Genomic DNA, 72,089 nt, shown 5'->3' on the forward strand with positions numbered 1-72,089 from the left:
ATATATGCGTTGTGGAAGGCGTTGACCGATGGGCTGGAGTTAGGGCATGCCTTTACAGGAGGTTAGGCTTGTGGTGAAAAGAGGACAGGGGTGATTGTTGTGAGGTCAGACCGAGTTTAGGGATGATTGTGGCGAGGTCATTTTATTACGCAGAATATCTTTCGCACCGTACGTCGCCAAGCGTGCTAATCGGAGGTGCTGGGGGAAAGACAATTGCGGTGAAGCGTTGAGGGGAGGTTAGATTGACGTGGGTCTGGCATTTGAGGTACAAGGACTCGTCGCAATTTCTCAAGTGATTTATTTCTGCATTCCTGGCACTTGAGCTTTACTGAACAAAACAGAGGACGACACGCAGTCATAGAGCGTGGTGATCGATTAAAAATATATCCTGCTGTAATGAAAACACTGCCATTACGTTTAGTAGAGGCAGTGGTACAAAAACCACATCTGCTTACACCAAAGCCCAAACAAGTTTCAAACATATTCTTAGCTCTTTCGGTAAAGTCACGTTGAAGGGAAACAATAAAATAATAAAAAATATATAAAACAATAAAAATTCTCACGACGTTTCGACCATAATACAAACGGCCGTCATCAGGTGCGTCGGTTTGCATTAATTTATTTATTTTAAAACGGTGTATTTATTTACTTATAAAAAACCGTCAGCGCCACGCGCAGTGATTTGGCAGTTTATTTAGAAGGACTAGTCCATCTATGTTCTGAAAAGAGGAGGGGGGAAACGAAAAATGTATGTATGCTGTCTGAAAGCCACTGTAAGCGTGAACAATCAATTAAGACCTGAAATAGTTAATCAAATCTTTCCAATGATTGCTAAGCCATTTCAGGTCTTAATTGATTGTTCACGCTTACAGTGGCTTTCAGACAGCATACATTAATTTTTCGTCTCCCCCCTCCTCTTTTCAGAACAGAGCCAAGCTGTGGCTCCACTAAATAAACTGCCAAATCGCTGCGTGTGGCGCTGACGTTTTTTATAAATAAATAAACCGTTAAAAATAAATACATTAATGCAAACCGACGCACCTGATGACGACCGTTTGTATTATGGTCGAAACGTCGTGAGAATTTGTATTGTTTTATATATATTTTATTGTTTCCCTTCAACGTGACTTTACTGAAAGAGCTAAGAATATATATAACTCTTATACACAAAAACCTGGCAGGAAGCAAGTAAAAAAACTCTGCCTGGAGGAATTTGTGGCCAGAAGCCATAACTGAAAGTGACTTTGAGGGCTTTGAGGCTGTGCCTATTGTGGAGGATATTGTCTCTCTGGGCAGGTCCATGGGCCTGGAGGTGAATGGTGATGATGATTTGGAGGAGTTAGTGGAGGGGCACAAGGAAGAGCTGTACCCACTGAGGAGCTGCGGCAGCTTGAGAGGGAGGAACACCAGGTGAAGATGGATGCACTCTCTTCAGGCGAGGAGGAGATAGAGGAAGCCCCTACTTCACTTATTAAACAAATGTGTGCAAAATGCATGGCAGTCCAAAGTTTTGCAAGAAAAATACCACCCCAATAAAGCTCTAACAAGGCCGTAAGAGTATTGTGTGGAATGACCAGACAATGTCACACTTCAGGAACGTTCTTAGAAGAAGGCAAAAACAAACGTCAATGGACAGGTTTTTAGTACAACTCAAACCTGGTGAGCTTCAACCAGGTCCAAGTCAAGAAAAAAGACAGAAAAGAGAAAAAAACCCTCAGAATTTCAGCTTGCTGAAGTTTTAATGGAAAGGGAATCTCCTTCCAAAGAATAACATCTCCTCCTGCTCCTCCCCCTCACCACCATCCTCGTAGGCTATCAACTCCTCTCAGCGAGGTAAAGTGACGTTAAATTTTATTTTTATTTCAATTTATACATTTATTTTAATGTATGTATGCATTTTAGTAATAAGTAGAGTCTATATTCTTAGCTCTTTCGGTAAAGTCACGTTGAAGGGAAACAATAAAATATATAAAACTATATTGTTTTATATATATTGTTTCCCTTCAACGTGACTTTACCGAAAGAGCTAAGAATATGAATTACTGCAGTCACGAAAGCTTTAAATCAAAAGTAGAGTCTACATTATATTATACAACTCCACTAATGTATAATATGCCATATAAAATATAATTTCTTACACTCTGGAACGGATTATTTCCTTTCACTTTATTTCTTATGGGGAAAAATTGCGTTTGGTGTTCATCATTTTGGGTATAAGTCCTCCTACCTTCTGGAACGATTTAACGACGCGTACCGAGGTACCACTGTACGTTGTTGTTGTTATTATTAACAAGGCGTTATCGACTATTACATAACAACATCGCACTTTTCTCACCAAAACGCTCTAAAGCCACCTTCCAACTCGGTCGCGTCGATGTCATTCCGATTTGGATCGATAAAAGAAGCGATGAATACAGTATTAGTAGTACTGTAATAATTATTGTTAATAACCACATCTTGTTACGCCCATTTGATTTTCCCGCGCAAAAAAAGGCGGGAAAACCCCCAACGGCAAAGTTAACGTCTAAAAGCTCGCAAGACGTTCATTGGACACAGTCCCCTACACTTGTAACTTTTAACATTTTAGACCTTAATTATTACAAAGTTTTTGTTTATATCATTAAACAATCGACGATAACACCTCGGGCTCTCTAAGGCAGCCGCAGTCACCAATCACCGAGTGTTGTTTAATCGATGTCAGTGATGTAGAGTTCATTTTAAATGTATACAAGTTAATAATAAATGTATATAAGTTAATAAATATAAGTTAATAAATATAAGTTAATAAGAAATATAAGTTAATAAATAAAAGTTAATAATAAATATAAGTTAATAATAAATGTATAAAAGTGTTGCGGCGCTTACCAGCGTTGCCGAGTGCTACTGACGGAGTGAAGGCCCTCGGGCGTGTCACGTGGTCTACAGGACCACGTGGGGGGGTGGGGGAGTGGCCTTGAGGACGGCCCCCTCTTGGGGGGACCAATCAGTGGCCGCCTCGTGCAGAATGCGCGCGCGTGCGCGTGAGTGGGTGGGTGGGGGGGAGGAGCGGTGGTCAGCGAGTCACCCCACGACCCCGGTCCACCCGAGTTCGATTCCCGCTCACGGACAACACCATCAGTGACGATTATTCTGAACCGGTCCTGGGACTCCCCTAGGTCGACTCGGCCTCAAATGAGCACCCTGGGTGCCTGTGCGTAGTAAACGTCGCGATTGGGGAGACAAAGGCGGACGGGCGCGTGGCGTTGGCCACGGTGTGCCGTGTCGGCCTTAATAGGCGCTCGCTAACAATACCCCCGGTAGTCTGTCAGGGCTACACGGGGGATCTGTGTGTGTGTGTAGAGGCGCAGCCCCTGCAATTGCTTGCTCAGACCACTCATGGCTGGCGGAGGAGACTTTGACCGGAAGCTTCAATCACAACGAAGTGCTATGAAGAGAGACCATTGGCGTAACCACCTGTCACGTGCATTGTTTTTACCATGAGAAATCACTATTATTGACTCGTGCGGTGGTGAGTCGTTTTGCTATTTGTGCACCACTGACAGCGCAGCATCACCACGTTATTTGCTCAAGCAGAAGGCACTCTTAAGAGAGGCCCTCTTAGTGGGTAAACTTAGCCTACTTCTCCACACGGGCCAGGTGCCTTGGGAGAGGTTGTGAGTGTCCACACTCTACCCCGACACACGCGGCCTGCTCCTGAGTGGAGGTCGGTGAGTGGGCGAGTGAGTGGGTGAGTGAGTGAGCGTGAGTGAGTGAGCGAGTGAGCGTGAGTGAGTGGGTGAATGAATGAGTGGGTGAGTGAGTGGGTGAGTGAGTGAACGGATGAGTGAGTGGGTGAGTGAGCGTGAGTGGGTGAGTGAGTGAACGGGTGAGTGAGTGGGTGAGTGAGCGTGAGTGAGTGAGTGGGTGAATGAGTGGGTGAGTGAGTGGGTGAATGAGTGAGTGGGTGATTGAGTGGGTGAGTGATTGAGTGAGTGGGTGAGTGAGTGGGTGAGTGAGTGGGTGTCAGTGAGTGGGTGAGTGAGTGACTGAGTGGGTGGGTGAGTGACTAGGTGGGTGAGTGACTGGGTGGGTGGGTGAGTGGGTGGATGGGTGGGCGAGTGGGTGGGTGGGTGAGTGACTGAGTGGGTGGGTGAGTGAATGGGTGGGTGGTTGAGTGAGTGAGTGGTTGAGTGAGTGAGTGGTTGAGTGAGTGGGTGAGTGAGTGAGTGAGTGGGTAAGTGAGTGGGTGGGTGGGTGAGTGAGTGGGTGGGGTGGCTGAGTGAATGGGTGGATGGGTGGCTGAGTGAGTGGGTGAGTGAGTGAGTGGGTGAGTGGCTGAGTGAGTGGGTGAGTGAGTGAGTGGGTGTGTAAGTGGGTGAGTGGGTGAGTGGATGATGGGTGGGTGTCATAACCCTCCACCACCCGACACGGCCAATCAGCAAAAAAAGTGTCACGTTGACAAAAGACAAAATAGCTCACTACTTTAGCCCACCGGTGTGTTGAAGAGTGAATCCACAACATTTACACATTTTTTTTAATACGACGTTTCACTGGAAATTACATCCAGCATCATCGGGCATTAGAGGGGTTGTTTGTTATTGCTGTGCAGCGTATCCTCGTGTGACTCTGGGGATAGGCATGGGACGCCCCCCGGTGCATATCCCTTTTTGTTATCAAAACCCCCATGATTTGGTGACTACAAATATATAAAAAAAGCAATAAGGTCCAAGGTTGTTAAAAATAAAATGTAAAAAACCCACCACCATTGAACAGCGAAAATAACAAACCAATCGCGGAGCGCACCGTCCAGTGCTGCAGCAGTACCCGGGTGGCACACTGGGCAGCACCCGGGTGGCACACTGGGCAGCACCCGGGTGGCACACTGGTGGCACACAGGGTGGTACCAGTGTGGTACACTGGTGGCACACTGGTGGCACACTGGTGGCACACTGGGTGGTACCAGTGTGGCACACTGGTGGCACACTGGTGGCACCCGGGTGGCACACTGATGGCACCCGGGTGGCACACTGGTGGCACACTGGTGGCACACCGGGTGGCACACCGGGTGGTACCAGGGTGCCGCCTGTGTACAGCCAACTGAGCTGCTGTGTACCACTTTTTCAGAAGCGACCCGACCATCACAGACGACAGCTCAACTGAGTGGCGAAGCGTCGTCATCATCATCATCACGTGGACATTTATAGCGGCAGTCAAATACTCTAAACGGGTCATCGATGTTGATTCTAAATGTGGATTAGAAAAATCCACCCGACCATGGGGAGAGAGACACAAATATACAGCAGCAGCAGGCGTCGGGGTCGAACCCACGACGTCCTGTAGACCAGGCGAGGTAGTCAACATCTCCTAGCCACCATGGTGATGAGAGAGACACGCAAACTCCAAATATACAGTGGCAGGCACACTACACTATACACTACACTATACATTACTATACCCTACACACTACACTATACATTACTATACACTACACACTACACTATACATTAATATACACTACACTATACATTACTATACACTACACATTACTATACACTACACACTACACTATACATTACTATACACTACACAGTACACTATACATTACTATACACTACACATTACTGTACACTACACACTACACTATACATTAATATACACTACACACTATACATTACTATACACTATCCATTACTATACATTACTATACACTACACATTACTATACACTACACACTACACTATACATTAATATACACTACACACTACACTATACATTACTATACACTACACATTACCATACATTACACACTACACTATACATTACTATACACTACACATTACTATACACTACACACTACACTATACATTACTATACACTACACACTACACTATACATTACTATACACTACACAGTACACTATACATTACTATACACTACACATTACTGTACACTACACACTACACTATACATTAATATACACTACACACTATACATTACTATACACTATCCATTACTATACATTACTATACACTACACATTACTATACACTACACACTACACTATACATTAATATACACTACACACTATACATTACTATACACTACGCAACACACTACACTATACATTACTATACACTACACATTACTATACACTATACACTACACTATACATTACTATACACTACACACTACACTATACATTACTATACACTACACTATACATTAATATACACTACACACTACACTATGCATTACTATACACTATAAATTACTATACACTATCCATTACTATACATTACTATACACTACACACTACACTATACACTACACTATACATTAATATACACTACACTATATATTACCATATACTACACACTACACTATACCTTACTATACACTATACATGACTATACACTACACACTACACTATACATTACTATACACTACACATTACCATATACTATACACTACACTATACATTACTATACACTACACACTATACATTACTATACACTACACATTACCATACACTACACTATACATTACTATACACTACACACTACACTATACATTACTATACACTATCCATTACTATACACTACACACTACACTACACATTACTATACACTACACACTACACTACACATTACTATACACTACACACTATACATTACTATACACTACACATTACTATACACTAGTGATGTATACGTGTAGCAGTGAAGCCGGTGCCAGGCTAGGTGCACCTGCTGTAGTGATGTATCCGTGTAGCAGTGAAGCCGGTGCCAGGCTAGGTGCACCTGCTTTAGTGATGTAGCAGTGAAGCAGTGAAGCCGGTGCCAGGCTAGGTACACCTGCTGTAGTGATGTATCCGTGTAGCAGTGAAGCCGGTGCCAGACTAGGTGCACGTCGTGTTGCGGGTGGAAGGAACAACCTGAAGCCCTCCTGATTGGTCCAAGTGGCACCCAGCCACCCCAAACCATCGCCTCCTCCGATTGGACGGTGCCTCTGAGCAACGTGCGCTCCTATTGGCTAAGCCGCGCAGATCGCATCATAGCCGATTCGATTCCTAATTATAGCTCAATACGATTTAGCCGCTGTTCAACAAAGAGGGCGGTAGGCATCGATGATCGATTCTATGAATCGTTTGTCAATGCGTTCTTAGATTGGAGAGAATCTAATTTTTTTACGGTGAAGGTGAATATCGATTCTGATGGAACGAGTCGCGGAATGAATCGAAACTACGGAATCGCGTTTAGATCCACACTCGTGTTAGTGAATTTTTAAAAAATATTTTTAAGCAGGAAATTCGTTTTAAAATTTAGATTATTTTTTTTCTCCATGGCTACGGCCTTGATGTATGCACACACATACACGTGTTGAGATATCGCACCTTCGATTAGCAAGGTTGGCGTAATCTCGGACCGGTTTGATCTCGTGATAAGACGCTTGGACATGGCCTAAACGGTAAAATAACACAGCGTTTACAGAAAGCAAACGCACACTGATGCCTATCTGAATGCAGAATCGCATCATCATCATCCAGCTCAGAAATCCTCTCTTATCAAGACGCTCATACATCGGGCTAAAACAGTGTCTGATGGTGAGAGTCTAGTGAGAGAGATTAAACACGTTAAAGACGCACTACGACAGAATGACTACAATAATGCTCAAATTAACAGCACTGAATGCCAAATCACGATCGCAAAGCAATACTGCTGAAAGCGACCAGATTGTTAAAACAATAAAAAATTCCATATATCTTAGGAGTAGCTGACAAATTAGCCCGTGTTTTGCAAAAGCAAAACATTACAGTAAGATTTGGTACAGTACACAAAATTCAAAAACTAGTATCTTGCACTAAAGACGCATTACCTAAATTATCAACAGAAGGTGTATATCGGATTAATTGTTTATGTGGCAGATGCTATATTAGACAGACGGGACGTAACATCAGCATAAGACTAAAAGAACATCAAAGAAATATTAAATTATCTCAAACACAACTGTCGGCAGTGGCAGAACATGCTTGTCAACAAGGACACTCAATTGATTTTGATAACGTTGAAGTGTTGTGTAAAACGAATTATTACTGGCAAAGACTAATTAGAAAATCCATTGAAATTGAGAGGAATAGAAATAATTTTAATCGCTCTGACAGCTACAGGCTTAGTGCGGCTTGGAAGCGTATTATTAAATCATACATATTACAATTCCTTATTGGGGAAACACATACTAATTAACGGATTACTAACGTAGCATATAATCACAATATCACACATTACAACTAATTACTAATCTACAACTCATTACTAATCAAAACCATTGACTGATTACCAATCGATTATATAATTACAATACCCCCCCCCCTCCGCCTCTAATCACTGCCCCTGATATGAGTTAAGTGATGACGTCACCCTGCTGCTCTATATAAAACCGGGAGCAAGTGAGGGCTTTACCATTCTGGCGAATTGCCCGTTGATGCGGATGTAATTACCAGCGAAACGTCGTACTCAAACTGTAAATGTTGTGGATTCACTCTTCAACACACCGGTGGGCTAAAATAGTGAACTATTTGTCTTTTGTCATAGTGACACTTTTTTTTGCTGATTGGCCGTGTCGGGTGGTGGAGGGTTACGACACATTTATAAATAACGCGATCTAACCCAAAAACCTTTATGATGAATATACATTGTATTAAACCTATATTAGATCATAAATACATTTCTACCCTACAATATACAAATCTACATTGTGCTTATGTTTCAATTCTACTTTTATTAACTCACACACTTACAAATATAGTGTCTAGGACACATTTATTGTCTAGGACACATTTTCAAAGAAATATTTTCATGTACCCAGACAATATTTGCACGTGCCCACATTAAAAAAACTTGCAGACTGCATACGTAGCTACGACAATGCAAAGCAGCACACACAGCCATGCATTCAATAGCTTTTTACGTTTCGCGGGTTTCTCTCTAAGTTTATTCTGTTTCTATTTCAGCTTATTGGGGTTTTCTCCTAGTGAATGGGCAGTGATGAGTCGATGGGCAGTGCTGAGTCTACGGGCAGTGCTTATCAGATCTACGGAATCTGAGCCTCGCTCGCCCCCACGTGATCGCCTATCCGCGCTACGTTTTCTGAAAGCGTCAAGATAAGGCCTCTGACGTGATCACAGGCACGCGCGCAAGTCACCCGTCCGTGGCAGCGACACGGAACGTCAGACATAAGCGACCTCCTCTTCCACCACCGCACTAGGAAATAGTTTCATGTGTAACCTCATCAAGACCCCTCCCCCAGACACCTACGGAGCTTTGCGCCGGTAAGTGCCGTAGTGAGGCCTGGTCCCCGGGAGTGTCGCCGGTCTCGGCTAGATTGCTCACCCGGCCCAGGGTGGCGATGTGGGCCGCCTGGGGCTCGCTGGGGAGACAAAGGCGGCCGCGCGCTCAGGCGCTTGGTCACCCCATCGTGCGCCACGCGGCGGCTGCTGCTGCTGCTGGAGACTGAACAGCGGCTCGCCCCCCAAGGGTCTCGTTCCAGGGCTCGTACGGTGGGGGGGGGGGGGGCATCTCTCTAGTTTGTCTTTGATGGTGGTGATGGTGGTGGTGATGATGTTGGTGGTGATGATGGTGGTGGTGGTGATAGTGGTGGTGATGGTGGTGATGTTGGTGGTGATGGTGGTGGTGATGTTGGTGGTGGTGATGATGTTGGTGGTGGTGATGTTGGTGGTGTTGGTGGTGATGTTGGTGGTGGTGATGGTGGTGGTGATGATGTTGGTGGTGATGATGGTGGTGGTGGTGATGTTGGTGGTGGTGATGTTTGTGGTGATGATGGTGGTGGTGGTGGTGGTGATGTTGGTGGTGGTGATGGTGGTGATGTTGGTGGTGGTGATGGTGGTGGTGATGTTTGTGGTGGTGATGTTGGTGGTGGTGGTGATGTTGGTGGTGGTGGTGATGGTGGTGATGTTGGTGGTGGTGATGATGGTGGTGGTGATGGTGGTGATGTTGGTGGTGATGTTGGTGGTGGTGATGGTGATGATGTTGGTGGTGATGTTGGTGGTGGTGATGGTGGTGGTGATGTTGGTGGTGATGTTGGTGGTGATGTTGGTGGTGGTGGTGGTGGTGATGTTGGTGGTGGTGGTGGTGATGTTGGTGGTGATGTTGGTGGTGATGTTGGTGGTGATGTTGGTGGTGGTGGGGATGTTGGTGGTGATGTTGGTGGGGGTGATGTTGGTGGTGGTGATGGTGGTGGTGATGTTGGTGGTGGTGGGGATGTTGGTGGTGATGTTGGTGGTGGTGATGGTGGTGGTAATGTTGGTGGTGGTGGGGATGTTGGTGGTGATGTTGGTGGTGGTGATGTTGGTGGTGGTGATGGTGCTGTAAGCCCCAGGCTACTTTGGGCTCGCCTTCCCATCAACCGGAGGCGAGGAATGGTGGTCGTGGTTACTTATGCCCCCACCGAAGATGAACATCCGTGGAGGGATGCAGGCAAAGCCGATGAGTCAGATGCCTTCTATGACCTCCTGTCACAGGTGCTGGCTAAAGTGGCCACTCGGGATAGAGTCATCATGTTGGGTGACTTCAATGCCCGAGTTGGTCATGATACTGGCACCTGGTCTGGAGTGATTGGAGGGCATGGGCCAGATCAGCTCAATAACAACGGTAGGAGGCTGCTAGATTTTTGTGCAGCCCATGGGCTTGTAATTACCAACACGCTGTTCCGGCATCGGCGCATCCACACAACATCATGGATGCATGCCGGGTCCAAGCAAGAACATCTGCTGGACTACATAGTGACGGACCAGCGAATGCGAGCCCATGTCCTTGACACCAGGACCTACCGTGGAGCTGATCTGCCCTCTGACCATCGACTAGTCATCTGTAAGATGCGCCTGCCATTCTTCCACTCCGGTGGTGGGTGTACACCCAGGACCCCATTCCAACCTAAAGTGGCCTGGTCTCAGTTATCTGATGAAAGTTGCAAGCGAGAATTTCATCATCGCTTGCGGCTGGGATTGGCATCGTCCCCGACTCCTCCTGATGTCGAGGGTAAATGGGCGAGGTTTAGGACTGTGACTCATGCAGCTGCAATGGCTGCTTTGGGTACGCGGTCCAGACCTCCCCAGACACCCTGGATGACAGAGGAGTTGTTCAGGATGGTTGAGAAAAAGCGACAGGCCCACTGTCATCGGCTACAGAATCCCACGTCAGAGAATGAGGAGGCTTACCGCAGCCTTCGCTCGGAGGTTCGGAGAGCCGTGAGGCGCTGCAAGGATGGGTGGTGGTCGCGGGTTGCTGAGGAGATGGAGTCTGCCTCAGTGGCCCGTGATCACAAATCGCTATTTAACTCCATCAAAAAAGTAACCTGCAGCGCCACACCTATTACCATCATTAGGGGAAAAAACGGTGATCCAATTTCCGACCCCCAGGAACAGGTTCGCAGATTTGCTGAGCATTTCTGTGAGGTCCTGGGGGAGGGAAAATCCCACAGCCAGGAAAACATCGTGGCACAAAGTGAGGATAACCCTGCTGAGGCTGCGGTGCCTCAAATATTGGATGAAGTCACCCCCTGTGAGTGGCTGGCTGAGGTGCCATCTGCTGAGGAAGTATTGAAGGCGATCCGGAGTCTGAGACCAGGAAAGGCAGCGGGCAGAGATGATCTCCCAAGCGAAATGCTGAGGGAGGGTGGCGTTTGTGCACAGACTGCCCTATATGACATCATAACAACAGTCTGGACCACTGGACGGGTTCCGCAGGATTGGAAGGATGCCCTGGTGGTCCCCCTTTTTAAGAAGGGGGACCGCACAGACTGTAACAACTACAGGGGCATCTCACTCCTCAGTGTGCCGGGAAAGGTCCTGGCAAGGATTATTCAGCATCGCCTTGCCAGGCACGCTGAGGAGAGGCTTGCGGAGCCCCAATGCGGTTTCAGGAAAGGGCGGTCCTGCACAGATGCCATATTTTCTGTCCGTCTGCTACAGCAGAGGTGTAGGGAATTCCAACAAGACCTACATCTCTGCTTTATTGACCTGGTCAAGGCCTATGATACCATCAGTAGGCCTGGGCTCTGGGTCGTTCTTCGTGCTTTTGGGGTACCTGACCCTCTGCTCACGATCATTAAGGACCTTCATGATGGTGAGCGGGCCCGGGTAAAACTACGTGGCCGGGAGTCAGAGCCATTCCCTGTACATCTTGGGGTGCGACAGGGATGTCCTCTGGCTCCCACATTATTTAACATCTATTTTGACCACGTAGTTCGTGAAGCCTTCAATAGCTGTACCGGGGGAATCTCCATATGGTACAGATATAATGGGAGGCTAATCGATGCCCGGGTGCGGTCAAGGGATGGCTCCCTATTGCTCAACCACGTTATGTTTGCTGATGACTTGGTAATAGCTGCTCAGTCAGAGGAGGAGTTGGAGACGCTGCTGCTGAGACTGGAGCGTGCCACTAAGAGGTGGGGCCTTACCATCAGCCCCACCAAAACTAAGCACCTGCCTGGGTATTTTGTACCATCGGACACTCCACCCCCACAACTCCCAATCGGTGATGGGGCAGTTGTGGAGAGAGTGGAGAGTTTCCCATACCTGGGCAGTGTGCTTATGACTGGCTCCAGTTTAACAGCAGAGGTCTCACTCCGAATCAGTCGAGCGGCAATATCTTTTCATCGGTTGCGTAACGCTGTGTGGAAGCTACCTGGTCTGTCGCTCCGCACTAAGCTTCAGGTCTTCTCGGCCACGGTCATTCCCTCCCTTCTCTACGCTTGCGAAACGTGGACCCCCCTAATGGAACATCTTCGCCGGTTAGAAACATTTAGGCTGACCTGCCTACGATCCATCCTGGGTTTAACCAGACTGGATTGTGTGAGGAGCTCACAAATCCTTGAAAGATCTGGGCAGGGTCCCATCGGTGAGCTCCTCCGGCAGGCAAGGCTGCGATGGCTGGGTCATGTAGCCCGCATGCCCAGCCACCGCATGCCGAAACAGCTTTTGTTTGGCCGGATTGAGGGGGCTAAGCGGGCGCGGCACGGGCTAGAGAAGAGATGGAGTGATGTGGTACAGGAGGACGTGGAGCTGAGTGGACTTGCCGATGACTGGTACCAGCGGTGTCAAGATCGGCCTCTGTGGAGGAGGCTCGTGAAGGATGCTACTGGGCAGTTGGAGGCAGTCGCCCTCCAACAACAACGGAGGGCGGAGGAGCGACGCTCACAACAGCGAGCGGAGCGCCGGGTGGCTAAAGCACAGCGGGTTGGCACAGTAGGGGGCACAGGTGGTGCATCAGCCAGTCATCTCAGTCAGTCGACCCGTGGCACCTGGGTCTGCCCCGTGACCTCCTGCCAGCGAGCGTTCGACACTTCACGTGGCCTCAGGGTGCACATAGCCTGGCACAAGCGTCGTGGTGACGTCACCGCCACTTAGTGGCGAATGGCGGTTGTTGTTGTTGTTGTTGCTGTTGGTGGTGGTGATGTTGGTGGTGGTGATGGTGGTGGTGATGGTGCTGTTGGTGGTGGTGATGTTGGTGGTGGTGGTGATGGTGGTGGTGGGGATGTTAGTGGTGGTGATGTTGGTGGTGGTGGTGGTGATGGTGGTGGTGGTGATGGTGATGTTGGTGGTGGTGATGGTGCTGTTGGTGGTGGTGATGTTGGTGATGGTGATGTTTGTGGTGGTGATGTTGGTGGTGGTGGTGATGTTGGTGGTGATGGTGGTGGTGGGGATGTTAGTGGTGGTGATGTTGGTGGTGGTGGTGATGTTGGTGGTGGTGATGGTGATGTTGGTGGTGGTGATGGTGCTGTTGGTGGTGGTGGTGATGTTGGTGATGGTGATGTTTGTGGTGGTGATGTTGGTGGTGGTGGTGATGTTGGTGGTGGTGATGTTGGTGGTGGTGATGGTGCTGTTGGTGGTGGTGATGTTGGTGGTGGTGATGGTGATGTTGGTGGTGGTGATGGCGCTGTTGGTGGTGGTGGTGGTGATGTTGGTGATGGTGATGTTTGTGGTGATGTTGGTGGTGGTGGTGTTGGTGGTGGTGGTGATGTTGGTGGTGGTGGTGACGGTGGTGATGTTGGTGGTGGTGATGTTGGTGGTGATGTTGGTGGTGGTGGGGATGTTGGTGGTGATGTTGGTGGTGGTGATATTGGTGATGGTGGTGGTGATGTTGGTGGTGGGGATGTTGGTGGTGGTGATGTTGGTGGTGATGTTGGTGGTGATGTTGGTGGTGGTGGTGATGTTGGTGGGGGTGGGGATGTTAGTGGTGGTGATGTTGGTGGTGGTGATGGTGCTGTTGGTGGTGGTGATGTTGGTGGTGGTGGTGGTGATGTTGGTGGTGATGTTGGTGGTGGTGATGTTGGTGGTGATGGTGATGTTGGTGGTGATGTTGGTGGTGGTGATGGTGGTGGTGATGTTGGTGGTGGTGTTGGTGGTGGTGGTGGTGATGTTGGTGGTGGTGGTGGTGATGTTGGTGGTGATGTTGGTGGTGGTGATGTTGGTGGTGGTGGGGATGTTGGCGGTGATGTTGGTGGTGGTGATGGTGGTGGTGATGTTGGTGGTGGTGGTGTTGGTGGTGGTGGTGATGTTGGTGGTGGTGGTGATGTTGGTGGTGGTGATGTTGGTGGTGATGTTGGTGGTGGTGGGGATGTTGGTGGTGGTGATGGTGCTGTTGGTGGTGGTGGTGATGTTGGTGATGGTGATGTTTGTGGTGGTGATGTTGGTGGTGGTGGTGATGTTGGTGGTGATGGTGGTGGTGGGGATGTTAGTGGTGGTGATGTTGGTGGTGGTGGTGGTGATGTTGGTGGTGGTGATGGTGATGTTGGTGGTGGTGATGGTGCTGTTGGTGGTGGTGGTGATGTTGGTGATGGTGATGTTTGTGGTGGTGATGTTGGTGGTGGTGGTGATGTTGGTGGTGGTGATGTTGGTGGTGATGTTGGTGGTGGTGATGGTGCTGTTGGTGGTGGTGATGTTGGTGGTGGTGATGGTGATGTTGGTGGTGGTGATGGCGCTGTTGGTGGTGGTGGTGGTGATGTTGGTGATGGTGATGTTTGTGGTGATGTTGGTGGTGGTGGTGTTGGTGGTGGTGGTGATGTTGGTGGTGGTGGTGACGGTGGTGATGTTGGTGGTGGTGATGTTGGTGGTGATGTTGGTGGTGGTGGGGATGTTGGTGGTGATGTTGGTGGTGGTGATATTGGTGATGGTGGTGGTGATGTTGGTGGTGGTGATGGTGGTGGTGATGTTGGTGGTGATGTTGGTGGTGGTGGTGGTGATGTTGGTGGTGGTGGGGATGTTAGTGGTGGTGATGTTGGTGGTGGTGATGGTGCTGTTGGTGGTGGTGATGTTGGTGGTGGTGGTGATGTTGGTGGTGATGTTGGTGGTGGTGATGTTGGTGGTGATGTTGGTGGTGATGTTGGTGGTGGTGATGGTGGTGGTGATGTTGGTGGTGGTGTTGGTGGTGGTGGTGATGTTGGTGGTGGTGGTGGTGATGTTGGTGGTGATGTTGGTGGTGGTGATGTTGGTGGGGATGTTGGCGGTGATGTTGGTGGTGGTGATGGTGGTGGTGATGTTGGTGGTGGTGGTGTTGGTGGTGGTGGTGATGTTGGTGGTGGTGGTGATGTTGGTGGTGATGTTGGTGGTGGTGATGTTGGTGGTGATGTTGGTGGTGGTGGGGATGTTGGTGGTGATGTTGGTGGTGGTGATGGTGGTGGTGATGTTGGTGGTGATGTTGGTGGTGGTGGGGATGTTGTTGGTGGTGGTGTTGGTGGTGGTGATGTTGGTGGTGGTGATGTTGGTGGTGATGTTGGTGGTGGTGGGGATGTTGGTGGTGATGTTGGTGGTGGTGATATTGGTGGTGGTGATGGTGGTGGTGATGTTGGTGGTGGTGGGGATGTTGGTGGTGATATTGGTGGTGGTGATGGTGGTGGTGATGTTGGTGGTGATGTTGGTGGTGGTGGTGATGTTGGTGGTGGGGATGTTAGTGGTGGTGATGTTGGTGGTGGTGGTGATGTTGGTGGTGGTGATGTTGGTGGTGGTGATGTTGGTGGTGGTGATGTTGGTGGTGGTGATGGTGATGTTGGTGGTGGTGATGGTGCTGTTGGTGGTGGTAGTGATGTTGGTGATGGTGATGTTTGTGGTGGTGATGTTGGTGGTGGTGGTGGTGATGTTGGTGGTGGTGATGGTGCTGTTGGTGGTGGTGATGGTGGTGGTGGTGGTGATGCTGGTGGTGGTGATGGTGGTGGTGATGCTGGTGGTGGTGGTGGTGATGTTGGTGGTGATGGTGGTGGATGGAGCGTTTGTGTGAACTAATATAAATGACGGTGTCAAAAATCTTTACTTGAAAGGAATTGGCCTTTAAAAGGTAGCAAAGCGTTTATTTGCAAGGCAATTTTAACAAATTGCACGAACATGAACCATTCAAAAACGTGTCATAACGTGACTGATCAGACATCACGAAAACGTCTGAGGCCTGCGCCCAAAACAATTACCGCACTCCCGGTCAAAGTGCGCCATCTAATCTGGGAAACGGGGGCATTACAGGAGAAAGGTCAAATTTAATTTAACAACAACAACAATAATAATATATGGACAAGTTCGGCAGGCCAAATTAAGAAGCCCAACGGGCCGTCCTTTGCCCACGTCTGGCCCAACTCGTGTAGAGACGGAGCTACGGGATCGCTTCATGACGCAGGAGCGAAGTGTAACGTGGCCCTTGCAGTACCGTGAGCGACTCACGAGGGGGGTGCCCTTCACCCCGCAGCGGATAGACCACGGCTGAGACTGATGACGGACCGGTTGAGGGTCACGGCGTTCCTCTGAGGCCGAATGAATCAGCCTCGCCCCCCTCCGCTGCACTCCGGGCTCTCACGTGATGTATCCTGTACACAAATTGAACGTCTCTGAATGTAGATTGAACTGTCGGCGGTTCCAACGTGCAAGCCTCATCTCCCCTCTTACACCAGGCACCGCCTCCGTGCGCTCTGCGCTGCAGGAGCCGAAGCTTTCTGATCGAAGCGGCGAGTTGACCTCCTTGTGTAGAGGTCAACCCTCGATTCGTCATTTGCCTCGCCTTCTCCTCTTGCTGCCTCCAAGATCTGGAACTTACTTCCCTCAACCATCTGTCCACGTCCAAGCTAAATACATTTCCTCCTCTTCTCTGCCTATGGCCGTCTCTCTCTTAAAATACCGGACAAGTATCACGCCTCGTTGTTACCGGTTAGGTGCACGCGTCTGTTGTGGTATAGCGTCGTGAGATTCGGTTGCATGTAGATGCTCTCTAAATTAAAAATCGTGTTAACTTATTCTGTACAAGCTACACCACTGTCGTCATGTATAATTATCACACACACACACACACCACTCGCGCTATTCGCCACCGCAGAGTTAATCGTGTAGGCAATGTCACAACAGTAGCGCAGCTACCGACCTACTCACCTACAAAGAGTGCAGTATAGCTAGGAGCTGATATGATTAGGCGATTAAGTGAATTGACCAAACTTATAACTTTTGTGTGCATGTATGTTGTTGAACTTCTTTCGCGCTGTACGGTAGTTAACCGTGCCAATCAGAGATGTGGGGGAAGGACGAAAGACTAAACACAAAGCAGTTAAATTTTAATTTAAAGCTTTCGTGACTGCAGTAATTCATATTCTTAGCTCTTTCGGTAAAGTCACGTTGAAGGGAAACAATAAAATAATAAAATATATATAAAACAATAAAAATCATGATGACCGTTTGTGTTATGGTCGAAACGTCGTGAGAATTTTTATTTTTATATATTTTATTACTTTATTGTTTCCCTTCAACGTGACTTTACCGAAAGAGCTAAGAACACAAAAAGCAGTTCTAAAGAAATGAGTTTTAAATCTAGATGTGAATGTGTATAGCTCCAGTGGCTTCCTAATATGGTAATAAAAAGTATTCCAGGCGGCTGCAGAAACACATCTGACAGCGTGCGATACAGTGACCGTCTTTGTTCGGTGACTGAGCCAAAAGGCACTGCGAGGATGACCGCAGTTTGCGTGAAGGTTCCTTAACCAGAGGAACGCGTGGTCAGTAACTCGGGTGGATTAATAAACAGCGACCATTTCAGCGTCACGCTTCCCGAAGGTAGGAAACCCCCTACAAGCCACGCCCAGCATAATACAACTGATTATGCCGCACCCATAACCTCCCATCCAGTGGCACATATGCGGACAAATTTTTAAAAACTAATTGTTATCCAATTTGTCGAGTAATGAAACCGATATATTTGGTTGAGTGATCAACGACTTAAGAAATATGATGATACCCCAGCTCTAATTATAAATGCGGTTATTTAAGAGATGGTCAAAGCAAAATTCATCACCCTAATTCATGACACAAATTTATAAATTCTGATATATAAAATATTTTACTTAATTAAAACCATGCGATATTATTTATTTCGTCGTTGAGCTGCGTGAATTGTAAAACATGCACTCCATTGATTTCAAATATCCATTTAAAAATTGTATCCTTTTAGCAATTTGATCAAAACCTATTTGCGATTTCGCATCTTCATGAGATCAAAGATGAATCGGCCCACTCTGAAACACAAGCAAAATTAATATCTGAATATGAATGGCGTGACCAAATAAAACATATCCTGGATCGTTTTGGTGAACGCTACACTAACAACAATACTCATTTCTATACAACGTCTGGCTCGCATGATTACTCTGTGTGGTTCATAAGGTGGGGCGTGTGCTGCTTTGATGATGGCAATTCAACCCCCGACCCACCACCCTCCCCAACAACTCGCTCCAACCATTCTGCGGTCATGATTTGGGACTGTGATTCCATTTGCAAGTAAACTCACATTTCAACAACGAGGGTTTGAAAGCATTAAGCATTAAGATCTGTCTGCATGTCTGCTCTGTTGTAAAGATGATCCAATATGAACACAATTGTAATACAACAGCTCTGTTGCTGTTAGGGACCATACAATGTTGAAAACTGGCCACAGTTGATTAAATGGCCCACTCATGGTCCAGAGCAGAACTCGGTACCACCTAAGTTAGCAAAACTTTAGTCGTACCCATTTATTTGAATGGAAAATGAAAGTAAATTACTTGATAGTCTCACTCATTGAATTTGTTTATCCCTGGCCACGTAGAGAAATTGCAACTGCTCAATTTAGGCCACCTCACGTGGTACCGACAAAGGAGACATCTCATGGGCTATGGAAAAATAAGAATAGGTTGTATCCTTTCTGGCAATAAAACAGATCTTAAGATTCATTGAAGAAGGTTTCTGTTTGGTGTTTGAACATCTAAACACCCGTTTTGTTGCCAAAAAAGGATCAAATCTATTCTTATTTTGTCATACTTTGATACCGGCAAAACGGTCTCATTTTGAAGCGTCTCATGGACTATTGGATGGGGAGAAAAAAAACGGCGCTAAAAGTCAGCGCCGACCTCTCCTGTCGTGCCCAGTGACGTCATCACGGGCAAAGTTCACCGCGCGAAGTCAAACGCCGCCTCGTGAGCGCCGCTCGAAACGCAAAATCATCGCTCGGTGAACATTTCCGAGGACAAACAAACGCATGCCGGGAACCGTGTGAGTTTGTGTTTCTTGTTTCCTCTGTGCAATGTGGGGGAGGGCTTCATCCAGCAGTGGATTGACAAAAGCGCTGTATGCATACTGCACAGGCTACGCTAACGTCACATTTAGGCCCACGGACCGAACAAACGCGTCTCTCTTTCTCCATCCGTCTCCACTCTCTCTCTTTCTCTCTTCACTGCTGGCCTGTAGGTTTGGGCCAAGCGAGTTCCTGCCGGAGATTTGGCTTTTCAGGAGCTGATTCCCCCCGTGATTTTGTCGGCACGAGGCGACCACGCGGAGTGTCAAGGGCTCCACCGGGCCACAAGGCGCTGCCCCAGCACCACCGTAGTAGCCAAACCACCGGTGCTCGGCATGGCCTATATGAAGGTCTTGCTGGACCGCATGTTGCGCACGGGGTACAGCATCGTCCAGGAGAACGGACAGAGGAAGTTCGGACCGCCGCCCGACTGGCAGGGGCCCCCTCCCGCCCGTGGCTGCGAGGTGTTTCTGGGGAGGATCCCGCGCGACCTCTACGAGGATGAGCTGGTGCCCGTGCTGGAGATGGTGGGGAAGCTCTACCAGCTCCGCCTCGTGATGGATTATAGCGGAGAGAACCGCGGCTACGCGTTCGCTACCTACGCCACGCGCGCCGAAGCCACGGATGCCGTCAAGAAACTCAACAAATTCGAGATCCGTCCCGGACACCGCATTGGAGTCCGCTTCAGCGTGGACAATCGCCGCCTCTTCATTGGGGGGCTGCCAAAGGACAAGAAGCGAGCGGAGGTGATGATGGCGATGAGCGGTGCCACGGAGGGCGTGGTGGACGTCAAGATGAGCGTCTGTTGCTGGGACAAAACCCTCAACCGAGGCTACGCGTTCATCGAGTACGGGAGCCATCACGCGGCCGCCATGGCCAGGAAGAAGCTCCTTCGAATCAACTTCCAGCTATGGGGCCGGACCATCAAGGTGGACTGGGCCATCCCGGAATGGGACACGGTGGCTGCGGCTGCGACAACCGAAGACGAGGAGGAGAAGGAGGCGGCGGTGCCAGACCTGCCAGAGCCGGAGTGCACGGGCACCGGCAAAGCCGCACACAGCCTGTTTCAGGGCTGGGGGGCACGCACGCGGCTGTGGTGGGCACCTCTCCACCTGCGGCCCATGCCCGTTGCTCTCGAGGCGCTGCCGGAGGCGGCCATGCTGTCGTGGGAGGGGCGGTTGCGGATGCTGTGTCGGACTGCCGGCGTCAGCTACCCAATCTTCGAGCTGCACGCTTACTCAGAGCCCGGGATACCCGTGGGCCTCCTCTATAAGGTGTTGATTCCCGGGATGGGAGAAGGCGCCGGCATCTTCCCCGCATTTCTGAGCTCCAGCGAGGAGGGAGCACGGGAGGTGGCGTGTCAGCTCGCCTACAACATCCTCAGCGATGCGAATCCTCTGAGAATGTGCTAGGCCCCGCCTCCGGCCACGCCCTCTCGTGAAACCTTGGAGCAAGTGACACGAGAGGGCGTGGCTGGAGGCGTGGCTAGGCTCCACCTCCGGCCACGCCCTCTCGTAGAACCTTCCAGCAGGTTACACGAGAGGGCGTGGCCGGAGGCGTGGCTAGGCCCCGCCTCCGGCCACGCCCTCTCGTGGAACCTTCCAGCAGGTGACCAAAGTAACTCGGCTAGCCCCACCTGTTGCCTTTGCCCCAGATGCGCCTCCTTCCCTGATTGGTTGTTACCTCTGTGGCCGTGCCGTGAAGCCCTTGCCAGGCCTCAGCAGGTGTCACCCTGTGATGTCAACAGGTGTCACGCTGTGATGTCAGCAGGTGTCACCCTGTGATGTCAGCAGGTGTCACCCTGTGATGTCAGCAGGTGTCACCCTGTGATGTCAGCAGGTGTCACCCTGTGATGTCAGCAGGTGTCACCCTGTGATGTCAGCAGGTGTCACCCTGTGATGTCAGCAGGTGTTACCCTGTCATTACACTTTAATGAAAACCGAAAACAGAATCCTTGAAGAAAAAAAACTCATTCAGGTTTTTTGACATGTCGACGCCATTTCGTTTTTGAAAATGCATTCTGATATCAGAACATTTGATTGTTTATCAAATTGAAAAACCCTTGAACAACTTTGCTGCACACGGAGATGTCCGTGCACCGCCTCGTTTCCACGGCCTCTATCCCGGTGCCATTTGTATTTCAGTTCTGTTCCTTCACCTGAAGAAGGCTACTTGTGTTGTGGCCGAAACGTCGTGATTTTTGTTGTTTTATTTTTTACCTACGTGGTGACTTTACCGAATAGAACCAAAGAGTACACATACAGCTGTTAAAAGTTTGATGTTTTATTGATTTTTAGCTTAGGTGTGTTTTTTCCGGTAATGTTTCTGTTGTTTATGTTTCAGTGGAAATACAGTCCTAAAAAGTCTCTCTCCACTCTCTCTCTCCACTCTCTCTCTCCACTCTCTCTCCACTCTCTCTCTCCACTCTCTCTCTCTCCACTCTCTCTCCACTCTCTCTCCACTCTCTCTCCACTCTCTCTCTCCACTCTCTCTCCATTCTCTCTCTCTCTCCACTCTCTCTCCACTCTCTCTCTCTCTCCACTCTCTCTCTCTCTCCACTCTCTCTCTCTCTCTCTCCACTCTCTCTCTCTCCACTCTCTCTCCACTCTCTCGGCCGAGTCTCTGCCACTTGTGGTTCTGAGTGTCGCACGCTTGGGATCCTTCTTGCCCTCCTCTGCGGTTCTGTGTGTGACCGACGACGTGTGTGGAGAGCTGAAGGGTAGCGGTTAGCGCTACGCTGCACCACGATCCTGGCGACCCAAGTTCGATTCCCACTCACATCCAACATCGGTGACGATTATCTGAACCGGTCCAGGGCCTCCCCTAGGTGGACTCCGCCTCAAATGAGTACCTGGTGCGGTGTGTAAACATCGCCACTAGGGAGACAAAGGCGGCCGGGCGTGGTGTTGGCCACTCACCCCCTCGTGTACCGTGCCGGTCTTATAGGAGCTCGCTAACAGCACTTGCCCCTACAGTCTGTCAAGGCTACACGGGGGATCTTTGTCCGTGCGCGGCACGGTGAGTGTGTGCAGCCAGTGTTTCTGCTGGGCGTATCAGAAGGCAATGAAAATAAGGACAACTTGGCAGTCACACAGACACAGTGACACACACGCGCAGAGACACAGACAGACACGCAGAGACACATAGACATACACACGCAGAGACAGACACACACATGCAGAGACACATAGACACACACACGCAGAGACACATAGACACACGCAGAGACATAGACATACACGCAGAAACAGACACACAGACACACATGCAGAGACACAGACACACACAGACACAGAGACACACACAGAGACACAAAGACACACACACACGCAGAGACAGACACACACGCAGAGACATACACACACGCAGAGACAGACACACATGCAGAGACACAGACACACACCGATACAGACACACACAGACACACGCCGAGACAGACAACAACAACCGCCATTCGCCACTAAGTGGCGGTGACGTCACCATGACGCTTGTGCCAGGCTATGTGCACCCTGAGGCCACGTGAAGTGTCGAACGCCCGCTGGCAGGAGGTCACGGGGCAGACCCAGGTGCTACGGGTCGACTGACTGAGATGACTGGCTGATGCACCACCTGTGCCCCCTACTGTGCCAACCTGCTGTGCTTTAGCCACCCGGCGCTCCGCTCGTTGTTGTGAGCGTCGCTCCTCCGCCCTCCGTTGTTGAGTAGTGGTCTAGAAACACACACAGACATCACACACACACACGACACACACAGAGACATCACACACACATGACACACACAGACATCACACACAGACATCACACACAAGACACACACAGACAACACACACAAGACACACACACACACAAGACACACACAGAGACATCACACACACACAGACATCACACACAAACATCACACACACACACAAGACACACACAGAGACATCACACACACACAGACAACACACACACACACAAGACACACGCAGACATCACACACACAAGACACACGCAGACATCACACACACAAGACACACACAGACATCACACACACACAAGATACACACAGACATCACACACACAAGACACACACAGACATCACACACACAGACATCACACACACACAGACATCACACACACACAGACATCACACACACACCACACAAGACACACACAGACATCACACACACAGACATCACACACACAGAGACATCACACACACACAGACATCACACACACACCACACAAGACACACACAGACATCACACACACACACAAGACACACACACAGACATCACACACACACCACACAAGACACACACAGACATCACACACACAGACATCACACACACACAGACATCACACACATACAGACACACAAAGACACACACATCACACATGAGACACATAGAGACACACACATCACACATACAGACACACACAAAGACACACACATCACACATGAGACACACACAGAGACACACACACATCACACACATAAAACAAACAGAGACACACACCCAGAGACACACACACACAGACACACACATCACAGACGGAGACACACACATCACACACAGAGACACACACACATCACACACAGAGACACACATACAGACACACACATCACACACAGAGACACACACACATCACACACACAGAGACACACACAGAGACACACACAGACACACACAGAGACACACAACACACACACAGAGACAGACACACAGAGACACACACACATCACACACGAGACACACACAGACAACACACACATAAGACACACACACACAAGACACACACAGAGACATCACACACACACAGACATCACACACACACAAGATACACACAGACATCACACACACAAGACACACACAGACATCACACACACAGACATCACACACACGTAGACATCACACACACACAGACATCACACACACACCACACAAGACACACATAGACATCACACACACACAGACATCATACACACACAGACATCACACACACCACACAAGACACACACAGACATCACACACACACACAAGACACACACACAGACATCACACACACACAAGACACACACAGACATCACACACACACATCACACACACACAAGACACACACAGACATCACACACATACAGACACACACAAAGACACACACATCACACATGAGACACACACAGAGACACACACACATCACACACATAAAACAAACAGAGACACACCCAGAGACACACACCCAGAGACACACACACAGAGACACACACATCACAGACGGAGACACACACATCACACACAGAGACACACACACATCACACACAGAGACACACATACAGACACACACATCACACACAGAGACACACACACATCACACACACAGAGACACACACAGAGACACACACAACACACACACAGAGACAGACACACACAGAGACACACACACATCACACACGAGACACACAGATACACAGAGACACACACACATCACACACAGAGACACACACAGACACACACGAGACACACACAGAGACACACACACAGAGACACACACAGAGACCCACACAGAGACACACACAGAGAGACACACACACAGATACACACACATACATACACACAGACACACACAGACAACACACACAAGACACACACACACACAAGACACACACAGAGACATCACACACACAGACATCACACACAAACATCACACACACACAAGACACACACAGAGACATCACACACACACAGACAACACACACACACAAGACACACGCAGACATCACACACACAAGACACACACAGACATCACACACACACAAGATACACACAGACATCACACACACAAGACACACACAGACATCACACACACAGACATCACACACACACAGACATCACACACACACAGACATCACACACACACCACACAAGACACACACAGACATCACACACACAGAGACATCACACACAGACATCACACACACACCACACAAGACACACACAGACATCACACACACACAAGACACACACAGACATCACACACACATCACACACACACAAGACACACACACAGACATCACACACACATCACACACATACAGACACACAAAGACACACACATCACACATGAGACACATAGAGACACACACATCACACACATACAGACACACACAAAGATACACACATCACACATGAGACACACACAGAGACACACACACATCACACACATAAAACAGAGACACACACCCAGAGACACACACACAGAGACACACATATCACAGATGGAGACACACACATCACACACAGAGACACACACACATCACACACAGAGACACACATACAGACACACACATCACACACAGAGACACACACACAGAGACACACACAGAGACACACAACACACACACAGAGACAGACACACAGAAACACACACACATCACACACGAGACACACACAGACAACACACACACAAGACACACACACAAGACACACACAGAGACATCACACACACACAGACATCACACACACACAAGATACACACAGACATCACACACACAAGACACACACAGACATCACACACACAGACATCACACACACGCAGACATCACACACACACAGACATCACACACCACACAAGACACACACAGACATCACACACACACAGACATCACACACACACAGACATCACACACACACACCACACAAGACACACACAGACATCACACACACACAAGACACACACACAGACATCACACACACAAGACACACACAGACATCACACACACATCACACACACACAGACATCACACACACACACATCACACACATACAGACACACACAAAGACACACACATCACACATGAGACACACACAGAGACACACACACATCACACACATAAAACAAACAGAGACACACCCAGAGACACACACCCAGAGACACACACACACAGAGACACACACATCACAGACGGAGACACACACATCACACACAGAGACACACACATCACACACAGAGACACACATACAGACACACATCACACACAGAGACACACACACATCACACACACAGAGACACACACACAGAGACACACACAGACACACACAGAGACACACACAACACACACACAGAGACAGACACACACAGAGACACACACACATCACACACGAGACACACAGATACACAGAGACACACACACATCACACACAGAGACACACACAGACACACACGAGACACACACAGAGACACACACACAGAGACACACAGATACACACACATACATACACACAGACACACACACATACACACAGATACACATACACACACATACACACACACTATTACACTATTCAACTATAGACGAGAAACCTGCAGTGATCTATCAGTGCAGGAGCGGAGCTGCTGTGAGGCGAGGCGCTTGGAGCTCTCTGATTGGTCCAAGCGGCGACTTGGAGCCAATCAGATTTGGTTCCTCCCTAGCCACGTGACGTGGGATTTTTTTTTCCCGCCAAATTTTTGAGACTCCTCCTCGGCCAGGCGCCATTTTGAGAGTCGTGAGGTGCGGATTTGAATTTTTTGTTATTTCGGAGCAGAAATTAACGACGATGACGACCCCCCAGGGGTGCGAGATCGCCTCTCGTGAGGGAAAACGTGAGGTAAAAAGTGGCCTCAAATGTCCAGCCCGTGATTCGCAGATAGTTTAAATATGCACTGTTGAATTTATGGGCAGTGCTGAGTCTATGGGGCAGTGCTGAGTCTATGGGACAGTGCTGAGTCTATGGGACAGTGCTGAGTCTATGGGACACTGCTGAGTTTATGGGGCAGGGCTGAGGCTATGGTCATTGACAAAATACAAACGATGTAATTTGTGAATAGTTTGCCTCGTGAGGGGCATAAGATGTGCCAGTATTCGTCGAGATGACTGTTTTCTTTTCACCCCGCGAGTAATTTATTGCTTAAAGGAGACATCGTGGAGGGAAACAATGGGAGTGATATAAAACTACATCTGTGTGCTTTGTGGTTGTTCCTACAAGTAACTAAACCTACCCACGTGACGCGGGAGTTTTTTCCCGCCAAATTTTTTTTGGCTCCTCCCCGCCCCCGCCTTGGAGCCAATCAGGTTTGGTTCCCTCCTACCCACGTGACATGAGATTTTTTTTTTCCCGCTAAATTATTTTGGCGTCTAGCCCTCCTCGCTACGCCTTGGAGCCAATCAGATTTGGTTCCTCCCTAGCCACGTGACGCGAGATTTTTTTTCCCGCCAAATGTTTTGTGACTCCTTTCCCTCGGCCAGGCGCCGTTTTGAAAGTCGTGAGGTGCGGTTTTGAATTTTTTGTTATTTTGGAGCAGAAATTGACGACGATGACGACCTCCCAGGGGTGCGAGATCGCCTCTCGTGAGGGAAAACGTGAGGTAAAAAGTGGCCTCAAATGTCCAGCCCGTGATTCACAGATAGTTTACAAATGCACTGTTGAATTTATGGGCAGTGTTGGGTCAATGGGCGCGGTGCTGAGTCTATGGACATTGACAAAATACAAACGATTTAATTTGTGAATAATAATGTAGCCTGGTTATTAAGTATGGTAAGTGTACTGACAGTCTATAATGTAGACTGTAGCCTGGTTATTAAGCTGAGTGAGTGTACTGACAGTCTATAATGTAGACTGTAGTAATGGTTATTAAGTATGGTGAGTGTACTGACAGTCTATAATGCAGACTGTAGTAATGGTTATTAAGTTTGGTGAGTGTACTGACAGTCTATAATGTAGACTGTAGTAATGGTTATTAAGTATGGTGAGTGTACTGACAATCTATAATGTAGACTGTAGTAATGGTTATTAAGTATGGTGAGTGTACTGACAGTCTATAATGTAGACTGTAGCCTGGTTATTAAGTATGGTGAGTGTACTGACAGTCTATAATGTAGACTGTAGCCTGGTTATTAAGTATGGTGAGTGTACTGACAGTCTATAATGTAGACTGTAGCCTGGTTATTAAGTATGGTGAGTGTACTGACAGTCTATAATGTAGACTGTAGCCTGGTTATTAAGTATGGTGAGTGTACTGACAGTCTATAATGTAGACTGTAGCCTGGTTATTAAGTATGGTGAGTGTACTGACAGTCTATAATGTAGACTGTAGCCTGGTTATTAAGTATGGTGAGTGTACTGACAGTCTATAATGTAGACTGTAGTAATGGTTATTAAGTATGGTGAGTGTACTGACAGTCTATAATGTAGACTGTAGTAATGGTTATTAACCTGAGTGAGTGTACTGACAGTCTATAATGTAGACTGTAGTAATGGTTATTAAGCTGAGTGAGTGTACTGACAGTCTATAATGTAGACTAGTAATGGTTATTGACCTGAGTGAGTGTACTGACAGTCTATAATGTAGACTGTAGCAATGGTTATTAAGCTGAGTGAGTGTACTGACAGTCTATAATGTAGACTAGTAATGGTTATTAACCTGAGTGAGTGTACTGACAGTCTATAATGTAGACTGTAGCCTGGTTATTAAGTATGGTGAGTTTACTGACAGTCTATAATGTAGACTGTAGTAATGGTTATTAAGTATGGTGAGTGTACTGACAGTCTATAATGTAGACTAGTAATGGTTATTAAGTATGGTGAGTGTACTGACAGTCTATAATGTAGACTAGTAATGGTTATTAAGTATGGTGAGTGTACTGACAGTCTATAATGTAGAATGTAGCCTGGTTATTAAGTATGGTGAGTGTACTACAGTCTATAATGTAGACTGTAGTAATGGTTATTAAGTATGGTGAGTGTACTGACAGTCTATAATGTAGAATGTAGCCTGGTTATTAAGCTGAGTGAGTGTACTGACAGTCTATAATGTAGACTGTAGCGGTACGTAGCTAACCGTGCTAATTGTGTTCTGGTTGCATTTTGCACAATTATAATAGTACAATATGGCACCAATCTTTAGCACGAATGTTCAGTTTTATCCTGAAAATTCATCTCTGACACTTTCAGTGAATACCTGAAATGATTTCCATTGAGAATGTCAATCTCTTGACGCGTAAGGGGAAAATATCCCGGTGGGTTATGACCACGCGATGCCTCGCATTCACCAAGACAATGCAGTGAATGTGCTGGGGGAAAGTAAGCACATTAAGAGCAAATATCCTAAACAAAAAATGTTTTAATAAAACTTGACCATAACGTACTCTTTGGCTTTTTCGGTGAAGTCACATAACGGCCAGCATGTTTTTTTCCCCTCCAAATGTTTTTGTAATCTGTGCGCATAACCTGATGAAACGAATGACCTCTTTTTTTAAATAACCCACGTGACAGATCCAACTCATCTCTCTTAAACTATAAACTAGTTTTTCTATTTTATTGTACAAGGTAAGACCCACTGAGCTATGTAGCTTTTTTTCACAAGCGACCTGGCCATCACGAATAAAAGCTCAACACAAAGTGACTTCATCGTGTGGAAATGTATCGCAGTTAAATATTTTACATGCGTGATGTTAATTCTAAATCTGGAGGGGGGGAAACCGGAGGAACCAGAAACATCCATGCAACCACGAGGCAGAGACACGCACACTCCAAATATACTACCAGCAGCTCCACTATCAACAACAACAACAACCGCAGTTCGCCACTAAGTGGCGGTGACATCACCACGACGCTTGTGCCAGGCGATGTGCACCTTGAGGCCACGTGAATTGTCGAACGCCCGCTGGCAGGAGGTCACGGGGCAGACCCAGATGCGACAGGTCGACTGACTGAGACGACTGGCTGATGCACCACCTGTGCCCCCTACTGTGCAACTTGCTGTCCTCAACGGATGGCACCTCAGCCAGCCACTCACAGGGGGTGACTTCCTCCAATATTTGAGGCACCGCAGCCTCAGTAGGGTCATCCCCACTTTGTCCCACGTTGTTTTCCTGGCTGAGGGATTTCCCCTTCCCCAGGACTTCAGGAATGCTCAGAAAATCTGCAAACCTGTTCCTGGGGGTCGGATATTGGATCACCGTTCTTTCCCCTAATGATGGTAATAGGTGTGGCGCTGCAGGTTACTTTTTTGATGGAATTAAAGAGCGGTTTGTGATCGTGGGCCACTGAGGGAGACTCCATCTCCTCAGCAACCCGCGACCACCACCCATTCTTGCAGTGCCTCACGGCTCTCCGAACCTCCGAGCGAAGGCTGCGGTAAGCCTCCTCATTCTCCGACGTGGGATGCTGTAGCCGATGAGAGTGGGCCTGTCGATTTTTCTCAGCCGGCTTGAACACCTCCTGTCAGCCAGGGTCTCTGGGGAGGTCTGGACCGTGTACCCAAAGCAGCCATTGCAGCTACATGAGCTACAGTCCTAAACCTCGCCCATTTCCCCTCGACATCAAGAGGAGTGGGGGACAATGCCAATCCCAGCCGCAAGCGATGATGAAATTCTCGTTTGTAACTTTCATCAGCTAGCTGAGACCATGCCACTAAGGGTTTGAATGGGGTCCTGGGTGTACACCCACCACCGGAGTGGAAGAATTGCAGGTGCATCTTACAGATGACAAGTCGATGGTCAGTGGGCAGATCAGCTCCACGGTAGGTCCTGGTGTCAAGGACATGGGCCCGCATTCGCTGTTCCATCACTATGTAGTCCAGCAGATGATCTTGCTTGGACCCGGCATGCATCCATGATGTGGTGTGGATGCGCCGATGCCGGAACAGCGTGTTGGTAATTACAAGCCCATGGGCTGCACAAAAATTAAGCAGCCTCCTGCCGTTGTTATTGAGCTGGTCTGCCCGATGCCTTCCAATTACTCCAGACCAGGTGCCAGCATCATGACCAACTCAGGCATTGAAGTCACCCAACAAGATGACTCTATCCCGAGGGGCCACTTTAGCCAGCACCTGTGACAGGAGGTCATAGAAGGTATTTGACTCATTGGCCTTGCTTCCATCCCTCCACGGATGTTCGTCTTTGGTGGGGGCATAAGTTACCATGACCACCACTCCTCACCTGTGGTTGATGGGAAGGCGAGCCCAAAGTAGCCTGGGGCTTACAGCTTCCCACACCTCATCACCATGCTCCCACACCCCTTCATTCTTTTATTCAGAAAAAGAGCCACACCCTGTTGTTTGGCAGTCTCCTGCCCCGTGTAGAGGACTGTCCACCCCTCATGGTGGCAGGAGCCAGAGCCGGTCCACAGGACCTCCTTATTACCACAGAGATCCAGGCGGTACCGGTCCAGCTTTTGACAGAGGAGTGGCAGCCTCTCCTCCGCAGTGAGCGTTCGAACATTCCACGTGGCCACACGTAGTGGTTTTTTGTTGTTTTTGGAGGAGCCCCGAGGGGAAGGATTCAGTCTCCTGGCTCCGCCAAATGGGGTTTGGTCAGGAGACGTCATAGACGCCTGTCCCCCCGGGGCGTCCGGCACAAGCTTATTTATAAAATGTTGTGGTCGTGGTTTAGCGGTAATTAATTGGAGGTGGAGGGGTTACCAGCCCCTCACACCTGTCCAGAGCCCCCACTTAGCCACTGTGGTGGTTACAAACGCCATGAGGGGAAAGGCCAATCCGAATTGGCCCTCCCCCCCGGCACTGCCCACGGCAGCGTTGCCCGTCCGGCACCACAAGGAGGTAGGGGGTTGTTTTGCCGGACACCACCACCATACCACCACTACTACCACCAACACTACCACCACCATTACACCACCACTACTACCACCACCACTAGCACCATTACCACCACCACTTCCACCACTTCCACCATTACCACCACTACTACCATACACTACCATCACTACCACCACCACCACCATTACCACCACTACTACCAGCAACGCTACCACCACCATTACACCACCACTACTACCACCACCACTAGCACCATCACCACCACCACTTCTACCACCACTTCCACCATTACCACCACCATTACCACCACCACCACTACTACCGTACACTACCATCACTACTATCACCACCACCATTACCAACATCACTACAATCACTGACCACCACCGCTACCACCAATACCACTACCAGGACTTTTGCGTGCTGAATGCTGGAATCTGATCCCGCGTCTCCTCCCTCTCCTCCGGCCCTCCCCCCTCACCAGCGGCCTCCCAGACAGCCTCCCCCGGCCCCGGCCCCGGCCAGGGCCACAGCCGCCCCCTCCGCGAGGGCTCGCTCCTCCTGGCCCATCCGGGTGCCCAAGCGCTCCGCGGACGACGCCGGAGGAGGAGGAGCCGAGTCCCACGCGGCGCCCTCCAAGGTCGCTCGCCCGCTCGGCGACGACGCCGGGGGGCCGGGGCCCGCGCCGGGGCCTCCCCGCCGCGGCCGTCGTCTTCGTCGCCCCGTGACGCTCCGGGCTCTCGAGGGGGGTGGGCGCCGCCGCCGGGAGACTCCGGCGGCGGCGGCGCCCCCCCGGGAGAGCTCCCACGGCGGCGGCGGCGGCGGCAGCGGCGGCGCCCGGACGACGCCGACGCCGGGAATCGGCCCGAGGGTCGCCCCGGAGCGCGGAGACGGCGGCGGAGAGTCGGGGCCGGCGCTCGGCGCCGACGAGGCAGCGGGCGAGGAGGCGGCGGAGGAGGAGGCGGAGAGACGCAGGGAGGCCGCGGTTGGACCGCGTGCGGCGTGGAAGAGACACTTCGACTTTTGGTGGCAGGGCGTGGGCAGGAGGGGGAGCAGCAGGAGGGGCGGAGGAGGAGGAGGCGGAGCGAGAGGAGGAGGAGGGGAAGAGGAGGCCGAGGCGGAGGAAGAGGAGGAGGAGGTTTTGGCCGGGCGGTCGCCGCTAAGCAAGCGGCGGGAGGCGGCGGCGGCGGATTGCCCGGCGGGACCGAATCCCGATCCCTGCCCGGGCTCCTCTACCTGCCGCGCTCCTCCGCCTCCTCCGCCTCCTCCGTCTCCTCCGACGCCGCCGGCTCCTCCGACGCCGGCGGCGGTCGCGGGCAAGCGGCACTCGGCCCCGCGTGGGGCGACGTTCCACTTCTGCTCGCTGATGCCGCGGCCGCTGGCTGAGCCGCCGCCGCCCACCGAGAGGCGCCGGGGTCGCGCCCTGGAGAAGCAGCGACAGAGACAAATTCAGCAACAATACCGGCAGCAGAGAGCGTCGTCATCGTCGTCCAGCTGTTGGTCGTTCTCGGACGCATCGTCGTCGTCGTCTTCATCGCCGGAGGAGGTGGTGGAGGGTGACGAGGTGAAGGAGCGGAGGGGCGAGGAGGAGGAGAGGGAGGTGGTGGTGGAGGGTGACGAGGTGAAGGAGCGGAGAGACGACGAGGAGGAGGAGGGGGAGGTGGTGGTGGAGGGTGACGAGGTGAAGGAGCGGAGGGACGAGGAGGAGGTGGTGGAGTCTACGGGGGGCGTCCGCAGGCTGCTGCTGAAGTTTTGCGCCAGCCGCCTGCAGCCGAGCGTCGACAGAGCACGAGACGATGAGGAGGTGGCGGACAACGAGGAGGAGGAGAACGAGGAGGAGGAGAGGAAGACGAGGAGGAGGAAGAAGAAGAAGAGGACGAGGAGGAGAAGGAGGGGACTACGGAGATCACGCAGTGCAGCCGATGATGGCAAGTCGGGCGACGAGGAGGAGGAGGAGGAGAGGGTTGCGAGTCTCAAGAGGGTGGAGGAGTGCCGGATTCTCAAGCAGATAGACGACATCATGGCTGAGATACCCCAGCTGGAGGGGAGATGCAGGGTGAGGAGGAGCAGATGAGGTGTAGGGTGGTGAGGAGGGGCTGGGTGGTGAGGTGTAGGGTGGTGAGGAGGGGCTGGGTGGTGAGGTGTAGGGTGGTGAGGAGGGGATGGGTGGTGAGGTGTAGGGTGGTGAGGAGGTGTAGGGTGGTGAGGAGGAGGGTGAGGAGACTCCAGGGCAGCGGGTGAGGGCGTTGGGAGTGTGTGGTGACACAGGCGTTGTAAACGCCCGAAGAGCATCCCCAAGTAGCAGCTGTCCCTGTGTGGCACAAGGTGGTGGCCCTGCACCGGCCTGCATGTGGACAAGAGCCTGTCAGTAGGGGGCGATGATTGATGTTTCATCTCAGTTGTGTAGTTTGTAGGTAATGTTTAGAACTTGCTACATTTTCACTCAGATGCCAGCATGCAATGGCCTACTCGTTTTGAATGACACAATAGTATGTTTTACATACACTGTGAAGCAGACTGTGCAACTTTTTTGTAAAAGCTTCTTGTTAATACGATGTAACGTGATGCAGTATATTTCACTGCAGTAATCCAATTTTGTTAATATGCCTGTCAATAATTTAGAATGTATACTTGTCTGGTTTTGTGCATACTTGTAACATTTGATCTGTAAGGGTCAAACATTGAATAAGTGATGTTAGGACAGTGTGTGTGTGTGTTTGGAAGTAACCTGTACAGAGAACTCAGGTGAGACCCGTTGTTCTTGTGATACAGGTCAAACGGTTTTTTGTGTTCCACGAAGCATCTGGAGCAACTCATTGTCTTTGAAATAGGTAGCACGCTCGGATCATTCATCAGTTACAAGGCATACCACGTAAAAGTTACACGTATAGGAGGAGGTATATTCTCTACAACACGAATTATAGTTTTGTCTTACGTGTTGAGGCCACGTGATGTGTCGAAGGCTCTCTGCCAGCTCACAGGACAGACCCAAGTGCCGTGTGCTCAATAAGATGACTGACAGAGGCACCACTGCACCGACTTGGTGTGGCCGGCGCTCCGCTCGTTGTCGTGAGCGTCGCTCATCCGCCCTCCGTTGTTGTTGGAGGGCGACTGCCTCCAACTGCCCAGCAGCGTGCTTCACGAGCCTCCTCCACAGAGGCCGATCTTGACACCGCTGGTACCGGTCATCGGCAAGCCCACTCAGCTCCACATCCTTCTTGTACAGCATCAGTCCATACATCTTTAAGAGGGTTATTGAAATGCCATGCTACAGACAGATGGGCAGATATGAACGAACAGAGCTAATGCATTAACATCTCAACCTTGGTTGGAAAGCGTTAAAAAGGAATGTCTTATTTGACCTGAACTGCATATTGTTTGATTTGAGTTAAGGACAATAAAAAAACTAATACAGATATCGTGCACTCACATCAGTCTGGATTGGCGCGTGAGAGGACCTCCTGTAATACTATGATCTTACCAGATACGGAGACAAATTGGCATTAATGCAGATTTGAGGCTATGCGGATGGCTTTGAACCCAATGAACCCTTCAATGGTAATGCACATAATAGGGACATGCTTTGTTCACTTTTCTAAACCCATGCTTTTAAAATAATCTCAAGCAATTTTCTCTGCCAGTCATGTTGCCTGATCTTATTGCACTCACACAAAGACAAAGATCCCCCATATAGCCTTAACAGACTGTAGGGGCAAGTGCTGTTAGCGAGCACCTATGAAGGCCGGAACGGTATACGAGGGGGTGGGTGGCCAGCACCATGCCCGACCGCCTTTATCTCCCTAGTGGCAATGTTTACACACCGTACCAGGTACTCACACTCCTATAAACGCCGGCACGCACGGCACTCGAGGGGGAAGGTGGCCAACACCGCACCGGGCCGCCTTTGTCTCCCCTGGTATTTACACACCACACTAGGAAGTCATTCAAGACTACATCGATGTAGGGAAAACCCAGGACTGGTTTAAATATCTGCCACTGTTGTGTGTCATGAGCAGGAATACAATTTGGGTCACCGGGTTACGGAGTGCAGTGCGATAGCCACTAAATTACCGCTCCCCACTCGTACACAACAACAAGAACAAAGATCCCCGGTAGAGCATTAACAGACTCTAGGGGCAAGTGCTGTTAGCGAGCACTTATGAAGGCTGGCACGGCACACGGGGTGGGTAGCCAGCACCGCGCCCGGCCGCCTTTGTATCCCGAGTGGTGATGCTCACATCACACTGGGTACTCATCTTTAGGCTGAGTCGACCTAGGGAAGGCCGAGGACCGGTTCAGATAATCGTCACTGGCGGTGTTGGCCGTGAGCGGGAAACGAACCCGGGTCTCCGGGTTCGTAGCGCAGCGTAGCGCTAACCGCTGCCCTACCGCTCGTACAAAGATACGTTTAAACACGCGCACGCAAGTACACATTCTGTTTGACTAACACTTCTTTCAAACCGTACGTAGCCAAACATTTCCGTTGTAGAGTTTCTGGATAATGTTTGGAATTACCACAATTTTGACCGTGACACCAACATGCAATGTGCGTTGTGAGTGACACAATACTCTGTTTTACATCCGCTGTAAAGCAGAACTGCGCATATTGTGGTGAATGTTACTGGGGTAGCCAAATGTGCCTGTCGGATTTGAACTTTGAACCTCTGCAACAAATAGAGAATGCGCTACCATATTCCTGGTTCTTCCGGTAAAGTCACGTAGATAGAAAACAAAAAATAAACAAAATAAAAGATTAAAAAATGAAAAAATGTAATACAAATAAATAAAAATAATACATTTTAAAAAATTAATTGATGATAAGATGCCATGGGTCTACTGACTCAGATGACTGGCCAATGCACCGCCTTTGCCCTCCACTACACACACACAGTGTGTGTGTATGTATGTACACACAGTGTGTAAGTACACACACAGTGTGTACGTACACACACACAGTGTATACGCAATAATGTCCACGTTGTTGCTGAGCTCACGCACCCAAGGGAGGGGGCAATGGAAAATGAAGCTAAATCAACTTAAACTCCATCCCCGCTCTGTGACGTCACCACTCAGCATGACCTCATCGGCATGAAGTGCCAGCGGGAGGTGTACCTCGCTAGTGACGTCATGTCACCAAGGTATTCACACTCCCCCAACCCCGTCCACAGCGCTCTTGAGCGTGACGTCACCTCCGCTTGGGTCACTGCCGATATCAATCCTTATTTGGGCAAAGCTACGCCCAGTGACTGGCGGTTCATTAACATAATGTGTCCGTTGAAGCCGTCGAGAGTTTATTGCGACGGGTTCAGCAGCCACGCCTCATCCCTCACATATGGGCCGGGCTCATTAACATAATTTATTCAGTTACGGAGCTGCTCATGGGAGGGCGTGTCTCTTACCCTGGAAGTGACGTCATGTTACCTGCTACCGCGTGACGTCGCGAGGTAACAGGAGGCTGCCGATCCGCGCTTGCACTGAAATCCGAGGTGAGAAATTCTCATTGTGGTTGTTGTGGTGGTGGTTGTGGTGGTTGTTGTTTACCAAGGTAGAGCCTCTCTCTCTCGTAGGGATGTCAGTTGAGTAGCAGCGAGCATGGGAATCGATGTCCAGGTTGGAACTTTACAATGCGGGGCCTAGCCACGCGGGGCCTTGCCTCCTGCCCTCGCCTGATTGCATTCACTTTAATTATCTCGCTTAAGTTTAATTTGTCTTCACCCGGCTCGCCACTTTGTAACTTTGTTTTATTGTCAATATTCACGCAGTTTTTATTTTCTTTTGTTACCAGGCCAAGCCCGCTTGAGCTGTTATACCGCTCTTGTTATCAGAAGCGACCTGCCCACAACAACACAAGGTGAGGCTTTGTCAACGTGTGTGAATGTTTTGACTTAAAACTTTTGTGACTGTAGGAATTAATATTCTTGGTTCTTTCGGTAAAGTCACGTAGATAGACAGATGATAATTTTTCTTTTTTAAATGAAGCAAAAAACCCCACAACGTTTCTATGGCAACATTAATGTTGAAGATGCGAGGGCTTACAGGAATATTTATGACATTTGCCCTCTCATTGCGTGCCATGACAGTGCTGTTTGCACAGTCACACAGTCACTGTAAGATGTTTTTCTTGGTCGTGTTTTTGTTTTGTTGCTTGTTGTGGTTGCACCCGATTCAAGAGCCGAATGGCTCATGGGACTATAACCAAAATAAATAAAACTGAAAATCAAAAAACTGAAACCGCGTGATGAATTTGGGAAAGTTTTTCACTGCATCTCCAAATATATATAAAGGCAAAGTTGTGATTGTGTGTGTCTGTTCAAAATGTTTAGCGTACTTCCCGACATGCAACAAACTGGAAATTTGCCATGTGGGTACTTTCCAGACTGTACACCATACAAACATTATACAAATACACTTTTGTGTTTTTGTTGGGGGGGGGAGGGGAGCTCAATAATGTATAGATTTTTTGCACGGCAAGTGAGCTGTGACGTCAAATCTGTCACGTGACCCTCGCACGTGGAAGCGAAACTCATTGTAGTGTAGTAGTTATCGTTTTCTGTGTGTGTGTCTGTGTGTGTATGTCTGTGTGTGTGTGTGTCTGTGCGTGTGTCTGTGTGTCTGTGTGTGTCTGTGTATGTGTCTGTGTGTGTAAGAGTAACACATTGTAGTGTAGCGGTTAGCGCTACGCCGCGCTACGAACCCGGCGACCCGAGTTCGATTCCCGCTCACGGCCACTACCGGCGACGATTATTTAAACCGCTTCTGGGCATCCCCTAGGTGGACTCAGCCTCAAACGAGTAACTGTTGCGATGTAAACATTGCCACTAGGGAGACAAAGGCGGCCGGACGTGGTGGGTCCAAGTCCCGGGCGAAGCCGGGTAGTACAGCTAGTCATGAATATATGAATGAATATAGACGTGTAAGTCACGTGTGACTGTATATATTAATTCCTCCATGGCTCGATACTGACGTGTCGATGGTGTGGATATTCTTATTTTCTGTGTGCAGCTGACGCTGGTCTGATGGAGCAAAGGCCCTCAGCACAGCAGCCCTGTACGACAAGTCAACAATGCGACCAGCGTGCATACAGCACGGATCGGACTGGAAATTTGACACAGCACCAGAGAACTCGCACAGGAGAGAAACCCTTCAGGTGCAGTGTGTGTGGGAAGGCATTTTCAGATTCATCTACTCTTAAAATACACAAGAGAACACACACGGGAGAGAAACCCTTCCAGTGCACTGTGTGTGTGAAGACATTTTCAGATTCATTTGCTCTTAAAACACACCAGAGAACACACACGGGAGAGAAACCCTTCAAGTGCAGTGTGTGTGGGAAGGCATTTTCACGGGCATCTGCTCTTAAAACACACCAGAGAACACACACGGGAGAGAAACCCTTCAAGTGCAGTGTTTGTAGGAAGGCATTTTCACGGTCATCTGCTCTTAAAAAACACCAGAGAACACACATGAGAAAGAAACCCTTCAAGTGCAGTGTGTGTGGGAAGCCATTTTCACAGTCATCTGCTCTTAAAACACACCAGAGAACACACACGGGAGAGAAACCCTTCAAGTGCACTGTGTGTGGGTATGCATTTTCACAGTCATCTGCTCTTAAAAAACACCAGAGGACACACACGGGAGAGAAACCCTTCAAGTGCAGTGTTTGCGGGAAGACATTTGCACATTCATCAAATCTTCAAGTACACCAGAGAACACAGAAGCATAAGAAGATCCACAAGGAGTGGCGTCTGGAATCAGCTTGTGAAAGTCAAAGTGCCGCAATGAGCCCATCCCTCATGAAACACGAACCGGAAGAAAATCCCAGCTTGGACACTTATGAAGGTATCGAGGTGAAATATGAAGAAGTGAAGGTGAAATATGAAGAGGTGATGGTGAAATGTGAAGAGGTGATGGTGAAGAGCGAAGACGTGAAGGTAAAATGTGAAGGTGAAGATTCAACTCCAAAATGGGACCTTCACATCGTGAAGCAGGAGGTGAATTCTGACTGTAAGGCAAAGTGAGGCAACTCCCAGCAGTTTGTAGAAGTGGAGGTGTGGGTGGACTTCCTCCGAGACAATACAAAGTCAAGTGGAGACCCGGTAGATGTGTAAGCCAGAGACGATGTCGCTCCAATAGATGCACCTTTGTCACATGCCTTTAATGACAAGAACGTGAAGTTGAACACTTTGTGGGCCCATGGGTTGGGTAGATCTGTAACCAGGAGCGAGAGACAATAAGCTCCCAAGCATTCACTATGTTATAACAATTGCATTTACACGGTGCTTGCTTTATCGCCTCAGCAACTCAAAGTTTCGTGTCGTACCTCGTCTGAAACACTCGAAGAGCATCCCCAAGTAGCAGCTGCCCCTGTGTGGTACAAGGTGGTGGCCCTGCACCGGCCTGCATGTGGACAAGAGCCTGTCAGTAGGGGACGATGATTGATGCGTCATCTCAGTTGTGTAGTTTGTAGGCAATGTTGATTCGAAGCTTTCGTGACTGCAGGAATCCACACTGTTGAGTTCTTTCGGTAAAGTCACCACGTGGGTAGAAACATAACAGATCACGGCGTTTAGATCACAACACAAGCAATCGTCATCAGGTGGGACAACCACAGCAAGAGAAACTGCTGAAGTAGTAGGCGCCTACTCCAGCAGTTTCTTCTTCTTGCTGCTGTGCTTGTCCCACCTGATGACGATTGCTTGTGTTGCCATCGAAGTGCCGTGATCTATTATTTGTAGCGTAATGGTTTGAATTTGCTACATTTTGACCCAGACGCCAGCATGCAACGGCTTACTCGTTTTGAATGACGCAACAATAGTACGGTGTACATACACTGTTAAGCAGACGGTGCGTATTTGTAAAATAACTTCTTGTTAATACGATGTAACGTGATGCAGTCAATTTCGCTGCAGTAATTCAATGTTGTTAATATGCCCGTCAATATGCCCGTCAATAATTTAGAATTAATACTTGTCTGATTGTGCGCGTACATGTAACATTTTGTCTGAGGGTCAAACATTGAATAAGTGATGTGAGGACAAAGTGTGTGTGTTTGAAAGTAACCTGTACAGAGAACTCAGGTGAGACACATTGTTCTTGTGATACAGGTCAAAGGCTATTTTTGTGTTTCACGAAGTGTCTGCCTCTGGAGCAACTCATTGTCTTTGAAATAGGGAGCACGCTCGGATCATTCATCAGTTACAAGGCATACCACTTGAAAGTTACACGTATAGGAAGAGGTACATTCTCTACAACACGAATTGTAGATTCGTCTTACGTGTTGACGTAGATTTTGTCTAACTGGGACTAGAAATGCTCCTTCCTGATTCACGTCTGGATGTTCGTACCTATCGGTTGAAGCAAACCCCACTGCTGTTGTTGAGACACTGTGCACCAATAAGGGTCCAACAAATTGACGGCCTTCAGGCCAGGAAAGTCACAACATTTGCACACGAAGGACGCATTCACGCAAGTACCCCATGCTCCGTTTTGAAGTTTTAAAATGAAACATCTTTGAATTGTGTTGTGTTTTGAATTAGATGAGTTTATTTCTTCATTAAAAGCTTGTATCAATTTACATCTGGAAGACTTCATTAAAAAGTACATTTCGTGTGAATTTTCTCTCGTCATTAAGTAGATGGCCTTGCCGGGGGTTCGGTTCAATGCGGACACAAACAGTGTACACACACAGTGTACACACACACAGTGTACACACACAGAGTACACACACACAGTGTATACACACAATGTACACACAGTGACACACTGTACACACACAGCGATACACACAGTGACACACAGTGACACAGACACAGTGACACAGTGTACACACACACAATGACACACAGTGACACACACAGTGACACACTGACACAGTGACACACACACAGGGACACACAGCGACACACAGGGACACACAGTGACACACACAGTGCCACAGTGGCACACACAGTGACATACAGTGACACACAGTGACACACACAGTGACACAGTGACACACAGTGACAGTAACAGTGACACACAGCAACAAGTTACACACAGTGACACACAGTGACACCGTGACACAGTGACACACACAGTGACACACACAGTGACACAAAGATAAAGATCCCCCACGTAGCCTTAACAGACTGTAGGGGCAAGTGCTGTTAGCGAGCACCTATGAAGGCCTGAACGGTACACGAGGGGGTGGGTGGCCAGCACCACGCCCGGCCGCCTTTGTCTTCCTAGTGGCAATGTTTACACACCGCACCAGATACTCATTTGAGGCTGAGTCGACACAGCGGCACACAGTGACACACACACACAGTGACACAACAACAACCGCCATTCGCCACTAAGTGGTGGTGACGTCACCACGACGCTTGTGCCAGGCTATGTGCACCCTGAGGCCACGTGAAGTGTCGAACGCCCGCTGGCAGGAGGTCACGGGGCAGACCCAGGTGCTACGGGTCGACTGACTGGCTGATGTACCACCTATGCCCCCTACTGTGCCAACCTGCTGTGCTTTAGCCACCGGGAGCTCCGCTCATTCTGAGTGTCGCTCCTCCGCCCTCCGTTGTTGTTGGAGAGCGACTACCTCCAACTGCCCAGTAGCGTCCTTCATGAGCCTCCTCCACAGAGGCCGATCTTGACACCGCTGGTACCAGTCATTTGCAAGTCCACTCAGCTCCACGTCCTCCTGTACCACATCACTCCATCTCTTCTCTAGCCCGTGCCACGCCCGCTTAGCCCCCTCAATCCGGCCGAACAAAAGCTGTTTCGGCATGCGGTGGCTGGGCATGCGGGCTACATGACCCAGCCATCGCAGCCTTCCCCGCCGGAGGAGCTCACCGATGGGACCTTGCCCAGATCTTTCAAGGATTTGTGAGCTCCTCACACAATCCAGTCTGATTAAACCCAGGATGGATCGTAGGCAGGCCAGCCTAAATGTTTCTAACCGGCGAAGATGTTCCATTAGGGGGGTCCACGTTTCGCAAGCGTAGAGAAGGGAGGGAATGACCATGGCCGAGAAGACCTGAAGCTTAGTGCGGAGCGACAGACCAGGTACCTTTCACACAGCGTTACGCAACCGATGAAAAGATATTGCCGCTTGACTGATTCGGAGTGAGACCTCTGCTGTTAAACTGGAGCCAGTCATAAGCACACTGCCCAGGTATGGGAAACTCTCCACTCTCTCCACAACTGCCCCATCACCGATTGAGAGTTGTGGGGGTGGAGTGTCCGATGGTACAAAATACCCAGGCAGGTGCTTAGTTTTGGTGGGGCTGATGGTAAGGCCCCACCTCTTAGTGGCACGCTCCAGTCTCAGCAGCAGCGTCTCCAACTCCTCCTCCGAATGTGCAGCTATTACCAAATCATCAGCATACATAACGTGGTTGAGCAATAGGGAGCCATCCCTTGACCGCACCCGGGCGTCGATCAGCCTCCCATTATATCTGTACCATATGGAGATTCCCCCGGTACAGCTATTGAAGGCTTCGCGAACTATGTGGTCAAAATAGATGTTAAATAATGTGGGAGCCAGAAGGCATCCCTGTCGCACCCCAAGGTTAACAGGGAATGGCTCTGACTCCCGGCCACGTAGTTTTACCCGGGCCCGCTCACCATCATGAAGGTCCTTAATGATCATGAGCAGAGGGTCAGGTACTCCAAAAGCACGAAGAACAACCCAGAGCCCAGGCCTACTGATGGTATCATAGGCCTTGACCAGGTCAATAAAGCAGAGATGTAGGTCTTGTTGGAATTCCCTACACCTCTGCTGTAGCAGATGGACAGAAAATATGGCATCTGTGCAGGACCGCCCTTTCTGAAACCGCATTGGGGCTCCGCAAGCCTCTCCTCAGCGTGCCTGGCAAGGCGATGTTGAATAATCCTTGTCAGGACCTTTCCCAGCACACTGAGGAGTGAGATGCCCCTGTAGTTGTTACAGTCTGTGCGGTCCCCCTTCTTAAAAAGGGGGACCACCAGGGCATCCTTCCAATCCTGCGGAACCCGTCCAGTGGTCCAAACTGTTGTTATGATGTCATAGAGGGCAGTCTGTGCACAAACGCCACCCTCCCTCAGCATTTCGCTTGGGAGATCATCTCTGCCCGCTGTGTTTCCTGGTCTCAGACTCCGGATCACCTTCAGTACTTCCTCAACAGATGGCACCTCAGCCAGCCACTCACAGGGGGTGACTTCTTCCAATATTTGAGGCACCGCAGCCTCAGCAGGGTCATCCTCACTTTGTGCCACGATGTTTTCCTGGCTGAGGGATTTTCCCTCCCCCAGGACCTCACAGAAATGCTCAGCAAATCTGCAAACCTGTTCCTGGGGGTCGGAGATTGGGTCACCGTTTTTTCCCCTAATGATGGTAATAGGTGTGGCGTTGCAGATTGCTTTTTTGATGGAGTTAAATAGAGATTTGTGATCACGGGCCACTGAGGCAGACTCCATCTCCTCAGCAACCCGGGACCACCACCCATCCTTGCAGCGCCTCACGGCTCTCCGAACCTCCGAGCGAAGGCTGCGGTAAGCCTCCTCATTCTCTGACGTGGGATTCTGTAGCCGATGACAGTGGGCCTGTCGCTTTTTCTCAACCATCCTGAACACCTCCTCTGTCAGCCAGGGTCTCTGGGGAGGTCTGGACCACGTACCCAAAGCAGCCATTGCAGCTGCATGAGTCACAGTCCTAAACCTCGCCCATTTACCCTCGACATTAGGAGGAGTCGGGGACGATGCCAATCCCAGCCGCAAGCGATGATGAAATTCTCGCTTGCAACTTACATCAGATAACTGAGACCAGGCCACTTTAGGTTGGAATGGGGTCCTGGGTGTACACCCACCACCGGAGTGGAAGAATGGCAGGCGCATCTTACAGATGACTAGCCGATGGTCAGAGGGCAGATCAGCTCCACGGTAGGTCCTGGTGTCAAGGACATGGGCTCGCATCCGCTGGTCCATCACTATGTAGTCCAGCAGATGTTCTTGCTTGAACTCGGCATGCATCCATGATGTTGTGTGGATGCGCCAATGCCGGAACAGCGTGTTGGTAATTACAAGCCCATGGGCTGCACAAAAATCTAGCAGCCTCCTACCGTTGTTATTGAGCTGATCTGGCCCATGCCCTCCAATCACTCCAGACCAGGTGCCAGTATCATGACCAACTCGGGCATTGAAGTCACCCAACATGATGGCTCTATCCTGAGGGGCCACTTTAGCCAGCACCTGTGACAGGACGTCATAGAAGGCATCTGACTCATTGGCTTTGCCTGCATCCCTCCACGGATGTTCATCTTCGGTGGGGGCATAAGTAACCACGACCACCATTCCTCGCCTCCAGTTGATGGGAAGGCGAGCCCAAAGTAGCCTGGCACTTACAGCTTCCCACACCTCACCGCCATGCTCCCACGCCCCCTTCATTCTTTTGTTCAAAAGAAGAGCCACACCCTGTTGTTTGGCAGTCTGCTGCCCCGAGTAGAGGACTGTCCACCCCTCATGGTGGCAGGAGCCAGAGCCGGTCCACCGGACTTCTTGAATGCCACATAGATCCAGGCGGTACCGGTCCAGCTCCCGACAGAGGAGTGGCAGCCTCTCCTCCGCAGTGAGCGTTCGAACATTCCACGTGGCCACCCGTAGTGGCTTTTCGTTGTTTCTGGAGGAGCCCCGAGGGTAGATATTCAATCTCCTGGCTCCGCCAATTGGGGTTTGGCCAGGAGACGTCACAGACGCCTGGCCTCCCGGGGCCTCCAGCACAAGCTTATTAGTTACATATTTCAGTTTAACTCGTGGTTTAGTGGTAATTAATTGAAGGTGGAGGGGTTACCAGCCCCTCGCACCCGTCCAGAGCCCCCGTTTAGCCCCTGTGGTGGACACATATGCCATGAGGGAAGGAGCCAATCAAAAATTGGACCTCCCCCCACAGCACTGTCCACGACAGAGTTGCCCGTCCGGCACCGCGAGGAGGTAAGGGGTTGTTTTGCCGGACACAGTGTATATACACACAGTGACACACACACAGTGACACAGTGACACATATTGTGTGCACACGCAGTGTACACACACAGGGTACACACAGTGACACAGTGACACACACACAGTGACACACACAGTGACACAGTGACACACACACAGTGACACACACACACACAGTGACACAGTGACACAGCAACAATCGCCATTCGCCACTAAGTGGCGGTGACGTCACCACGACGCTTGTGCCAGGCACAGTGACACACACAGTGACACAGTGACACACACAGCGACACACAGTGACACACAGTGACACACACAGTGTATACACATAGTGTACATACACACAGTGTACAAACACTCACAGTGTATACACAATAATGTCCACATTGTTGCTAAGCTCACACACCCAAGGGAGGGAGCAATGAAAAATTAATCTAAATAAACTTAAACTCCAACTCTGTGACGTCACCACTTTGCATTACCTCATCGGCGTGAAACGCCAGGGTGTGGTGTACCTCGCTAGTGACGTCATGTCACCAAGGTATTCACCCCTCGCCCGTCCACCGCGCTCTTGAACGTGGCGTCACCTCCGCTTGGGTCACTGCCGATATCGTTCCAGTGGCAATCCTTATTTGGGCAAAGCTACGCCCAGTGACTGGTGGTTCATTAACATAATGTGACCGTTAAAGCCGTCGCGAGTTTATTGCGACGGGTTCAGCGCCCACGCCCCCATCCCTCGACGTCTGGGCCGACCTCATTAACATAATTTATTCATATTCTTAGTTTTTTCGGTAAAGTCACGTTGAAGAGAAACAACAAAATAACAAAATATATATAAAACAATAAAAAATTCTCACGACGTTTCGACCATAACTCAAACGGTCATCATCAAATCACACTTATCATTGACGGCAATAATGTCCACATCGGATTGGGAACATGTAGACAATATGACTGCCTCTTCAGCTGCTACTATGTCGACCAAATGTAAGGAAAACCTGATTTCCAAATTTAACCTCCTCTTCAACAAAAGACCGGACCCACACACCAAAAAGTTAGACGTTAATAAAGTCGTAATTAATCGCAGTAACAGTCCTATTTCCGATGGTCTGAAATCCGTTTTAGCTAAAGGTCTAAACTTTGCAGTCACACCTAAACACATACCAGTTAATGATATAATTGCCCAAGTAGACGTTGCTCTCAGGGGCCTGGGTCACATCGCTGCAGACGTAGCAAGATCTGAAATCGCTGCAACCCTCAAAAACGCTAAGATGCCAGCTAGCAACCTCAGCAAAGATGAGCGTTTTGAATTATATAAATTAAAAAAGAGGAATGATATTGTAGTTCTCTCAGCTGACAAAGGCAATGCTACTGTCATCATGGATAAAATAGAATACAACAACAAAATTAAAGAATTACTCGACGATGGTAGTTATACAAAAATAAAAAGAGATCCCACCAACAGCCTCGTCACACAAACCAACAAAATAATTTCTGATTCAACCGCATTAATTGATCAATCTAAACAGTTTTCGTTGAAACCTTCTGCTGCCAGGCCACCAAGATTATACGGCTTACCAAAAATACATAAAGTTGATACACCTCTTCGTCCCATAGTCTCTACTATCAGCTCCCCCACCTACAAACTAGCTCGTTTTTTCTCTGAAATCCTGCGTCCTTTCACTGGAAAGACCACCTCTGCGGTACAAAATTCTACTCACCTGGTATCAACAATCAAGGGTATTTCCCTGTCCCCAGACGACCTGCTTGTCAGTTTTGATGTAGTTTCCTTATTCACCAAGGTTCCTGTACCTGACACCATTGCAATCATTGAAGACTTGGTTCATCAAGGACTAAACACTGAGGTACCCCCCCTGGTGAGACACTGCTTAACCAATACATACTTCACTTGGAATGGAACTTTCTATAAACAAACTGAGGGCACCCCAATGGGCTCCCCCCTTTCTCCAGTTATAGCTAACATTTTCATGGAGAAATTTGAGACTGACGCCATCCAGACTGCCACTCTGCGCCCAACCTTATGGAAGAGGTACGTGGATGACACTTTTGTCATCTGGCCACTTGGCCGGCCTGCTCTAGACCAATTCTTCGACCACATCAATTCCATACACCCAGCCATCAGATGTACCATGGAAGTCGAAATAGATGGCAAGATACCTTTTTTGGATGTCCTAATTAAAAAGAGACCTGATGGTTCAATGAGCCACTCTGTCTACAGGAAAGCTACCCATACGGATGCTTATCTGAAACCGGATTCCCACCACCATCCATCCCAGAAGAATTCTCTCATCAAGACTCTGTATCATAGAGCCCAATGCATATCCGACCAGGAACACATAAGCAGTGAACTCAAGCACGTGCACCAAGCTCTTAAGGCTAATGGTTACTCCGACTATACAATCCGCAAAGCTATCACTCAAACCATGAAGAAGAACCCTCTTGAGGAGCCTTTCAAAACCATCACTTTACCCTACATTGCTGGGATCACAAAAAAGATCTCCAAAATCTTGAATAAACACAAGATCCAGGTCCGTTTCAACACATTACATACAATCCGTGATCTGGTTCCGTCTGTAAAAGATGTGATTCCGGACATACAATACCCTGGTGTCTACAAACTAAGTTGCCTCTGTGGTAGTAGTTACATTGGAGAAACCAAACGCCATGTCTCGGACCGCATTCGTGAACATAAAGCAGACCTTAAACACGGTAGGACCAACACCTCGGCCGTGGCAGATGACTTATAATTCAGTAGGCTCACATGACATTTACTTCTCCAAGATGGAGGTTATTTGCAATCCATCTGGCTACCATGAGAGATTCGTTCATGAGGCTATCCACATATACACAGAGACAATTTCAACCGAGAGGAAGGAATTATGGCTTAGCAATCATTGGAAGGATTTGATAAACCATTTTGGGTCTTAAATGATTGTTCACACTTATGGTGGCTTTCAGACCGCATCCATTATTTTCGTCTCCCCCCTCCTCTATCCCGAACATATATGGACTCGTCCATCTGAATGACTGTCAAATCGCTCTCCGTGGTGCTAACGTTAAAAAAACGCCACTTTTTTCAAATTTTCTTGCTGTGGTTTTCACACCTGATGATGATTGCTTGTGTTGCAGTTGAAACGTCGTGAGAATTTTATTGTTTTATATTTTGATTATTTGATTGTTTCCCTTCTACGTGGTGACTTTACCAAAAGAACCAAGAATAGTTCATAGTTCCATTTATTTGGCATAGCCCTGTGAGCCATTCGGCTCTTGAATCGGGTGCAACCGCAACATACAAAAAAACATGAACAAGAAACATCTTAAAGTGATTATGTGACTGTGCAAACAGAAAATTCAGGAAAAAAACATCAAAATATTCCTGAAATAGCACCGTACACCAACGCTGTGTGCAAAAATCCCAGTGGGATGCAAGTCAAACAACAACAACCACAAGACAACTAAGATTAAGGCCATCAGTCTAACTCCGTGCTACAATAAACAAAAACATGGCCAAACCCAAAAAAGTTTTCGAAATCACCAAAATAAAGCCATAAATGCAATGTAACAGTGATCATAGGGACTGTGACCGAACTTTTAAAAATAAACTACATAAATAACATGTAACACCAAACCCTTGAGCTATAGCTGGCTGCAAATATGAATCCCTGCAGTCACGAAAGCTTTAAATCTAAATTTATTATTACTTCGTTAACATCTTTCACTTTCGCACGCCGCTAATTTTTTGCAACAGGAGGTTTCATTACCACAGGTGACACGTGCAGTGGGCCCAAGACGAGGCGAGACGGTTCGCTAGGGGCAACACGTTTATTCAACAAGGGAACCACAACACAGAGGGGTGACGACCCCTCACAGCCGATAACCTCAGGAGGCAGTCCCTCCACACTACGGTGCCCTTACTCTGGTTCTAGCGCTAACCCTACACTGGTTATGACTGAACCCGACCCTAGCCAGGGTCACTGGGCTCGTCGCTTCAGGGTCTTCAGGGTCTTCAGGGTAGTGCTCAGAGTCTTCTTCAGAGCTTCAGGTGGACGAGGACCGCCAAACCCGTTCAGGGGTCCGGCTTTTATCCCCGTTCCAGGGTCTCTCCGCCCCTGGCCAAGCCTTCTGGAACTCTCTAGGGGGCCCTGGAACATCCCCCAGCCCCCCCCCCCCCCGCCCCCCCACCGTCTTGGGGTCTGGGGGCCCTGTTCGTCACACCTGGTCTCTACACCACCCCCTGTTGACGCATGTCCACTATTACAGGTCAGCTCCCGTGGTAAAACGCATACAGCCCAACAATGGCGCTACATCATCCCCCCCCCCCCCCCTTGTAGCATCCAGGCGTCTGCTACGTTCACAGGAAGCCCTAGACGCATGCACGAATATGCTCAAGGTGCCATGTCATACGTTCGAGCGTATGGATGTCCCCGACTTATTTATTACCTTTACATATAATCCAACTTGGCCTCAGATAAAACCAAAAAAAGTAATAACTTACATTCGGCCAGACACCCAGCCATCGATACGACTTCACAGCCAGGGTGTTCAGACAAAAGCAAGTTAAATTCATCGAGAGCATTCACTGAGAGTCGTGTTTTTTGGAGAAACAAGATGCTGGATGTACTCAACTGAGTGGCAGGAACGAGGACTTCCACATCATAGGGGTTTCCCCTTTTTTTCTGGCAACAAAACTGAAACCTTTTGGCGTCCTCTGGTCGAGCACCAATTGGGTCGAGGCTCTCAAGAAAGCCGTCCCTTGGTGTGGACCAATCGGTTTCAAGGACAATGCCACATATATATTATCATAGTGCGTGTTTTTTGTTTGCATTTTCACTGCAAGTATTGTGGTTAATGCTGTAACATGAATCCTTGTAAAAAGGTTTCAGTTTTGTTGCCAGAAAAAAGGGGAAAAACCCCTATTATTTCATTTTGGTACTGCCAAAGGAGGGCTAATGATGTAGATGACTTCCCCACGCTCATATTTTAATCCGGCTGAAAGAAAAAAAATCATCCAATCCAAATCGATGTTATATCTGCCGAGTTTCCAAATCCAGAGGAAGACCCAAAATCTGTTTGCAGTAGTGACCGCAAATATTATTCATGGACCATACGGAAACCTTAATGTCAATACAGCAGCATGTATGAAGGACATAGAGAGCAGCAAGAAATATCCGAGACAATTTATTAAAGACACACAAACTGGAGATGATGGATATCCTCGCTGTAGAAGGCGAGCTCCAGCAGATGGTGGATACACAGCAAGACTGAAGATTAGAGGCAACGCGGAAATCGAAATGGACAACAGGTGGGTTGTTCCGTATTCGACGCTTCTTTCTAAAATGTTTCAGGCGTAGATGTGTTGACCACGCTCCACCTCCTCCAGTCAGTGTGTGTATCATGGTGTGTGTGTCAGTGTGTGTGTCAGTGTGTGTCAGTGTATGAGTGTGTGTCAGTGTGTGTGTCAGTGTGTGTCTGAGTGACTGAGTGACTGTCTGAGTGACTGAGTGACTGTCTGAGTGAGTGACTGAGTGTCTGAGTACGTGTCTGAGTGACTGAATGTCTGAGTGACTGAGTGAGTGTCTGAGAGAGTGACTGAGTGACTGTCTGAGTGAGTGTCTGAGTAAGTGTCTGAGTGAGTGACTGAGTGAGTGACTGAGTGTCTGAGTGACTGAGTGAGTGACTGAGTGAGTGTCTGAGTGAGTGACTGAGCGAGTGACTGAGTGTCTGAGTGAGTGACTGAGTGACTGAGTGTCTGAGTGACTGAGTGTCTGAGTGTCTGAGTGAGTGACTGAGTGACTGTCTGAGTGAGTGTCTGAGTAAGTGTCTGAGTGAGTGACTGAGTGTCTGAGTGAGTGACTGAGTGAGTGACTGAGTGGCCACGAGTGACGGTGAAATATGAAGAAGGGGCGACCTTGAAGCGTGAAGGTCATCCACTGAATGCTTGGGAGCTTATTGGCTCTTGCTCCTGGTTAGAGATCTACCCAACCCATGGGCCCACAAAGTGTTCAACTTCACATTATTGTCATTAAAGGCCTGTGACAAAGGTGCATTTATTGTAGCGACATCGTCTCTGGCTTACACATCTACCGGGTCTCCACTTGACGTTGTATTGTCTAGGAGCAAGTCCACCCACACCTCCACTTCCACAAACTGCTGGGAGTTGCCTCACTCTGACTCACAGTCAGACTTCTCCTCCTGATTCACGTTGTGAAGGTCCCATTTTGGAGTTGAATCTTCATCTTCACATTTTACCTTCACTTCTTCGCTCATCACCTCTTCACATTTCACCATCACCTCTTCATATTCTACCTTTATTCCTTTAAAAGTGTCCAAGCTGGGATTTTCGTCCGGTTCTTGTTTCATGAGGGATGGGCTCATTGCGGCACTTTGACTTTCACAAGCTGATTTCAGACTCCGACTCCGCTCCTTGTGATGCTTTTGTGTTCTCTGGTGTCTTCGAAGATTTGATGAATCTGCAAACGGCTTCCCGCACAGAGTACACTTGAAGGGTTTCTCTCCTGTGTGTGTTCTCTGGTGTTTTACAAGATCAGATGACTGTGCAAATGCCTTCACACACACACTGCACTTGAAAGGTTTCTCGCCCGTGTGTGTTCTCTGGTGTTTTACAAGAGCAGATGACTGTGCAAACGCCTGCACGCACACACTGCACTTGAAGGGTTTCTCTCTCGTGTGTGTTCTCTGGTGTACTTCAAGATTTGATGAATGTGCAAATGCCTTCCCACACACACTGCACTTGAAGGGTTTCTCTCTCGTGTGTGTTCTCTGGTGTACTTCAAGATTTGATGAATGTGCAAATGCCTTCCCGCACACACTGCACTTGAAGGGTTTCTCTCCCGTGTGTGTTCTCTGGTGTAATACGAGATGATATGACTGTGTAAACGCCACCCCGCGCATCGTGCACCTGAAGGGTTTCTCTCCTGTGTGTGTTCTCTGGTGTGTTTTAAGAACAAATGACCATGAAAATGCCTTCCCACACACACTGCACTTGAAGGGTTTCTCTCCTGTGTGTGTTCTCTGGTGTTTTTTTTAACAACAGATGACCGTGAAAATGCCTTCCCACACACACTGCACTTGAAGGGTTTCTCTCCCGTGTGTGTACTCTGGTGTCTTTGCAGATGTGATGACTGTGAAAATGCCTTCCCGCACACCATGCACCTGAAGGGTTTCTCTCCCGTGTGTGTTCTCTGGTACTGTGTCAAATTTCCAGTCCGATCCGTGCTGTATGCACGCTGGTCGCATTGTTGACTTGTAGTACCGAGCTGCGCTGAGTGCATTTGCTCCATCAGACCAATTCTGCGGAGGAAGCGTCAGAGGAAGCGTCAGCTCCAGACAGAAAAAAATAATATCCACACCATCTACACGACAGTATCGAGGCACAGAGGAATGCATATATAGTCACATGTGACTTACACGTCTATACTTATTCATATATTCATGATGTAGTAAAAACGTTTCCCAAATTCATCCAGGGCTGTTATGGCACACAATGAGAGGGCAAATGTCATAAACATGCATGGAAGCCCTTGTATCTTCAAAATGAATGTTAACCCAAAACTCCGAGTACACAATTTCGGCTGTCTGGCTACAAAAGGAATATTTATGAAAGCTAAATTCAGCTGACATAGCAAAGGGCATTGAAAACAATACTATTTGTGTTATGCAGAAATGCATATGTAAAAATTTTCACCTACGTGACTTTACCCAATAGAACCAAAGAGTATGGATTCTAGCAGTCACGAAAGCTTTAAATCTAGAATTGATAACCTCTATGGGGAGGGCTTTCACCTATCTGTTAGAGCTTTTAACAGACAACGGGACAAGAAGTCACAGCTCATCGAGACGCTGACCTTCCTCAAAAGATGCCGTGATCACAAGGTAATACCCATCGCTTTCACACTCACTTCTGCTGCTGTATGTTCTCCAAATTCTAAACAGATTCTTCTTAACGCCAGCCTATCTTTAATCTCAGAGAGGATAAGGCTACTCCGATTTGAACTCGATACTTTAGACAGGACTCTCCTACAAGCTCATTTAATGTTAACACAAAAAATGTCACCTTCTGATTGGAATCACGTAGACAACATGACTGCTTCTTCTGCTGAGTCACTGTCAGTCAAATGTAAAGCTAACCTGATTTCTAAATTCAACCACCTATCAAAGAAGAACCCAGTTCCACATATAACAAAACTAGATGTTAACAAAATCGTCATTAATCAGAGTAGCACCCCGATCTCGGACAATCTGAAAACAGTACTGGCTAGGGGACTAAATTTTGCTGTCACCCCAAAACACATACCAATAGATGATATCATCTCTCAGGTCGATGTAGCCCTCAAAGGCGTAGGACACATCCAAGCAGACATTGCGAGAGCTGAAATAGCCACTATTCTTAAGAATGCTAAGAAACCCATTAGTAACATCAGCAAAAATGAACGCTCTGAACTCACAAATTAAAAAAAACCAGAAGTGATATAGTCATCCTCTCAGCTGATAAAGGCAACGCTACTGTTATTATGGATAAAGATTCATACAACAACAAAATCCAGAATCTGCTCAACGATGGAAGTTACTCAAAAATAAAAAATGACCCTACTAATAGCCTAGCGATAAAAACCAACAAGATCATCACAAGTTCGACCTCCCTAATCGACCCAACTAAACATCCCTCCCTAAAACCTTCTGCTGCAAGACCCCCTAGATTCTATGGTCTTCCCAAGATTCATAAAGAAGGCACCCCACTTCGACCCATCGTATCCACGATCAACTCCCTTACCTATAGACTAGCCCGTTTTCGGTCAGATACCTTGCTGCCTTTCACTGGCAAGACCGCCTCAGCAGTACTTAACTCAGCCCAATTGGTCTCTATGGTCAAAGACGTTGTACTGTCCCCTGACGATATCCTTGTCAGCTTCGATGTGGTCTCTTTGTTCACCAAGGTCCCAGTACCTGATACCATTGAAATAATTGAAAATTTGGTCCAACATGGACTAGACCCCGACACACCTGCACTGGTTAGGCACTGCCTCAACAATACCTACTTTACTTGGAATGGCTCCTTGTACAAACAAAATGAGGGTACCCCCATCGGATCCCCCTTATCACCAGTGATAGCCAATTTTTTCATGGAGAAATTTGAATCAGACGCCATCCAGACTTCCACCCTCAGACCTTCCCTGTGGAAGAGATATGTGGATGACACTTTCGTCATTTGGCCACATGGCCTCCCAGCTCTGAACCTTTTCCTACACCACATCAATTCCAGACATCCCGCCATCAAATTCACCATGGAAGTGGAGAAAGATGGCAAGCTACCATTCTTAGATGTTCTGTTTGAGAGGAGACCTGATGGCTCATTGGGGCATTCTGTCTACAGGAAACCCACCCACACAGATTCCTACTTGAAACCTGATTCCCACCACCACCCAGCCCAAAATAATTCTCTCATCAAAACTTTATACCATAGGGCTCATTGCATTTCGGACCAACACCACCTGACCAGTGAATTAAAACATGTACACCTGGCCCTCAAAAGGAATGGTTACTCTGACCGTACCATCCCCCAAGCTGTTTCTCCCTCCATACAGAAACAACCACTTGATACTCCGGTCAAAACCATTACACTTCCATATATAGCAGGCGTTACTAAAAAGATTTCCAAAATTATAAACAAACACAAGATCCAGGTCCGGTTCAATACAGTACACAAAATTCGTGATCTGATCCCATCCGTGAAGAATGTCATTCCTGACTTACAGTACCCCGGGGTTTACAAATTGAGTTGTACCTGCGGTGATTGCTATATCGGGGAGACAAAGCGACATGTCTCTGACCGAATTAGCGAGCACAAATCAGATTTGAAACACGGCAAAACGAATTCTTCTGCCGTTGCTGATCACTGTTACAACGCTGTGGGGGATCACGATATAATTTTCTCCGATACCAAGGTTCTTTGCAAACCCACGGGCTTTTATCAGAGATTTGTTCATGAAGCAATTCAGGTCTACAAACACAGACACAATTTCAACCGAGAAGATGGTTTCAAATTAAGCAACCATTGGAAAGATGTTCTAAATCGAACTAAACATTAAACTAATTTCAATGGTACAGTATATTTTTTCAAGTAGTGGTACCCCAAACTTTCGCAACTCTTATAAATTCCCTTATCACACCATCAATAGGTAAACTCCCCCCGCGCCAAACGGCAAGTCCACCGGCACGTACACCACCTCTTTTCTAAAATCGGCCAATCAAATGCTAATTTTTATGCTAATTTCTTTGTCAGAACACCTTGTTTGCTCGCACACAGTTTAAAGGTCCGCTGTCTGAGCGTGGTTGTGTTTCGCTAAATTATCCTGTTTGATTAGTACTAGGTGCCTCGGTGAATGTATATGCTCTGACTTTAACATAGCTATTTCTGTGACCAGTTACAAGCTAATCACTCAGCTATTTCAATTCTATGCTAATTCCTTTGTCAAGGGGTACCTCTGCGGATGTGTATACTTTAACTTAGCTAGTTCAATGAGCCATTTCAATGCTAAATTATATGCTAATTCCTTTGTCAAGGCGCTTTGTTTTCTTCTCACAGAGCTTAAAGGTCGTGATCTAAGCGTGGCTTTCCTCACTCCAGCGCTGTCCTCCAGACAGTCTCGTTCCTTCACCTGATGAAGGCTGCTTGTGTTGTGGCCGAAACGTCGTGATTTTTTGTTATTTTATTTTCACCTACGTGACTTTACCCAATAGAACCAAAGAGTATGTGGTGCCACAACAGCGAAGCCGCTCCGTCGAAACCGGGCCCGTCGCTGTGCTGCTGCGACCGAGAAGCCACCGGCTCCCATCACAGCACTTCCCCCGCCACCCCCCCCCCCCACCTAAACACACACACACTCAAGTAGGGCCTCATGGGGAGGGGGGCACCTGCCCTGAGTTTTTACCTGAGAGGCCCCCTCGTGGGGGTGCTCCACGGTTTCTCAGGGTCAGGGAATTGGCAGGCACCCCCCCCCCCCCAGGCCAAATGGCACTGCGGCGCCGTGGCTTAACTTAGAATTAAATGACCACGGCGAACTCACTGAGAACCGCAGTGAGGAGATGCTCAAGACACACACGGACCAGCAGACAGGTGGGGAGCGGGGCAGCGTGGGTTAAGCGTCTCTACCCATGGTGCACCGCGGGCTAGCGTCTCTACCCATAATGCACCGCGGATTAACGGCCCTACCCATGATGCACCGCGGATTAACGGCCCTACCCATGATGCACCGCGGAATAACGGCCTGACCCGTGATGCACCGTGGATGGGCGGTGCGAGGGCTTTGAAAGGAGGATAAAGAGGGACGCTTTGGGGAAGCACGGGGCCATTATTATTTATTTGACTGGAGATCAACAGGAGGGAGGGATTGGGGAGCCGTCACCTGACTGTTACTCGCACGTCCGTGAAACGGGGCAGAGAACAGCCAGATTCTGTTTACAGCATCATCTATCCGCGACCTCCATTGCTGCGAGGTCGGACCGTAAGAACGAGGGAGAGAGGTAAGACAAAGGGACGAAATTCGGAGAGAAAATAGAGGGCAGACAGGTCCATTAAGTATCAGGCAGTAGCGAGCTAGGTTAGACCTGTCCTGCTGGTCCGTACTGACACGCACAGTCTAGTTCGTTTATTCGTGGGGAATAAACCGTCCGTAGGGTATAAACCGTGTCGTGTTGTCTCTGTGAGTACGGAGGGGCGGTGCGTGGTGTGGCGAGCCTGCCCGCGGTGATTCTTTTGTTTGCGCGTGAGTGAGTAATTTTACCCACGTGTTTACGCTCGCACGGTTGAGTCCACTCGGGGCTTGACGCGCATGCCGGGGCAGCAGCAACGTGCTATCGCCCTGGGAATTAAAGTACGGGTCCTTCGATCATTAAATGCACTCGTGCGTGGTGTGGTGAGCCTCTGCATCGTGTGGTACTGGTTGCACTTCGCCCGCGCCAGTACGGGGACGTGCCGGAGCAGCGGCGCTCACGGCACGCGCCGCGCGTGTAGAGTGTAGAGATCAATTGGTGAGCGGGTATTCCCCAGCGCAGCCTAATTAGTTGCTTCCGACCGGCTGCGACGGTAAATGAAACAAGATTACACAATTCAAGCACGCGATGCTGCTGGCGGTGGTTACCGCGTGAGTAGAGCTGCGCCGTGAGGGACACGGGTACCCACGGGCATAATCATACACCGGGTGTTGCAGTTGTGGTAGTGGTATGAATTTAACGGGGGAGTCGAGGGCCAACGGCCCCGACAATTCGGTGATGGCGGGGGACGGTAGCCCCCACAAATGCATTTTTCTGTCTCCACCACCATAACCACAACCTTAGTAATGTGTGAACAACAGATCAATGTTGGTGAACCGATATACATGGGTTATCTCCACTGTAATGAAGGTGAGTGGTGCTGTTCAACAAAGCTGTAAGTATATTTGTACAGCCACTATACTGCAGTCTTTTTTCGGGAAGACTGGTTCCCATTAAGTGAAAAATGGATCTCCCCTTCTCACGCATCAAATTAGAGCAGAAATGTAAATATATACACAGCAGATTGAGCAGTTGCTAACATTCATCATCCATATTTCATTACAATATTTACCCAGGAAAGCACCACCGAGACTGAAGACTACGTGCATAGATCAAAATGAATGCTCTTACAGACACCACAGTGCTGCCCTGCAAGTCGGGCGAGCAGAGTTTAACGATCTCTGCGAGATCCATAAACTCAAAGAGTTGCTGTGTAAGAGGAGTGTGGGCACCGTACTCCGCTGATGAAAAAAGAGCTCCATTCTCTGCTTTCACAGATACCATTAAAACATTAACCTTGTTTATATAAAGTGTTTTAAAAATGCTTGACAAGTTTCTTCACTTCCTGTGAAGACTGTTAGAAAGTTCACAGACCTTCAATAATGCACACCATACATTTCATCAATGTGGTATACTTTCATAAAACATTTATTTGAGCTTATTTCCATTCACATTAATGAATGGCATCTCGGCTTAAATAAAATTAACGTTATGCACACTTGAAGGTCAGAAGCTGTATTCCTGTATAATCATCTGTTTGAATGCAAAATGCAACCTATATGTCACCCTTATCCAGAAACACAAATCAAAGTGTCACCATTGTCAAATATACATCTATCTGAGCTTGAGGGTGGAAATTATACATTTATTGGCAGGCACCGGTCTCTACATAGGATGACTCTTCTATTTAGGATGTATAGCAAGGTTGGCTACGTACTGTGCGAAAGAAGTTCAACATACACACATGAGGATTACAATAATCATAAGAATAACGCGAATGATTTGTCCAGAATAGCCTCCTTGAGTCTCGAGATATTCGTGTCGAGAATACTGCCATTGGGATGCTGTGATGACATTGATAGACGCCTGCAAACGTGGGAGGAGGAGCACCCGGAGAAGATTCCTGACCTTCACGCTTCAAGGTCGCCCCTTCTTCATATTTCACCGTCACTCGTGGCCATGTAGCGAAGCGTTTTTCTGGATTTTGTTGTTGTTGCACTGTCTCTCACTGTTCAAATAAACGTATCATTAAAATTATAGAGTGATCATTTCTTTGTCATGGGGTTAACGTACAAAATCAGCAAGGGATCAAATACTTTTTTCCCTCACTGTAGACTCAACACTATCATAGACACAACACTACCACCCACAGACTCAAGACTACCATAGACTCAACACTACCGTAGACTCAACACTACCACCCATAGACACAACACTACCATGGACTCAACACTACCAAGGACTCAACACTACCATAGACACAACACTACCATAGACTCAACACTACCATAGACTCAACACTACCACCCACAGACTCAACACTACCATAGACTCAACACTACCATAGACACAACACTACCACCCATAGACTCAACACTACCACCCATAGACTCAACACTACCATAGACTCAACACTATACTATAGACTCAACACTGCACATACACTCAGCACTGCCCATAGACTCAGCACTACTCATAGACTCAACACTACCACCCATAGACTCAACACTGCCGTAGACTCAACACTGCCCATAGACTTATGGACCACAACGCCTGTGTCACCAGACTTATGGACCTCAACGCCTCTGTGTCACCAGACTTATGTTTGTTGCGGTTGCACCCGACTTAACAGCCGCATGGCTCACAGGGCTATACCTAATAAATGAAACTTGAGTGTCACCAGACTTATGGACCACAATTCCTCTGTGTCACCAGACTTATGGACTACGACGCCTCTACGTGTACAAATATATATTTTTACCAATTTCACTTTACAATAAAATTGTAGACATGACACAATATATATTTCTGAATCTTTATTTTTACCAACATTTAAAAAAATATTCTCCGTTAAGGCAAAATTCTGAAATATTGGATTTTTACAAAGCCTTGTGAATTCACCTTGTATCTGAACAAGTTCAATTTGTGCAAATATGTTTTTTCAAACGTATAAATAAAAAAGACATTGTTTACAAATATCAGCCCTATGTTTTCAAGTCAATACAGTTTGGGTAGTGAATAAATTATAGTCTAAATAAGCTACACAAGACGAATTGTAGGCAATTATAGTTATAATCAAAGACGTTTTTAAACAATCACGTGGTCCCTGTAGTCGCCGTTAGAAACACAATCTGCTTGAAAACAGTTTATCAACATATATAAATACATTGATTCGAATAAGCAGAGTTAATTTCCTATTTATGGCATGCCAGTTATGTGTCAGTTTTCGATATCAACATCACCTTATAAAAGAATAACATTTAAAATATAAGCGCACAACTTTTTCCGTGATGAACGCTGCACTTTGTCGTTTTTACGCAGGGGGCGCTGTAAACCTACACGCACCCCCTGCATGCGAACGACAGACGGGCACACCTGGCTACCCCAGTAACATTCACCACAATATGCGCAGTCTGCTAAACGGCAGATGTAAAACATAACGTTGCGTCATTCGCAACGCATGTTGGTGTCACGGTCAAAATTGGGGCAATTCCAAACATTATCCAGCACCCCCTGTACCAACGACGGAGGCGCAGGGACAGACGCTCGATTACGTTGGAATCAATCTGCAGGCGGCCAGCAGCTCCGTGTCGCCTTATCTCGATCCCGCAATCCCAACCAGGTGAAAGTCCGCATCGAACCGAACCCCCGGCAAGGCCATTGTCTACTTAACGACGAGAGAAAATTCACGCAAAATATCCTTCTCAACGAAGCCTTCCGGATGTAATATGAAATAAGCTTTTAATGAAGAAATAACAATCATCTAATTCAAAACACAACACGATTCAAAGATGTTTCATTTTAAAACTTCAAAACGGAGCACGGGGCGCTGGCGTGAATGCGTCCTTCGTGTGCCGTAAATGTTGTGACTTTCCTGGCCGAAGGCCCTAAAATGCTTGGACCCTTATTGGTGCACAGCAACTCAACTGCAACAGTGGGCCTTGCTTCAACCGATAGGTAACATCCAGACGTGAATCAGCAAGGTGCATTTCTAGTCCTAGTTAGACAAAATCTACGTCAACACATAACACAAAATGACAATTCGTGTTGTAGAGAATGCATCTCCGCTACGTGTAACTTTTAAATGGTATGCCTTGTAACTGATGACTGATCCGAGCGTGCTCCCTATTTCAAAGACGATGAGTTGCTTCAGAGGCCGACGCTTCGTGAAACACAAAAGTACCCTTTGACCTGTATCACAAGAACAACGGGTCTCACCTGAGTTCTCTGTACAGATCACTTCCAAACAGACACACTTTGTCCTAACATCACTTATTCAGTGTTTGACCCTCAGACAAAATGTTACATGCACACGCACAATCAGACAAGCATTAATTTGAAATTATTGACAGGCATTTTAACAAAATTGAAATACTGCAGTGAAATATACTGCATCAGGTTACATCGTATTAACAATAAGCTATTTAAAAAAAAATATGCACCGTCTACTTAACAGTGTATGTACAACGTACTATTGCCATTTGCACGCTGGCGTCTCGGTCAAAATTGATAACATTCTAAACATTACCTACAAAGTCACGTAGAAGGGAAATAATAAGATAATAAAAATAATCAAATAAAATTCTCACGACGTTCGCAAGCAGCCAAAACGTCGTGAGAATTTTATTTTATGTTTTATTTTTATTATCTTATTATTTAGCTTCTACGTGGTGACTTTACCGAAAGAACCAAGAAGATGAATCCCTGCAGTCACGAAAGCTATAAATCGAAAAATTACCTACAAACTCCACAACTAAGATGCCACATCAACCAACGCCCCCTACTGACAGGCTCTTGTTCACATGCAGGCCGGTGCAGGGCCACCATCTTGTGCCACACAGGGGCAGCTGCTACTTGGGGATGCTCTTCGAGTGTTTCAGACGGGATACAAAACCCCGAGTTGCTGAGACAATCTAGATTTGAAGTTTGTGACTGCAGGGATCCAAACTCCTTGGTTCTTTCGGTAAAGTCAAGTAGAGGCGATTAAGCAGGCACCATATAAATGTAATTGAAAAAATATTGAATGCTTGGGAGCTTAGTGGCTCTCGCTCCTGGTTAGAGATCAACCCAACCCACAGGTCCACAAAGACTGGCCGCTCTTTACTCTGCAGGTTGAACCTAGGAACAGAGTGTTCAACTTCACATTCTTGTCATTAAAGGCCTGTGACAAAGGTGCATCTATTGTAGCGACATCGTGTCTGGCTTACACATCTACCAGGTCTCCACTTGACTTTGCATTGTCTAGGAGCAAGTCCACCCACACCTCTACTTCCACAAACTGCTGGGAGTTGCCTCACTCTGCCTCACAGTCAGAATTCTCCTCCTGCTTCACGTTGCCTTCATCAATGTGAAGGTCCCATTTTGGAGTTGAATCTTCATCTTCACATTTCACCATCACTTCTTCGCTCTTCACCATCACCTGTTCATATTTCACCTCGGTTCCTTTTCAGTGTCAAAGCTGTGATTTTTCTCCGGTTCTTGTATCATGAGGGATGGGCTCTTTGTGGAACTTTGACTTTCACAAGCTGATTTCAGACTCCACTCCTTGCAGATCTTCTGATGCTTCTGTGTTCTCTGGTGTACTTGAAGATTTGATGAATCTGCAAACGCCTTCCAGCAGAGCGCAGCTGAAGGGTTTCTCTCCTGTGTGTGTTCTCTGGTGTTTTTTAAGAACAGATGACTGTGAAAATGCCTTTCCACACACACTGCACTTGAAGGGTTTCTCTCCCGTGTGTGTTCTCTGGTGTCTTTGTAGATTTGATGACTGTGAAAATGCCATCCCGCACAGAGTGCACCTGAAGGGTTTCTCTCCCGTGTGTGTTCTCTCGTGTCTTTTAAGATGTGACACATGTAGAAACGCCATCCTGCACACACTGCACCTGAAGGGTTTCTCTCCCGTGTGTGTTCTCTGGTGTGTTTTAAGAACAGATGAATGTGCAAACGCCTTCCCACACACACTGCACTTGAAGGGTTTCTCTCCAGTGTGTGTTCTCTGGTGGGTCTGAACAACTGATGAATGTGCAAACGCCTTCCCGCACAAGGTGCACCTGAAGGGTTTCACTCCCGTGTGTGTTCTCTGGTGGGTCTGAAGAACTGATGGCCATGCAAATGCCTTCCCACACACAGTACACTTGAAGGGTTTCTCTCCTGTGTGTGTTTTCTGGTGTATTTTAAGAGCAGATGATTGTGAAAATGCCTTCCCACACACAGTGCACTTGAAGGGTTTCTCTCCTGTGTGTGTTCTCTGGTGCGTCCCAAGAACTGATGGCCATGCAAATGCCTTGTCACACACAGTGCACTTGAAGGGTTTCTCTCCTGTGAGAGTTCTCTGGTGCTGTGTATAATTTCCAGTCCGATCCGTGCTGTATGCACGCCGGTCGCAATGTTGACTTGTCGTACCGAGCTGCTGTGCTGACTGCCTTTGCTCCATCAGACCAGCGTCAGCTGCAGACAGAAAATAAGAATATCCACACCATCTATACGTCAGTATCGAGGCACAGAGGAAAGCATATATACATTCACATGTGACTTACACGTCTATACTTATTCATATATTCATGATGTAGTGAAAACGTTTCCCAAATTCATCACAGGGCTGTTATGGCACACAATGAGAGGGAAAATGTCATTAATACGCCTCGAAGCCCTCGTATCTTCAAAATGAATGTTAACTCAAAACTCCGAGTACACAATTTTGGCTGTCTGGCTACAAAAGGAATATTTATAAGAGCTAAATTCAGCTGACATAGCAAAGGGTGTTGAAAACAATACCATTTGTGTTATGCATAAATTAATGTTCAATCGCAGCTTAGAGGTGTGAATCCAGGCTCAGATGTCCTTGAATGCTGGGGATGAACAGTTCCGACTTCAGCTGAATGTGTGTGCTGTGTTCACCTCCTGTTTCCATTCTTACAAAGAGTTCCAGAGGAAAACAAAAATAAACTATTGTTTTGATATAACTTCCGTGTTCAAAAGAGTTAATAGACTTTACTTCAAACACAAACTTGACACTGTCACACACTGGCAGTGGCGTGTCTAGAATCATGCCTGGCCACCTTCATCTGCTTGGCATGAATGCTTCCTCACTCCACCAAGTAATTAATTGAGGATCAACGAACATAGCCGAGGCTAACTGGAGTTTGCGTGTCTCTCTCCGTGGTGAGATGTTAACTACCTCACCTGGTGTACAGGAAGTCGTGGGTTCGATCCCGACCCTGACGCCTGCTGTATATTTGGAGTTTGCGCGTCTCTCCGTCTATCGTCTTTGACCGATAGACATTGACACACGTATTCTTGTTTCTTTCAGTAAAGTTACGTAGATAGAAAATAACAATAACAGATAATACAATTACATTAAATAAAGACCACTTGTGTTGCAATCAAAACGTGAGTTTTTTTGCTTTATTTACAATTTATTTGTATTTATTTTTATTTTATTTTCTATCTACGTGACTTTACCGAAAGAACCAAGAATATTAATTCCTGCAGTCACCAAAGTTTTAAGTCAAAACATTCACACACGTTGACAAAGCCTCACCTTGTGTTGTTATGGGCAGGTCGCTTCTGATAACAAGAGCGGTATAGCAGCTCAAGCGGGCTTGGCCTGGTAACAAAAGAAAATAAAAACTGCGTGAATATTTACAATAAAAAAAGTTACAAAGTGGCGAGCCGGGTGAAGACAAATTAAACTTAAGCGAGATAATTAAAGTGAATGCAAATCAGGCGAGGGTAGGAGGCAAGGCCCCGCGTGGCTAGGCCCCGCGTTGTAAAGTTCCAACCTGGACATCGATTCCCATGCTCGCTGCTACTCAACTGACATCCCTACGAGAGAGAGGCTCTACCTTGGTAAACAACAACAACAACCACCACCACCACAACCACCACCACCACAACGATGAGAATTTCTCACCTCGGATTTCAGTGCAAGCGCGCACACGGCAGCTTCCTGTTACCTCGCGACAGCAGGAAGTAGTATGACGTCACTTCCCTCCCACGAGCGGCTAAATGAATAAATTATGTTAATGAGGCCGGCCCAAACTGGGAGGGATGTGTGTGTGTACACTGTGTGTGTGTACACTGTGTGTGTGTACATTGTGTGTGTACACTGTCTGTGTACACTGTGTGTGTGTACACTGTGTGTACACTGTGTGTCTACACTGTGTGTACACTGTGTGTGTCTACACTGTGTGTACACTGTGTGTGTGTGTACACTGTGTGTCCGCATTGAACCGAACCCCCGGCAAGGCCATCTACTTAATGACGAGAGAAAATTCACACGAAATGTCCTTTTCAGTGAAGTCTTCCAGATGTAAATTGATACAAGCTTTTAATGAAGAAATAAAATCATCCAATTCAAAACACAACACAATTCAAAGATGTTTCATTTTAAAACTTCAAAACGGAGCATGGGGTACTTGCGTGAATGCGTCCTTCGTGTGCAAATGTTGTGACTTTCCTGGCCTGAAGGCCGTCAATGTGATGGACTATTATTGGTGCACAGCGTCTCAACAGCAGTGGGGTTTTCTTCAACCGATAGGTACGAACATCCAGACGTGAATGAGCAAGGTGAATTTCTAGTCCCAGTTAGACAAAATCTACGTCAACACGTAAGACAAAACTACAATTCGTGTTGTAGAGAATGTACCTCCTCATATACGTGTAACTTTTAAGTGGTATGCCTTGTAACTGATGAATGATCCGAGCGTGCTCCCTATTTCAAAGACAATGAGTTTCTCCAGAGACCGACGCTTCGTGAAACACAAAAGTACCCTTTGACCTGTATCACAAGAACAACGGGTCTCACCTGAGTTCTCTGTACAGGTTACTTCCAAACACACACACTTTGTCCTAACATCACTTAATCTAGATTTGACCCTCAGACAAAATGTTACATGCACACGCACAATCAGACAAGCATTCATTCTAAATTATTGACAGGCATTTTAACAAAATTGAATTACTGCAGTGAAATAGACTGCATCAGGTTACATCGTATTAACAAAAAGCTATTTTTAAAAGATATGCGCCGTCTGCTTAACAGTGTATGTACAACGTACTATTGCCATTTGCATGCTGGCATCTCGGTCAAAATTGATAACATTCTAAGCATTACCTACAAATTCACGTAGAAGGGAAATAATAAGATAATAAAATAATTAAATAAAATTCTCACGACGTTTTGGCTTCTTGCGAACGTCGTGAGAATTTTATTTTATGTTTAATTTTTATTATCTTATTATTTCCCTTCTACGTGACTTTACCGAAAGAACCAAGACGAAGAATCCCTGCATTCACGAAAGCTTTAAATAGAAAAATTACCTACAAACTCCACAACTAAGATGCCAAATCAACCAACACCCGCTACTGACAGGATCTTGTTCACATGCAGGCCGGTGCAGGGCCACCACCTTGTACCACACAGGGGCAGCTGCTACTTGGGGATGCTCTTCGAGTGTCTGAAACGGGATACAAAACTCCGAGTTGCTGAGGTAATCTTGATTTGAAGTTTGTGACTGCAGGGATCCATACTCCTTGGTTCTTTCGGTAAAGTCACGTAGGGGCGATTAAGCAGCCACCATATAAATGCAATTGATAAAATAGTGAATGCTGGGGAGCTTATTGGCTCTCGCTCCTGGTTAGAGATCAACCCAACCCACAGGTCCACAAAGACTGGCCGCTCTTACTCTGCAGGTTGAACCTAGGACCTGAGTGTTCAACTTCGCATTCTTTTCATTAAAGGCCTGTGACAAAGGTGCAACTATTGTAGAGACATCGTCTCTGGCTTACACATCTACCAGGTCTCCACTTGACTTTGTATTGTCTCGGAGAGTCCACCCACACCTCCACTTCCACAAACTGCTGGGAGTTGCCTCACTCTGCCTCAGTCAGAATTCTCCTCCTGCTTCACGATGTAAAGGTCCCATTTTGGAGTTGAATCTTCATCTTCACATTTTACCTTCACTTCTTCGCTCATCACTTCTTCCCTCTTCATCATCACCTCTTCATATTTCACCTTGATAACTTTAAAAGTGTCCAAGCTGGGATTTTCTTCCGGTTCTTGTTTCATGAGGGATGGGCTCATTGCGGCACTTTGACTTTCACAAGCTGATTTCAGACTCCACTCCTTGGGGATATTCTGATGCTTCTGTGTTCTCTGGTGTACTTGAAGATTTGATGAATGTGCACATGACTTCCCGCAAACACTGCACTTGAAGGGTTTCTCTCCCGTGTGTGCTGTCTGGTGTTTTTTAAGAGCAGATGACTGTGAAAATGCCTTCCCACACACAGTGCACTTGAAGGGTTTCTCTCCCGTATGTGTTGTCTGGTGTGTTTTAAGAGCAGATGACTGTGAAAATGGCTTCCCACACACACTGCACTTGAAGGGTTTCTCTCCCGTGTGTGTTCTCTGGTGTTTTTTAAGAGCAGATGACCGTGAAAATGCCTTCCTACAAACACTGCACTTGAAAGGTTTCTCTCCTGTGTGTTTTCTGGTGTCTTTGAAGAGTATATGAATCTGGAAATGCCTTCCCACACACAGTGCACTTGAAGGGTTTCTCTCCCGTGTGTGTTCTCTGGTGTGTTTTAAGAGTAGATAAATCTGAAAATGTCTTCCCACACACACTGCACCTGAAGGGTTTCTCTCCCGTGTGTGTTCTCTGGTGTGTTACAAGAGGAGATGACTGTGAAAATGTCTTCCCACACACACTGCATTTGAAGGGTTTCTCTCCCGTATGTGTTCTCTGGTGTTTTTTAAGAGCAGATGAATCTGAAAATGTCTTCGCACACACACTGCACTTGAAGGGTTTCTCTCCCGTATGTGTTCTCTGGTGTGTTACAAGATTACATGACTGTGTAAACGCCTTCATGCACACATTGCACTTGAAGGGTTTCTCTCCTGTGTGTGTTCTCTGGTGTTTTTTAAGAGTAGATAAATCTGAAAATGCCTTCCCACACACAGTGCACTTGAAGGGTTTCTCTCCTGTGTGAGTTCTCTGGTGCCGTGTCAAATTTCCAGTCCGGTCCGTGCTGTATGCACACCGGTCGCATTGTTGACTTGTCGTACCGAGCTGCGCTGAGTGCCTTTGCTCCATCAGACCAATTCTGCAGAGGAAGCGTCAGCTGCAGACAGAAAAAAAGAATATCCACACCATCTACACGTCAGGCACAGAGGAATGCACACGTGACTTACACGTCTATACTTATTAATATATTCATGATGTAATGAAAATTTTCTCAAATTCATCAGATTTGATGAACGTGCTAACGCCTTCACGTACAGAGTGCACCTGAAGGGTTTCTCTCCACGGGCTGCTATGGCACACAATGAGAGGGAAAATGTCATTAATATGCCTGGAAGCCTTCATATCTTCCAAGATGAATGTTAACCCAAAACTCTAAGCACACAAATTTGGCTGTCTGACTACAAAATGAATATTTATGAAAGCTAAATTCAGCTGACATAGCAAATGGTGTTGAAAACAATACTATTTGTGGTTTGCATAAATGCATGAATTAATGTTCAATCGCAACTTAGAGGTGTGAATCCAGGCTCAGATGTCCTTGAATGCTGGGATGAACAGTTCCGAATTCAGCTGCATGTGTGTGCTGTGTTCACCTCCTGTTTCCATTCTTAGTAAGAGTTCCAGAGGAAAACAAAAATAAACTATTGTTTTGATATAACCTCCGTGTTCAACAGAGTTAATAGACTTTACTTCAAACACAAACTTGACACTGTCACACACTGCCATGGGTAAACAGGTGGCGGTGTGACCAGAACCATGCCTGGCCACCTTCATCTGCTCAGCATTAATTCTTCCTCACTCCACCAAGTAATGAATCGAGGATCATCAACATAGCCGAGGCTATCCGTGTCTCTGTCTCTCTCTCTCCCCGTGGTGAAGTGTTCCCCTCCACACATTCAGAGTCAACAGCGGCATGCGCTTAGCGTCTTTGACCGATAGACACATTGACACACGTATTGTTGGTTCTTTCAGTAAAGTCACATAGATAGAAAATAAAAATAACAGATTAAATTCAATAAGATAAAGACCACTTGTGTTGCGATCGAAACGTCGTGGGTTTTTTGCTTTATTTTAAAAATTTTATTTTATTGTTATTTTAATTTTATTTTCTATCTACGTGACTTTACCGAAAGAACCAAGAATATTAATTCCTGCAGTCACCAAAGTTTTAAGTCAAAACATTCACACACGTTGACAAAGCCTCACCTTGTGTTGTTGTGGGCAGGTCGCTTCTGATAACAAGAGCGGTATAGCAGCTCAAGCGGGCTTGGCCTGGTAACAAAAGAACGAAAATAAAAACTGCGTGAATATTTACAATAAAACAAAGTTACAAAGTGGCGAGCCGGGTGAAGACAAATTAAACTTAAGCGAGATAATTAAAGTAAATGCAATCAGGCGAGGGCAGGAGGCAAGGCCCCGCGTGGCTAGGCCCCGCGTTGTAAAGTTCCAACCTGGACATCGATTCCCATGCTCGCTGCTACTCAATTGACATCCCTGAGAGAGAGAGGCTCTACCTTGGTAAACAACAACAACAACAACCACCACCACCACGACCACCACCACAACGCTGAGAATTTCTCATCTCGGATTTCAGTGCAAGCGCACAAACGGCAACTTCCTGTTACCTCGCGACAGCAGGAAGTAGTATGACGTCACTTCCCTCCCAAGAGCGGCTCTACAACTGAATAAATTATGTTAATGAGGCCGGCCCATATGTGGAGGGACAGGGGCGTGGGCGCTGAACCCGTCGCAATAAACTCGCGACGGCTTTAACGGACACATTATGTTAATGAGCCGCCAGTCACTGGGCGTGATGAGTACTAGGTGCCTCGTTGAATGTATATGCTCTGACTTTAACATAGCTATTTCTGTGACCAGTTACAAGCTAATCACTCAGCTATTTCAATGCTAAATTCGATGCTAATTCCTTTATCAAGGGGTACCTCTGCGGATGTGTATACTTTAACTTAGCTATTTCAATGAGCCATTTCAATGCCAAATTATATGCTAATTCCTTTGTCAAGGCGCTTGGTCTTTTTCTTCTCACACAGCTTAAAGGTCGTGATCTAAGCGTGGCTTCTTCCACTCCAGCGCTGTCCTCCAGACAGTCTCGTCCCTTCACCTGATGAAGGCCGCTTGTGTTGTGGCCGAAACGTCGTGATTTTTTGTTAATTTTTTATTTTATTTTCACCTACGTGACTTTACCCAATAGAACCAAAGAGTATGGATCCTAGCAGTCACGAAAGCTTTAAATCTAGAATTTACCCAATAGAACCAAAGAGTACTGGGCGTAGCTTTGCCCAAATAAGGATTGCCACTGGAACAATATCGACAGTGACCCAAGTGGAGGTGACGTCACGCTCAAGAGCGCGGTGGGCGGGGTTGGGGTGAATACCTTGGTGACATGACGTCACTAGCGAGGTACACCTCCCCCTGGCGTTTCACGCCGATGAGGTAATGCAGAGTGGTGACGTCACAGGGTTGGAGTTTAAGTTGATTTAGATTCATTTTCCATCCCTCCCTCCCTTGGGTGCGTGGGCTCAGCAACGTGGACATTATTGTGTATACACTGTGTGTACACTGTGTGTGTGTACACTATGTGTGTGTACACTGTGTCACTGTGTGTGTCACTGTGTGTGTACACTGTGTGTGTACACTGTGTGTGTACAGTGTGTGTACACTGTGTGTACGTATATACATTGTGTGTGTACACTGTGTGTGTGTACACTGTGTGTCACTGTGTATACACTGCGTGTGTATACACTGTGTGTACACTGTGTGTGTGTACACTGTGTGTATACACTGTGTGTGTCACTGTGTGTAGCTGTGTGTGTCACTGTCACTGTGTGTGTGTCACTGTGCCTGGCACAAGCGTCGTGGTGACGTCACCACCACTTAGTGGCGAATGGCGGTTGTTACGTCACTGTGTCACTGTGTATGTCACTGTGTCACTGTGTGTACACTGTGTGTGTACACTGTGTGTCACTGTGTGTGTGTGTCACTGTGTGTGCACACTATGTGTGTCACTGTGTCACTGTCACTGTGTGTGTACACTGTGTGTGTGTACACTGTGTATACACTGTCACTGTGTGTACACTCTGTGTATACACTGTGTCACTGTGTGTCGCTGTGTGTGTCACTGTGTCACTGTGTGTGTGTCACTGTGCCTGGCACAAGCGTCGTGGTGACGTCACCGCCACTTAGTGGCGAATGGCGGTTGTTGTTGTGTCACTGTGTCAGTGTGTGTCACTGAGTGTGTACACTGTGTGTGTGTACACTGTGTCACTGTGTGTCACTGTGTGTGTACACTGTGTGTGTCACTGTGTGTGTACACTGTGTATACACTGTGTGTATACACTGTGTATGTACCCTGTTTGTGTCCACATTGAACCTAACCCCAGG

General features: G+C 47.9%; 3 protein-coding genes across 10 annotated transcripts in view; 2 read left to right on the forward strand and 1 right to left on the reverse strand.

The window, feature by feature from the left end:
• LOC142922471 (MAD2L1-binding protein-like) overlaps positions 1-6,815 on the reverse strand; it is a 15,593-nt gene extending 8,778 nt beyond the window's left edge. Inside the window, exons 1-2 of one of the 6 annotated variants that reach the window (XM_076063282.1) lie at positions 2,866-2,922; positions 1,374-1,462 (exon numbers count right to left, since the gene is read on the reverse strand). The gene's annotated coding sequence lies outside the window, so the exon portion shown is untranslated. Of the gene's footprint in view, positions 1-1,369; positions 1,468-2,865; positions 2,958-6,724 lie in introns of those variants that run through there. The other 5 variants (XM_076063281.1, XM_076063283.1, XM_076063285.1 and 2 more) reach the window with 5 other exon arrangements.
• Positions 6,816-16,711: 9,896 nt separating this feature from the next.
• On the forward strand, positions 16,712-21,042 carry LOC142922472 (RNA-binding protein 47-like). 3 transcript variants are annotated; one of them, XR_012940064.1, is made up of 3 exons: positions 16,745-16,836; positions 18,020-18,072; positions 19,738-19,824. XR_012940064.1 is itself a non-coding variant. In XM_076063286.1 (2 exons), exons 1-2 carry the CDS (start codon positions 16,789-16,791, stop codon positions 20,974-20,976), a joined length of 1,287 nt encoding a protein of 428 aa, XP_075919401.1. In that variant the 5' UTR covers positions 16,712-16,788; the 3' UTR covers positions 20,977-21,042. The 3 variants fall into 3 exon arrangements, 1 of the variants encoding a protein (XP_075919401.1); XR_012940065.1 differs by lacking the exon at positions 19,738-19,824 and adding an exon at positions 18,679-19,725; XM_076063286.1 differs by lacking the exon at positions 18,020-18,072 and having other exon boundaries at positions 16,712-16,836; positions 19,738-21,042.
• A 6,047-nt stretch (positions 21,043-27,089) lies between these two features.
• On the forward strand, positions 27,090-52,312 carry LOC142922469 (uncharacterized). Its single transcript, XM_076063278.1, has 3 exons — positions 27,090-27,194; positions 32,627-33,763; positions 52,295-52,312. The coding sequence occupies exons 1-3, from the start codon at positions 27,144-27,146 to the stop codon at positions 52,310-52,312; spliced, it is 1,206 nt and encodes a 401-aa protein (XP_075919393.1). The 5' UTR covers positions 27,090-27,143.
• The last annotated feature ends 19,777 nt before the right edge of the window (positions 52,313-72,089 follow it).

Source organism: Petromyzon marinus, unplaced genomic scaffold, assembly GCF_048934315.1.
Source record: "Petromyzon marinus isolate PM22_M1 ecotype Great Lakes invasive population unplaced genomic scaffold, UKy_Petmar_22M1.pri1.0 PM_G_Scaffold_98, whole genome shotgun sequence".
Taxonomy (NCBI): Eukaryota; Metazoa; Chordata; class Hyperoartia; order Petromyzontiformes; family Petromyzontidae; genus Petromyzon; species Petromyzon marinus.

Bases quoted from the DNA above. Each gene is read 5' to 3' on its own strand.
- LOC142922472 (XM_076063286.1), top strand. From the start codon at position 16,789: ATGAATCAGCCTCGCCCCCCTCCGCTGCACTCCGGGCTCTCACGTGAT. The intron at 16,837-19,737 runs GTATCCTGTACA...GCTGGCCTGTAG, and splicing joins ACTCCGGGCTCTCACGTGAT to GTTTGGGCCAAGCGAGTTCC.
- LOC142922469 (XM_076063278.1), top strand. From the start codon at position 27,144: ATGACGACCCCCCAGGGGTGCGAGATCGCCTCTCGTGAGGGAAAACGT. The intron at 27,195-32,626 runs GTAAAAAGTGGC...CCCCCTCACCAG, and splicing joins CTCGTGAGGGAAAACGTGAG to CGGCCTCCCAGACAGCCTCC.